The sequence below is a fragment of the Lathyrus oleraceus genome, chromosome 3 (assembly GCF_024323335.1).
Source record: "Lathyrus oleraceus cultivar Zhongwan6 chromosome 3, CAAS_Psat_ZW6_1.0, whole genome shotgun sequence".
Classification (NCBI taxonomy): Eukaryota; Viridiplantae; Streptophyta; class Magnoliopsida; order Fabales; family Fabaceae; genus Lathyrus; species Lathyrus oleraceus.
In genome coordinates, this window is record NC_066581.1 from 347,709,941 (window position 1) to 347,782,029 (window position 72,089).

General features: G+C 37.1%; 1 protein-coding gene and 1 long non-coding RNA gene across 2 annotated transcripts; one reads left to right on the forward strand and one right to left on the reverse strand.

The window, feature by feature from the left end:
• Positions 1-9,114: 9,114 nt before the first annotated feature.
• On the forward strand, positions 9,115-11,225 carry LOC127127592 (uncharacterized). Its single transcript, XR_007805374.1, has 3 exons — positions 9,115-9,520; positions 10,677-10,784; positions 10,902-11,225. It is a non-coding gene; the product is annotated as an uncharacterized LOC127127592 (long non-coding RNA).
• Positions 11,226-47,928: 36,703 nt separating this feature from the next.
• Positions 47,929-50,263, reverse strand: LOC127127593 (L-type lectin-domain containing receptor kinase S.4). The gene has a single exon (XM_051056842.1). It carries the CDS (start codon positions 50,043-50,045, stop codon positions 48,015-48,017), a length of 2,031 nt encoding a protein of 676 aa, XP_050912799.1. The 5' UTR covers positions 50,046-50,263; the 3' UTR covers positions 47,929-48,014.
• Between the last annotated feature and the right edge of the window lie 21,826 nt (positions 50,264-72,089).

Below are 72,089 nucleotides of genomic sequence, written 5' to 3' on the forward strand. Positions count from 1 at the left end.
CCCTCATCGTCAGACTGACTTTTAGTAATATATTTACCAGAGTAAGCCTTGGAGATTCCAAAGGTTTCTTCCTTCATTCTCAAATTTTTAATCCTTGTTGATAAGAGCTTTGGCATTTGAGTTTCTGATGACCCTTCATGAGCAGACTTGAGAATCTCTCATGCTTCTTTAACTTCTGAACATGTATTGATTAACCTTAACATGTTTTTATCAACCCCTTTAAAAATAATATTCAGAGCCTTGGTTTTTCCAATGGCTTCGTCATTTTCAACTTTGGTCCAATCAACCTCTGGTTTTATGCTAGTTGAGACGTCTTCAGAAGTAACAATTGGATTTTTCCATCCTTTTATCACAAATTTCCAAGTTTTATTTCTCAAGGATTTGAGAAACGCAACAATCATCACCTTTCAATACTCATAATTTATGCAATCCAAAGTAAGTAATCAACTTTAATCTCCACAAGATAAAGAATTTTGAAAGTTATAACTCAACTAGACAAACCTTATATACCAAGTTACTAAAACATAGTGGTGTACATAAACAATGTTGATTACAACTCAACTAGACAAACCATCTATGTCAAGTTATTGAAACATAGAGGTGTATGTAAAGATTCAACACTAATCCTATTAGGGAATTAGCGTGAATAGACGACACAAAACCTAGACAATCTAAGATCTTCAACGGGAGTGCTTGCTTTCCAATGTAGGTTTGAGCTCCTTATATATCAATGTAACTGGGATTTTCTCCTTGGATAATATCTTCGAACTCATCCAGAATTTATGCATAATCTGTTGGATATTTGATTTTCTCCTTGAATATCTCCAACAAGATATGGTTTGTTTTAATTCAAAAATTCAAATTTAAATCTTCATTTAAATCCGAATTAAACTTCATTCAGCTATCAAATAAATCATCTAATCATATTGTTAAATCAATAACAATAAAATCTTTGACCAATCTTCTGTAGAAAACACTCCAAAATGAAGCATTCTAGCGCCTGTTGCATAAGGCTCAAATGTCGTACCAACATGTTGGAGCATTGCACCCAACATGTGTCCTTTTTGCAGCTTCATACAACTTTAGCAAACTAGACCAATCTTCAACAGTTGGACACTTCTCCAAGTTGTTTTTGCTAAAATGCAATCAATCTAAAGGGTCAATCCAAAAGGATCAATAAGTACATCAAGTGGATGTTTCTTCCTTGGAAACAATTTAATCTCTTGGTTCAACAAGAAGCAAAATTGTGTCTCATTGTCTACAACGAGAGCTGAATACATTGCTGTAGGGAGTATTTGAGCATAATTACTCTGGATGGAACAAATGTTGAAGGAGTATAATATGGGACAAGATGTCATGACATTATTTTATGACAACTTGAGTGCTATTAATATTTCATAGAATCACGTTGAACACAGTAGTGAAGCTAGCAGAAATATACCCGAATGCATCGCACGCTCGAACATACAACAGAGTCGCCATCGAATTTTATTTATTTCCGAAGGAAAGGGAAAACATCAATAAAACCTAGGGAAATAGAAACTGGGTAAGGAATTTGGTTATGTAAGGGGAAGGTATTAGCACCCCTAACATCAGTTGTACTAAACGGGAACTGTTTGATTGTTCTTGCTCGGATGGATGTTATATCTAAAGATTACTCGCGAAAGAATAAAAGAAAAAGAAAAATAATATATAGAGTGCTCAGTGAGGATTGGGGCCCTCATGCCTACATATACTTATAGTGCAATAAGGAATTCAGAGCTTCGTAGTTCACATAACTAATGGTGGGAGATGAAAAGAATTTATGATAAAGGTATGACCTGAACTAAAGGATTACGTGATTTAAACTCCAAAAAGAGATGAAATCTGAACCCAAGAGTAAAACTGGCGTTAACCAATATGTGGGTAGCCGGAAGCGTTCGCCGCTATATATGGCATGGCCGAAAACAAAGAGAATTAAGTGTTTGGTTTCACAGCACAAACAAGTCTTGGTTCACAAGATGACACAAGATAAAGCTCAAAAAGATAGTGTATTTAGCTCAAAGATAACAATATACCACATGAAGTGAATGGTTCAATGATTGAAGGTAGATGATGTTTCATGACATATATGAATGGTTCCCTAAGGCAGAAGAATAATTAGGATTATGCTCACCAAGGGTTTGAAACACTATGCCTATGTATTCTCATCATGCAGTGAGAAAGTCATAGCACTCGTAGTTCGTGGAACCACGAGAATAAAGGAGAGAGATTGGCAGTGATGAAAACTATAACTTATACCAACAGAATGGTGGAAACAAAAGAGGTATTTTCCTAAGAAACAGGGACTGAAAAGACAAACGCAACTTTAAGGGTTAACTGCACTGGAAACAAAGAGATGTTTGCTTAGGCAACAAGTACTTATAAGACAAACACAACTTCAAGGGTTGATTGCATTGCTGTTTAGTATAGGGAATAATGTATCACTATAGGGAATAAGTAATTTGAAACCAAAAAAGAATGGTATATTGGATCCATGAAGAAATAGACTCTGAACTGAAGAGTAAACAAGCGTCTTAGCCAAAAAAGAAGGAATGAAGTGTTTGGTTTTGTAGCTGAACATCTCTTGGTTCACAAGGTGGATTGCCACTATATAGTCCTAAAAGGATGTGCATGGAATCCAAGGGAAAGTATATTTGATCTCAGAAAGATGGTATTGATTGATGAATGAAGAAGTGAATAAATAAGGTAAACATAAATAATGTAGCTCGCGGAGAATCTAAATTCTCGTGCTTACGTATTCTCAATGTGCAATGAGAAATTCAGGGATTTCGTAGTCTGTAAGACCCCAAATTTGACCCTAAGATCCCTCTTGTAATCTCATCATATGCATTAGCATTGGGATCATACCTTGACATCCTCCTTACCCCTCTTTCATTGAGTTTGTTTTTGGAGAGATCACCAAGCACCATGTGATTGTATCATACTTGTATATTATCTTTTTACTAACCAAAATACCAAAACTATGTCTTTGCATTTGCTTAACTCTTTTGTAGGTAGGGCATGATCACCCTTGATTTATCAAGTTCACATCTAGGGTTTAAGACCCTCATGTCTAAGAGCACAACCAAGGAATGATCCACAATGGCTCTAAGCATCATATATGAGAACCAATGATCTTTACATGTTATTTTGATCAAATATTCTTCAAGAGTTTGGAATTGGTTTGCATTGGAAATCCTAGTTTGTCTGGGTATCTTGAGTAACTTCTTCAACAAGCTTCCTCATCAATTGATCAAATTCATCAAGGGACACTTAAAATTTCATCATATTATGCATATATTATCTACCATGAGCCTAAAAAATCAAGAGAATTGCAAGTTAGTAAGTTGGTTGATGGTGGTTGGCCAGATGAATTCATCTGATCAAAATTGGGTCTCCCTAGACCCTATCTCCTACAAATTTAATCATATGAAAATTATTCTAAGAGAAATGTTACTCTAAATGACATTCCAAACAACTTTCATGTTTAGGTATAGAGATAATTTTGCTTGGAAAGTCATTTTCTATGTTGAAACATTATATGTCATTTTGTCTAAACCCAAATTTGAAAGTCAACTTCCCAAGGCCATAACTTGCTAAATGTTAATGAGATGAAAGATTTCCAAGTTTCACAATAAAATTAAATATGTCTAATTCAACTTTTATGTTTGGAGTGAGAGCTAAATCAACTTTTATGAGCATGTGATATGAGGATACATTATAGGTCATTTTGGACCAATACCATTGAACAAGTGATTTTCCTCAACTTCAAAAATGCACAACTCACTCATTCTAAATCCAAATTATGTCAAATTTGTGACAATTTTTAAGGTCTTTGAAAGATATACAACTTTGATAAAGACATCTTTCTCATTTGGAGCTCACATAAAAAGTTAAGCAAGGTGGAATAATGAAGTATTTGACTTGACACTTAGAATATTTTTCAACATGTTGAAATTTCCAAACTTCCACCTCAATATTCACCATGATCCAAGTTCCAAATGGAAAAGTGTTCAACATAAGACTTGTTACTCTTGATCCAAGCTTTCTAAAGAGTCCTCATTCATTCATTTTGAATGAAGTTTGCTAGGGCTGCGCATGGTGTTAACAGGCCTGCATCAGTTGGAAAAATCAAAACTTCAATTGATCATTTTACTTTGCCTTGCCATTCAAGCTTCATTCAGACTTCAACATGGTTGGTTTTGGACCTAATTGCATTGCTTCATAGGCCTGTACTCGCCCATGCAAGCATGAACATGGAATTGCTAAATTTGGACAAAATTTCAAGTGTGCAAATAACACTTCAATTTGCTATAAATAGAGACCATCTGTGCTCATTTCAAAGGACCCTTACGCGCCAGCTTTGCCTCCACTCTCCAAACCCTCCCAATTCAAAGGAAAACCTGATAATTTTCATTTGAAATTTGAGTTTGAATCTCACTGTTTGGAGATTCAAAAACTCCAGGATCAAAAGCTTTGTACCAATCCAAAACCACTTCTGCAAGCTTTCTGAGTGAGATCAAGCACGGATTGAAGCAAGAAAGATCAAGTTCTGCACAACATTGAAGGTATTTTCCAGATTTTTTCTTCTCTTAGTCTCTCACTCAATTCTCAGCATTTCTCTTGGATATTTGGTTGTCTGAAGTCCTACCAATGTAGGCAAGAAAATTGAGTTGCTTTGAGATCAAATCGAAGCAACTCAGTTGACACACCTCAAAATTCAACTCCTCATATCTTTCTATATATTTGGAGTTAGTTAAAATTGAGGCCAGATTCGTGATCTACGCCTTTTTTCTTTAAGATCGTGTCCTCCTTTTTCATTTTAGTCATGGTGATGATTGAACCAGTCCGGCAAGGCTCGCCTGAGAAGGTGATCAGAGATTTGCTCTGGTGGTGCGTTGGCACGGTTTAGAACCATTGATCCATTTCAAAACGTTTTAATCTTGAGCATACATACTGATTACCATGCGTGTGATTAGTTGACTCAGGTGCAGTGTAGAACGCGCGCGCTCAACCACTTGATCTGCCACCTCATTAATGAGGCAGATCAAGTGGTCCACGTTTTTTTGTAATTTCTGATTTTCATTTTATTCCTTTGCATTTCATTAATTCATATTAATTTTAATATTCATCCAAAAAATATGAGAGTTTCGCCAATTTTTTAAAAATAAAACCCTCTTTCATATTTTGAATTAAAATTAGTTTTTGGATCATTATTAATATTTTTCATGATTTAATTGATTTTATGATTATTTTTAATTGTTTAAAAATACTTTTAAGTTTCCAAAAATTCTGAAAATTTTTCTCCAAGGTCCTTTGACCTTGTTTGACCTATGATAAATCTCATGGCCATTTCTTTGGTATTTTGATGAGGTTTTAGGAAATTGACCAACCATATTTAATTTAATGCATTATTTTTAGTATTTTTAATTGAATAAATGCCAAATTAATTGTGTTGAGCCATTTTAATTGACTTTGTAAGTTTGACTTGTGTTGTTGGGCCTTGGTCAAGGTTGATTTGACTTTGTTAACTTAAGATCATTGGATTTAGGGGATTGATGGAATGTACATTCCATCTCCCAAAATGAATGAATGATCTTAATTTGGTAAAAGTTTTCCTTTGTCCAATTTGAGTTTGATCTATTTCCCCTCCCTTTTCATCTTATTCCCCTTCTTTATACATTCATGTCATGGACCTATAATGTCTCTATATCCTAAGGCTAGTTGATTGCAAAATCAACATAAGTATGGATGAGATTAGACCCCCACTTTTGCATATTCTTTTTGTGTGTGGTATGTTTCATGAGCATAGTTCATCATACTATGTCTCTAACATGCATTGACACCAAAATTCTATTGCCCGACCTCAAATAGTTGTGACTTCTACATAAGTCCAATTACGATTGCTTAACATAGTGCTAAATTTTTGACACAAAAGACATAGCATTCTAGTTAGTGAGATTGTAAGTCTCCCCTCTTTCATGGTATTGTGTGGAAACTTGGCCTTTTCTCCTTCCTTTGGAAGATGTCTTGGTTCAAGGATTCATGCTTGTGATAAGTGGGTTGAGTGTTCTCCAAAGAATGACTTAAAACAAAAGAAAAAGAAAAAGCAATACTAACTTCTAACTCATTAACAACTAACATTTAATTCCAAGTCATTTACTTTAATGCACTTTATTTTTAAGTCTTATTCATTTGCCATTATTCATACCATTCTAATTGTTTATGTTAATGTCATTTTCACTTTGTCCACTTGGACCATATTTTGTGATATATTTTGTTTGTGAATATTGTGATTGCTTGTGTGGTCTTTGACCATTAATGTACATAATAAGAACAAAAACCCTAAAAAACATTTTGTGTGGACTGTTGGTTTGATCTGAGACAATTGGACTTAGAATTTAGGCAACACTCCCTATGCAAAGGACTTGGACAATGCCAACTTTCATGTAACCAAGTGCTTTTAATTTGAAACTTCATCTGATACATCATTGAAGATCCATTTGTGTTCATCTGCAACATGATCATTGTGAAACTGTTACTTTGAACCTGTGATTTGTGCATTGTGGAATTCATCTGCTACATGGGCAAATTTGAAGAAGATCATGGAGTTGCTAAGCTTGAATGTCACTATCTTTATTTGATGCCTTTTCTCTTCAAGTTGATATATTGTGCATTGTTTGTTGCTTGATTCTAACGTCCAAGGGAATTTGGGTTTCTATATGACATTCTTGTCTATTGGATTGCAGCCCATTGGTCAGATCTTTTCAACTCTCAACTTTTAAATTTATGCTTAGGATTAGTCTCTTCATCTCCTCCCCATTTCTTTAATTTCAAAAAATCTCTCCCTCCTTTTAAAAACTTCTTTGCTTGTGCTTGTTTTTTTTCCAAAACTTAGACCATCTTGCAAATTAGAAACTTTGGCCTTATGCCATTGCATTTTCAAACTTCTTTTCTTAATCAAACTTGTAAATATACTTAACTATATTTGACTTAAAAATTTTAAAATCCAAAAATAACTAACTCATTCAAGCCATTTTTAGGCCTTTGTGCCTTTCAAACTTAATTTTTGTTAAAAACAATCATCCACTTTGAAATTTATACAATGAACTACGAGGTTTTGATCCCTCATTTTTATGTTGGTACGTAGGCACAAGTCCGAAGGTCTTGTCAAACACAAAAATATAATTAAGAAATTCTTTTCTCATCCCCCCATTCTATTTGCTTGCAAACATCTTTTGTACAAAAACACATATGCGCACAAGAAAGGGCTCCCTAGGAGTACCTAGGACACTTTGGGTGCTAACACCTTCCCTCTGTGTAACCAACCCCCTTACCTGTAATCTCTGGCATTTTATTAGTTTTGATTTGAAAATTTCTTATTTATGGGTTTTGTTCGTACTTTTCCCTTTTCCCTTGGAAAAAATAAAAGCGTGGCGGCGACTCTTGTTATTTGATGTCTTGCTTATCCATAGCTTGATGATCATGAATTTACCGCTACATAATCCAGCCTACTACAACTGACAGCAGGAGACCGATGCAATAGAAATGATATATGATAATGGAAGATAAAGAAGACTTGACAGTCATTTGATATGAGCCTCACTAAAGTCTATGAGTAAATGTGAATACGATGAGCAACTGGGTCATTCGTCCCGTACCCAAATATATTCAGAATGAGTTAATAGAATTCTATACTCTCATTCGTTCTTTACTACTTAAGCCTCGTGGCATGTGATTCTCATCATAACTTTCAAGTTGTTGGAAAAGAATCTTTTGCTTATTCTTGTGATGATGAAGACTTTATCAATCATTCGACTCGAATTGCATTAAAGTCTATGAACAAAGGCGAATGCCTTGAGCAACTAGGTCATTCGTCCCGTACCCAAGGATACCCTAGACAAGGTTAGGATTTCTTCACTCTCATCATTCTTTGTTTCTTAAGGCTCATGGAATACAACTTGAATCATGATTGATAAGTTATTGATAGAGACCTCTGATTGTTTCACTATTTTTTTGAAGGGAGAGACTTAACAATCTTATGATTTGAATTGTGCTAAAGTCTATGAATAGAGGTGAATACGATGAGCAACTGGGTCATTAGTCTCATACCTAAATATATTTAGAATGAGTTAATGGAATTGTCCACTCTCATTCATTCCCTATTTCTTAAGGCTCGTGTCACACAACTTTGACCTAGATTGACAAGCTCTTAAAGAAACACTTTTGATATGCCTTGTATAATCCACTGCTTGGTTTGACTATGATGCCTTGCATGAAAAAGTATGAACTTGAGGCCTTGAGATCCACAACTTACAGAAATAGTTTTATCAAGTGATCAAGGGACTTTTGATCACTTGAGTAGACTATGGGGTTATACATGAATCAAAGGATTTAGTTAATCAAAATTTATTTTGACCAACTTGAATCAAAGGGATTGAATCAACTTGAAATATATGGTTAACCTAATCTAAAGGTTAATAACAAGTACAAGCTCTAACTAACAGACCATGCAAAGGTTAAGCTTAAATCATCAATTATCAAATATCATATGTAAATGAATGATTAAAAGATCAATTATCCCAAATCAATTTTTAGTCCTAAAGGAACATGAAATTTGCTACATAAACCCTAGGGTTAAAATGGTCAAATCTCATATAAAATAATTATGGAATTAAAACTCTAATTATAAATTAACTATCCTAATTATTTCTAATCAAGACAAATTAATTCCAATTAACTATCTTAATCCTAATTTTTAATTCTAAAATCTAACATGTTAAGCAAGATTAACATTCTAATTATCCTAATTAAACAACAGTTAATCAAGGCTACACAAAACAATTAACAAACATGATTAAAATAAAAATAAAAAGAATGAGCCTGAAAAGGGGTGTAGCTGTACTAGGGGTGCAATTTGGAAAACACGCTTGGGCTTGGAAGCCACAAGCCTAACATTCACATTCAGCGGGCATGGGGTGCATTGGGCTCTAGCAGGGTGCAAAAAGTAAAACAAAAAGCCTACCAGAATTTGGCCAATATTCAGCACATGGAAAAAACTAGCAAGTAAAAAAAACATGTGACCAGTGAATTAAAGTTCAAAATGAGCGTGAACAAGGTCAAAAGGTTATCTCAGGTCAGCTCAAACCTCACCGCCATGGACCACCGCGTCAAAAATCGCCTCCGACGCGGTGGCCACCAAAAATACCAATTGAATACACCATTGAAACCGTTTCAATCTCCTCTTCACAAATATCTCTCCAATTTCTCTATATTCTTTCTCTAGCTCAAAAAATGATACAAAGTCCTCAATAACCCTAGCCTCTTAATCTTAAATTAAACACTGCTCTCAAAGAATCAAAGCCCAGGGGTTTGGGACTCTGATTCCTCGTGCCCTAAATCATATTCCGGTATCAAGTTCAGTGTGAAATGAGGAAGAAGAGCTCACCTGTGAAATTCTTCGGCGATGGTTGTGACGACGACAATGAAAGGAGATCAGGTACGTGCTTCTGAAATTTCCTCTCTTTTTCTTCTATACTTTCTTCCACTTCGTCTTCACTATTCTTCTACTTCAGTCGTTGTTCTTCTAGTGAGATTTGTGAGGATTCGTCAGAGTGAATTACGAAATTGAGAGGTCAATGCTCAACTATCTAAAGCTTCGGAGGTTGAAGCTCTAAAAAAAATGGTGTAGAGCGTGTGGTGAGGGTGAGGGTTCGAATATTTATAGAGAGAGGTTGGATGAGAATGAGTGAAAAATATGGAGAATGATTCGTGATTGGAGATGAATGTGAGAGGTTTTGTTATTGGTGATGGTGAATGAATATAAAGTGAATGAGAAGGTGATGATGATGAGGATTTATAGTTGGTTAGGGACTTAAGGATTGGTGGTGGATTCAGTTAAGATTCATTTGGGTTAGTTATTTCTGTTAGGTTCAGTTTGTTATGATTTGGGGATTGAAAAAATCTATTAAATGCTTAGGGGTCTGTGATAACCAATTAGACTCAGTCACTCCAATGAATTTAGAGAGTGAGAGTTAGTCATGTAGCTGCTTCTGATTTCATGTCCCTCGAGGCAATCAGCTAGGATCGGTTTTGGCAATGATGTGGCAAGCTGCAAATTGCTTTTGAATTGATATGTGTGAATGCTCTTTTTTTGTCACTGCCTTGATTTTGCTATGCTTTTGATGCATTGAGGTGATAAGATGACTGATGTGAATTGTTGTGCGTTAGCTTGAATCCCAATTAATGCCAAGTTTTGTTAATGAAATTGAAGCGAAAAGCAAATGATGCTCAGTTCGGCTAATCTACTCGATGTAGTAAAGTACTCAATTGCAATTAGCTTTATGGTTAGAACATATCTGCTGAATGTTGTGTATGTGTCTGTAAGTTTTATGAAATGCAGGTTACATGTATATATGTCCATGATGTGCTTGCTAAACTTGCTCGTTTACATGAAATGTGTGCCTAGTTGTAGTTTGTCCTCATGCATGAAATATCAAGCCTATCATGAGCATGTCCTGATATTGCTATCATGTTATGCATTATGGCTCATAAGTTCCCTCTTGGCATGTTGTTTATTTCTTTATGGTATGCATTATGGTTCTGTCTTGGACCTGCTGTCATCCTGTTATGCACCTTGGTTCTGACTTGGACAGGTTGTACAGATTCAATGGCTAAGCTAGTTTAAAGGAGGATGGTGCTGATGTCTGCAGAAGTAACCATTTGGCTTGGTCAAAACCATGGGCCATGTAGTTAGGATCAAGGTATCTAAAATTAGTTATTAGTTTATGTTTTCTTCGATGGTTCATTTGTAACTATGTGAAGTATTATTTTGGATCAATATTGTGATGCATTATTGGTTTATGTTTTGGATAATGCAGGGCTGCAAGGATCTTCAAGTTATGGCTATCCCAAGCTCAACCATGTTCATGGCATGGTGACTACAAAATGGAAAATCAAGTCCACATGGCTAAATCAAGATCAAAATGGACATGGAGGGTGAAATTAGAGCTTAGGATTTGGACATTTATTGGTTTAGGATAAAAAAGAATTCGGGTTGACTTTGGTCAAAGTTGACCAAAAAGTCATCTATTAACCAAAGTCAACAATTAGTCAACATGTAATTTTTTGGATTTTTTGTGTATGTAATGGACTTTTATGAATAAAATTGGCTATTTGAATGAAAAATTAATGGTTTTAGTGTATGAACATGTTATTTGAAATGGATTGGATTTGAATGATCATGACTTATAATGAAATGTGCTTAAGCATGAATAGGCATGACCATGTTGAAATGACTTAGACAAAAACAACTCAAAGACCACAAATGACACATGAAAGAAAGCCACAAAGTCTTAAGCCAAATCAATAGACTGCAAAGAACTAAGGCATAAGCAAATCCATGGTCCAATCAATGACATCATGACCATGATCAGGTGAATGAAATGGAAGTAGATGAGGTTTATAAGGTCAAGAACTTGGGCTAGCACCAAGGGACTCAAGCACAGATGAATGGAACCAAAACCAAGGCAACAACATGAATGAGAGGTTGGGTGAAGCACAACACGTATAACTAGGGCTGGGAGGCCCACCAATAAAAATGGGACCATATTAGGGTTTAGATGGTCTGAGGCATGTCACAATGAAGTCTATTGAATCCAAGATCAAGAAATTAGGACCATACCATCCATGATTAGGGTTTCAATGGGATATACCCCTCCAACAAAGACTTTGAATGAATCAAGATGCTTCACAAGCATATATTCAGTGTATGAGCCCTCCATTAGGGTTTTTATAGCCAAGACAAGGCCCATAGAACATCCATGAGGTCCTATAACCATATGATCAAGAAACTAGGGTTTTTGAAGCCCTGAGGAGTGCCATGATGAGATCTTATTAAATCCATGCTTCAAAGACCAAACAAATAGGGTCTCACATCCCATATGATCAGATGAATAGCCAAGCCATACCTTTGAGGTTTTATCCACACACAAACCCTAGCTTCACAAGCCCAGAGCTTTGAATCTATAATGATCAACTATTAAGTATTAATGGATGAATGATGCACATGAATGAAGCATGGATATAAGATGATTCCCAAGTCAAGGATTGAATGAAAAGATGAACATGGTAGGGAAAATTTTAGGGCATGACAAGTAGAACCAATCACATTGACATAAGGCATCATTTCATCAGGGAACTTATGGAAGATGAAATTGTCAACCTTGAGAATATGGAAACTGAAAGATAGTTAGCTGGCATCTTTACTAAAGCTTTGGATACAAATCAATTTGAAAAACTAAGGGGTACACTTGGTATTTGCATCTATGGGTGTCTATAGAAGTCAATGTTAGGGAGGCGTTCAAGGGTAGAAGATAAGTTTCTCTCTCTTTTGGTTTATGTTGCACATGAAACAAAGCTGAATTTACTTGTTTCAAAACCTCCTTTTATTTGGACCTTCGTTACAAGAAAGAATAAACTACACTTATCTTTATCTTGATCTTAGAACATTGTTCTTTATCTTATCCCTAAAGTGTTTTTTTTCTTCAATATGAGTCAAAATTCTAAGAATCCAAAGATTCGTTCCTCTAATAAGGGAATTAATATCAATAAGGCTATTGATATATTTCCTAAAGATGAGAAAAATAAGACCAAGGGAGTTGGTTACACTTCTTTTGCAAATATTATGGATATACATGGTGGACCATCTGATAGATTATCTGTGATTGGGAAAACATCTGTGATAAATATGAAGACCTTTAAAAAGAACCTTGTGCAAGAGAGTGACTCAGATACTGATGAAAACTAAGTTACCTTTATGGATTTTGGTGGTTGGTCTAGAGATCAAGTCTGAAGTCAGGTTTTTCCAGGTGTTTTAATATCACTGGTTTTCCTTGTTTTATTGTTGGCTTTGCAATAAGTCTGAAACAATCATGGATATGTAATGGTTTAATAGACTTATGGTTTTTGTAATATCTGTACTAATTCTCTAGCATCATGTTCAACATATGTACTCGTGATGGCTTCTACTCTTGGTTGATGTTTGTCTACTCCTGATCTATGTATGTACTAACATATTGACCTCTGTGATGACTGACTGTTTTCTCTAAGGAACATATTTTCCAAATTATGGAAAAAATGGGGAGTAATGGTGTGTAGTTCAGTGGTGTGATTATTAACTGACTATTGACTTTGTGAGTTGGTGTATGAGTGTTGATATTAGCTTACTAACTCTAAGGTACTTAGTACTGACTAGTGTGACTGATACTAACTAATTGTCATACCTCAAAGTTTACCCTCCCTTATTCATTTTTTGCATATCCCATTTTCATACATCCAATCATATTGAAAGACCCCAATTTTGACCATAAGATCCCTCATGCAATTTCATCATAAGCATTAGCATTGGGATCATACTTTGGCATCCTCCTTACCCCTCCTTCATTGGGTTTGTTTTGGGAGAGATCACCAAGCACTTTGTGATTATATCATACTTGTATTATATCATTTCACTAACCAAAATACCAAAAATATGTCTTTGTATTTTCCTAACTCTTTTGTAGGTAGGGCATGATCTCATTGGTTCATTGATCACATCTAGGGTTTGAGACCCTCATGAACAAAGAGCACAACCAAGAATTTATTCAAGAATTTTTATAGGCATCATATATGAGTCCCAATGTTCTCCATATGTTATATTAATCAAGTTTGCTTCAAGAGTTTGAGGGTGATTTGCCTTGGAAACCCTAGTTTGATTGGGTATCTTGAGTAACTTCTCCAACAAGCTATCTCACCAATGGATCAAATTTATAAAGGGACACTTCAAATTTCATCATCTTATACATATATGATCTACCATGAGCCAAGAAAGTCAAGAGAATTGGAAATTTGCAAGTTGGTTGATGGTGGTTGGCTAGATGAATTCATCTGATCAAAACTGGGTCTCCCTAGACCATATCTCCTACAATTTTCACCATATGAAAATTATTCCAAGAGCAAACATACTCTAAATGACATTATAAACAACTTTCATGTTGAGACCTAGAGCTAGTTTTGCTTGGAAAATCATTTTCTATGTTGAAACATTATAGGTCATTTTGTCTAAACCCTAATTTGAAAGTCAACTTCCCAAGGCCATAACTTGCTCAATTTTTATGAGATAAAATATTTCCAAGTTGCACAATCAAATTCAATGTGTCTACTTCAATTTTTATGTTTGGAGTGGGAGCTAATTCAACTGTTTTGAGCATGTGATATGAGGTTACATTATAGGTCACTTTTGACCTATACCATTGATCAAGTGATTTTTCCAAACTTCAAAAATTCATAACTCTATAATTTCAAATCCAAATGACATGAAATTTGTGACCATTTTGAAGGTCGTTGAGAGAGATATAACTTTGATGAAGACACTTTTCTCATTTGAAGCTCCCATAGAAAGTTAATCAAGATGGAATATTGAGACATATGGCTTGACACTTAGAAAATTTTTGATATGTCAAATTTTTCCAAACTTCCACCTCAAATATCTCCAAGTTCCAAGCTCTAAATGAAAAAGTGTTCAACATCAAACTTGTTCCTCTTGATCTCACCTTTCCAAAGAGCTCAAATTCATTCATTTTGGACTTGAAATGCATAGGCTGCACATGGCTTATACAAACTAATATCATTTGGCATGGATCCAACTTCAAGCATCAATGTTCAATTGCCTTGCATTCCAAGCTTGCTTCAACACATCTGATAATTCATTTTGGACTTTAAGCTATCATTTCATGGGATTATGCGCGCCCATACACCATGCTATCATCATTTGCCAAATTTGGAAGGTTGAAAAGAGTGTGCAAATATCACATGGATTTGGCTATATATACAGCTGCATTTTCTCATAAATCACACACACATTGTGCCAACTTTGGATCTCCATTGAAAACCCTTCACTCTCATAAGATAACCCTAATAAATTCATTTGAATTTGAGCTTGAATCTCCATTGTTTTGGAATTCAATTCTCCAGGAGTCCATTGCTTCTAAACCTTTCCATTCCTCTCCTGCAAGCAATTAAACTGAAGCCAAGCACAATTCAGATCAAGATCTATCAAGCTCAGACCTCCAGTGAAGGTAATTTGCAGAAAATTTAAACTCTTCGATTCTCTTAATTTATTGCTCAATTCCATTGATTCTTGAGTTGTCTGAAGTCCTACCAATATAGGCAAGAAGATTGAGTTGCTTTGAGGCCAAATCGAAGCAACTCAGATCATGAACCTCATTTTTCAATTCCACATATTTCTTAATATATTTGGAATTGGATGAATTGGAGGTGATATTCGTGCTCAGTGATGTTTTTTCTTTAAGATCATGTCCCTGTTTATTATTTTGGTGATGGTTCATGTTGACCAGTCCGATGAAGCTCACCGGAGAAGACAACCGGAGCTCTGGCTCCGGTGATGATGTGTCTTGAGTCTGAGCCATTTGATCCATGTTTCACGTTTTAATCTTAACCGTACCTTGTAATTACCAACGGTGCCATGCGGTTGACGCAGGTGTACATGGAACACGTGTTTTGGATCATCAGATCTGCCACCTCAATTAATGAAGGAGATCTGATGGTCCACTTGTTTTTGGATTTTCTGAATTTCATTTTAATTCCATTTTCTTCAATAATTCATAATAAATTTAATATTGATCCAAAAAATATGGGACTTTCACCAAAAAATTTCAAATATTTTTATCTTTCATATTCTGAATTAAAATTATTTTTTGGCTCATTATTAATATTTTTCATGAATTAATTGATTTTTCATTTGTTTTAAATTGTTTAAAAATATTTTTAAGTGTCCAAAAATTATGAAATTTTTTCTCCAAGGTCCTTTGACCTTGTTTGACCTATGATAAATCTCATGGCCATTTATTTGGTGTTTTGATGAGATTTTAGGATTTGGACAAAACATATTTAAATTTAATGCATTATTTTACTATTTTTAATTGAATAAATGTCATTTTAATTGTGTTGACCATTTATATTGACTTAATTGAGTTTCTTATTTGTTGTTGGGCCTTGGTCAAGGTTGATTTGACTTTGTCAAGTTAATATCATTGGATTTAGGGGATTGATGGAATGTACATTCCATCTCCCAAAATGAATGAATGATATTAATTTGGGAAAAGTCCTCCTTTGACCAATTTGTGATATCGTTCATCCTTTTCCCTCTTCATCTAATTCCCCTTCTTCATTCATTCATTTTCATTTGGCCAATGACATCTCAAAATCCTAATGCTAGTTGATTGAAAGATTAACATGAGTATGGATGAGATTAGATCACACCTTTTGCATATTTTTGTGTGTGGTATGTTTAATGAGCATAGTTCTTAATATTATCTCTCCAACATACATTAACACCAAAAGTTTATTGTCCGACCTCAAATAGTTGTGACTTCTACATAATTCCAATTACAATTGCTTAACATAGCGCTAAATTTGTGACATAAAAGGCATAAGCATTCTAGTTAGTGAGATTGTAAGTCTCCCCTCTTCCATGGTATTATGTGGAAACTTGGTCTTCTTTCCTTCCTTTGGAAGATGTTTTGGTTCAAGGATTCATGCTTGTGGCAAGTGGGTTGAGTGTTCTCCAAAGAATATCTTGAAATGAAAAGCAAAACCAAACTAACTTCTAACTTACTAACCATTAACTTTTAACTTCAAGTCTTTACTTTAATGCAATTTACTTTTAGCACTTTATTTCATTTGCCATTATACATAACATTCTAATTGTTTATGTTTATGTAATTTTTACTTTGTCCATTTGGACCATATTGTATGATATCTTTTGTTTTGTGCTACTTTGCTTGTTTGTGTGGTCTTTGACCATTAATGCACATAATAATAACAATAACACTAAAAAACTTTTGAATGGACTGTTGGTTTGATATTGCCCAATTGGACTTAGAACTTAGGCAACATTCCTTTGCTAATGGACTTGGCCAATGCCAATTTGTGAAGAACCAAGTGATTGTAGTTTGAGTTCATCTAATACATCATCCTAGATCTCTCCGGTTCATCTACAACATTGATCATTTTGAAATTGTTATGTTGAACCTGTGACTTGTGGAATTCATCTGTTGCATGGGCTATTTTGAAGAAGATCATTGAAGTGGATAAGCTTGGAAGAGGCCATCTTTATTTGATGCCTTTGCTCTTCAGATTGATAAAGTTGTGCATTTGTGTGTTGCTTGATTCTAAAAGTTCAAAGGGAATTCTGGATTTCTATTGACATACTTGTCTATTGGATTGCTACCCATTTGGTCAGATCTTTTCAACTTTAAACTTTTAAATTTTGTGCATAGGGTAATCTCTTCATCTTCTCCCCATTTCTTTAATTTCAAAATCTCTCCCTCCATTTTCAAAACTTTCTTTGTGTGAACTATCCTTTGTTCTAAACTTTGACCACTTTCAAAAAAGATAGAAACTTTGGCCTTATGCCATTACCTTTTCAAACTTATTTTCTTAAATCAAACTTGTGAATAAACCTAACCATACTTGACTTAAACTTTCAAAAAGCCAAAAAGAACTAACTCATTCAAATCATTTTAGGCCTTTGTGCCTTTCAAACTTAAATTTTGTTAAAATCAATGCATCCATTTTGAAACTTATAGCACGAACTACGAGGTTTTGATCCCTCATTTTTATGTTGGTACGTAGGCACAAGACTGAAGGTCTTGTCAAACACAAAAATATAATTAATGAATTCTTTTCTCATCCCCCCATTCCATCTGTTTGTGAACATCATTTTTGTACCAAATACATATGCACACAAAAAGGGCTCCCTAGGAGTACCTAGGACATTTGGGTGCTAACACATTCCCTCTATGTAACCAACCCCCTTACTTGTGATCTCTGACTTTTATTAGTTTTTATTTGAAAACTTCTTACTAATTGGTTTTTGTTCGTACTTTTTCCCTTTTCCCTTGGAAACAATAAAAGCGCGGTGGCGACTCTTGTTAATTGATCTCTAGCTTGTCAATAGCCTAATGATCATGAATTTCCCGCTATAGAAATTAGTTGGCGACTCTGCTGGGGGGTAGTCTCCAGTGGGTTTAGCCTACTTTTTGTGTAAATATATTTGTATATATGTGATGTTTATATATATGTATGTGTGATATAATCTGCTTGTTGTGCTTGGTGATCTCTGAGTGGTGAGATAAGTTCTTACCCGAACTTGAGTGCAATTAAGATAGGAGGATGGTATAGTCATGTTCGACTTGTGTGGAGTAGTCCTTAACAAGTTGGCTTGAGATCCATCTGCTCAGTGGAGACTCCTTTGGATTTGGAAATGTCACACAAGTATTTGTGGTTAGGCATTACTATTTCTAATTGGGTCTGAGAAGCTGAGGACCTTAGAACACCTAACCCATCTTGGCCTATTTAGGACGTAGTACGGAAACTGTTCAAGTGTAGACTTGATAACAGTTGTTACGCGATACTACACTCAGACGAGTTTCTCTTGAGAATATTATGGGTCGATGAGTCAGTCATCTTAACCTGTAATATCCGATGGATGGAATTGAGACTCTGGGAGCTTTTTAGAACATGATCTACAGGTTTTTTATCCTTAGTTCACTCCTTTGGGATGGTTCTTACCCAGACTCCATGCTCGTGACTTGCAACAAACCCTTGATTCTTGGTTGATCCAATCAAATCTTGTCAATATCAATGGAACTTGGGTGTTGATAAGGTGTAAACCATAATCCACCAAAATGGATGATTGATCTTGACAATGACTTTATTCATCCCTTGACCTCTGTTTGCCTTGTGTGTGATCCCTTATTTGTGATTGTTGCATCCATGCACTCATGCGCATCATAACATTCATCACACAAAATTTCAAGGAACTAAGGTATCATTTGCAAATATTTTCAGACCATGGATTATGGACGAAGGAACACTAAGAAGTACAGTTTTAGATGTCCAGATTTGAAAGAGTTAAGGAAGCTTGCATCTTTTGTATTAGATCCCTTGGACTTCAAACAACGTCATGGGAAGCTTCTGTCCATCTTGTCTGCTGATGTAGTTGAAGGACTCTTGAGTGTATTGGTGCAGTTCTATGATCCTCTCTACCATTGTTTCACTTTCCCAGATTTTCAGCTTGTGCCTACCTTGGAGGAGTACTCTCGTCTTTTGGGGATACCTATTTCTAGTAGAGTGCCTTTTAGTGGATTGGAGGAGATTCCCTGATCTAGTATTATTGCTGAAGCTCTTCACTTGAAGAAGTCTGAGATAAAGGCTCATTGGGTGAAGAAAGGAGGGTTATTTGGGTTGCCATCTGTTTTCCTCATCAATGAAGCTACCACTTTTGCTCAAGCTGGTAGTGTGGACACTTTTGAAGTTATCTTTGTGTTGCTCATCTACGAATTAGCTTTGTTCCCTAACATTGACGGTTTTGTTGATATTAACGCCATTAGACTTTTCTTGATTGGGAATCTTATGCCTACTTTGTTGGGTGATATGTATTTCTCTTTGCATCTAAGGAATTCTAAGGGTGGTGAAACGATTGTCTATTGCATTCCTCTTCTATACAAGTGGTTTATTTTGCACTTGCCTCAGACACCTACTTTTGTGGAGAACAAACAATGTCTAAGGTGGTCTCAGAGACTTATGTCTCTCACTAATGATGATATAGTTTGGTATGACCCATCTTTAAGAAATTTGGAGATTATTGATAGTTGTGGTGAATTCTCTAATGTGCCTCTCATTGGTATACAAGGAGGAATTAACTACAACCCTGCTTTGGCTCATCGTCAACTTGGGTTCCCCTTGAGAGACAAGCCTAATAACATGTTGTTAGAAGGTCTTTTCTATCAAGAGGGTAAAGATCCCCAACATTTGAAGCAGAAGATGGTGCATGCTTGGCATAATATGCATAGGAAAGGAAGATCCGAGCTTGGTCCGTGCAATTGTGTAGCTTTGGAAGCTTACACTCTTTGGGTGAAAAAGAGAGCTTTGGAGTTGAAGATTCCTTATCCATGTGAGATACCTATGTCTATGGTTGTGGTTGAGCCATTAACTCTCCCTAACCAAGATGTAGAGGAGTTGGAAGACGCACTCATCAAGATGAAGCAAGAGAAGGATATGTGGGAAGAGTGTTTCCATGCTTTGAGCAAGAAGCATGAAGAGTTGCTGTGGGAATCCAAGGACAAGGACGCACTGATTGAGCTACTTGAAGACCGAGTAACAAAGAGACAGAGAGAGCCAGAGGTTTCATCTTCTAGCATGCCTCATCCTTCCATTGCTTGGAAGAAGATTGTTAACCAACTTGTCCTCGAGAAGACTCAAATGAAGGCTTCTTTTGAGACCGAGATCCGTCGCATTTGAAGGAAGTACGCGCCTTCAGCCAGATCTTCTGACATTGTTGTTAGGGATCCTTAGGATGACTAGTCTCCTTTTCTCTTGTATCTTTTATTTTTTGGTTTCTGAAATTGTACTCAGTGTAATCCTTCCAATTTATATAAATGAAAAGAGATTTTGGTCATATCAAATTGTTGCAATTGCCATTTAAATATTATATATTTGCAAATGATATAATAAGTTCCTTGGAAATAAAAATAATCAAGCATTGCATTTCATGCATCATTTGCATAAGCAGGTTTTTGCCAGGTGTCTGATTGGTGTTCTTCTATGCTTTAGCCAAGTTGACTCACCGGTACAACACCAGAGCTAATCTTCCAAGAATCATGGAGCACCTTGAGCAAGAGAACCGAGATTTGAAAGAGGAGATTGCCCGGCTGATTGCTATGATGGAGTCAGTTCTTGCTGCCCAGAGCCAAGCTTCTCCAACGCCTGCAACTCCTCCCGCGAGGACTATTATTTCTGAAGTGGTTACCTCTACTGTGCCTACTGCCACCGCCCATTTCGCGCCGAACTTGCCTGCCGGATTCCCGTGGGGAATGCCTCCGAATTTTGTGCCAGAAGGTTTCGCTCCCACATTTGCTTCCATGCCGACATTTAGCCCGGTCATGTCTGTACCACCTCCAGTTGTGCACACTTTGCCTCGGGTAGAGGACACCATCTATAATTCCGAGCCATCTGAGGGCTCGGACGTCTACGAGAAGATGGACAAAATGAAAGACCAATTCCTTGAGCTGTGTAAGGAACTGAAAATGTTGAGAGGCAAAAATCTGTTTGGGAAGAGTGTTGTTGAACTGTGCTTAGTGCCCAATGTGAAAATCCCAGTAAAATTCAAAGTGCCTGACTTTGAGAAGTATAAAGGGAATTCCTGTCCACTCAGTCATCTTGTGATGTATGCCCGCAAGATGTCAACCCAGAAAGATAATGATCAGTTGTTGATTCACTATTTCCAATATAGTCTGACAGGTGCTGCACTTCGTTGGTATATGGGGCAATATAGTGCAAGCATCCGCACTTTCAATGACCTAGGCGAGGCTTTTGTGAAGCAGTACAAGTACAACATGGATATGGCGCTAGATAGGGACCAATTGAGGTCCATGTCTCAGAAGGATAAGGAGACATTCAAAGAGTACGCCCAGCGTTGGAGGGAGTTGGCTGCCCAGATCACTCCTCCTTTGGAGGAGAAGGAGATGACAAAAATCTTTCTGAAAACCCTGAGTTCATTTTACTATGAACGCATGATCGCCAGTGCCCCCAGTGATTTTACCGAAATGGTAAATATGGGGATGAGACTTGAAGAGGGGGTCCGTGAAGGACGATTGTCAAAAGATGAGTCGTCAATGAGCAAGAAGTATGGGAGTAGTTTCAGTAAAAGGAAGGATAATGAGACCAACACAATTTCCAATGGGAGGCAGAGGAGGCCTCAAGCAAGAAGAAATCCACCACCCCGTCAACATCATCATCACCAAGTATCATTCGTTATTCCAGTATTCTCTAATCAGCAAACAACACCAATTCAACAGCAACAACATCAATATCAAAATCAACGTTAACAACAACAACCACAACAAAGAACAAACACCTACAACAACAACGATTCCAACAACAATCATCACCAGCAACAAAATTTCGAGAGGAAGAAGGTATCTTTTGACCCTATTCCTATGTCATATGCAGAATTGTATCCATCCATGGTCCTCAAAAATTTGATTCAACCAAGAAACCCACCGCAAATCCCAGAACCACTTCCTTAGTGGTATAAACCCGAACTTCACTGTGCTTTTCACCAGGGTGCACTTGGGCATGATATTGAGAACTGTTATCCGTTGAAATACGAGGTGCAAAAGCTTATGAAGAGTGGCATGGTGTCTTTTGAAGACCGTGCGCCTAATGTGAAAGCTAATCCTTTGCCCGCTCATGGGAACACCTCAGCGAATATGGTGGAAGGCTGTCCAGGTGAATTCATGGTTTTTGATGTCCGGTTTATCCGAAGATTTTTGGTGCAGATGCACAAAGATATCTGTTTGGTGAGTGACTGTGAACATGATCACGATGGTTGTGATATTTGTAGCGTGAACCCAAGGGGTTGTGTTGTGGTGAAAAGGGACATCCAGCGTTTGATGGATGAAGGCATGATCCATGTTGTTCAATCCCGTCATGTAGATGACGATGTCAATGTCATAATACCCGTTTTCAAGCAACCAGAGTGGTTAGTGATTCAGTATGATAGCAACAATAACAAGAACGTCATCAATATATCAGTTTTGCCGTTGGTAATACGGTTAGCGGGCCCAGTCCCATATGCATCTGATAAGGTTGTACCATATCAATATAATGCTACGATGATAGAGAAAGGTCAAGAGGTCACGTTACCTATGACCAGTTCAGTGGTGAGCATTTTTGATGTTACGAAGGTGACCCGCAATGGTCGAGTTTTTGGACCGGTGTTTCCGGAGAATAAAGAGGAAACGATTGTTGGTAAGAAGGCGGATGTTCCTAATGTAGATCTAGTTGGTTGTTCAAAAGATAAGTCTGGTGAATCCAGCAACTTGAAAGCCAATGATGATGATGAGGTACTCCGACTGATAAAAAGGAGTGAATTTAATGTGGTAGAGCAGTTGCTCCAGACCCCCTCGAAGATTTCCGTGTTGTCTCTGCTTTTGAATTCTGAAGCGCACAAAGAAGCACTCCAGAGAGTTCTTGAACAGACATATGTGGAGCAGGATGTTACTGTGGATCAATTTGATCACATTGTGGCTAACATCACTTCATGCAATAATTTGAGCTTTTATGATGAAGAACTTCCTGAGGAGGGAAGAAATCAAAATCTAGCTTTGCATATTTCGATGAACTGCAAGGAAGATGCTTTATCAAACGTGCTTGTTGACACCAGTTCGTCACTCAATGTGCTTCCGAAGTCAACATTGTCAAAGTTATCTTATCAAGGATCTCCCATGAGGTACAGTGGAGTAATTATCAAAGCCTTCGATGGCTCGCGCAAGACGGTTATTGGAGAAGTGGACCTTCCAGTCAAGATAAGTCCGAGTGATTTTCAGATTACTTTCCAGGTAATGGATATTCACCCGGCCTACAGCTGTTTATTGGGAAGGCCATGGATTCATGAGGCAGGGGCCGTTACTTCCACTCTGCACCAGAAGCTCAAATTTGTCAAGAATGGCAAGCTAGTGATTGTTGGAGGGGAGAAAGCATTGTTGGTAAGCCATTTATCATCTTTATCGTATGTGGAAGATGGGGATGAGGTTGGAACTCCGTTTCAAGCTTTTTCTATTGCTGCTGAGAAGAGAGTCAGGGCACCTATGTCCTCTTTGAAAGATGCGCAAAGAATCGTTGAAGAAGGTCCTGTTGATCAGTGGGGGCGCATGGTAGAGGTCGCCGAGAATAAAGGAAGAACTGGTTTAGGGTTCCAGAGAGGCTCATCAACCGTTAGATCTGAAGAGATGCAACTCAGCTTCCGTAGCGGAGGTTTCATTCATGGGAATGAACAACACTTAGCTGCTGTGCTAGAGGACAATGAAGAGGAAGACTGCACCAACTTTGTGACGCATGGAAAGACATGTAACAATTGGACTGTTGTTGATATTCCTGTTATTTTGCATCAATCTAAATAATTGCTTTTATATTTTAAAATCCTTCTCCTATGCCTAAGGGAGAAGTGAACATTGTTTGGGCATTTTAAATTGATCATTAATAAAATTAATTCTATTCATCCATATCTTTTATGTTTGTTTTTACTTTTTGCTTTATTCTGAAAATGGTAATCACAAAAAACATAAATAAACAATATAATTGTTCATCTGCATAATATTTGGTCACAAATTCACTTCTCTAAAATCAAAATATCAAATCATTATGCAGGTTGGTTCCTAACCCCATTGAATACAATGATCCTTCTCCTTCTCCAAATTTTGAATTCCCTGTGTTTGAGGCCGAGGAGGAAAGTGATGAGGAAGTGAGTGAGGAATTGTCTCGTCTTCTGGAGCAAGATGAAAAGATTATTCATCTGTTTGAAGAGCAGATTGAGCTTGTCAACTTGGGTTCCGAAGATGATGTGAAGGAAGTCAAGATTGGGTCTCGACTGTGTCCAGATGCTAAGAAGGGGTTGATTGATCTTCTTTGAGAATATTCAGATGTGTTTGCTTGGTCCTATCAAGACATGCCTGGGTTGGATTCTGAAATTGTGGAGCATAGATTTCCGTTGAAGCCAGAGTGCCCGCCAGTCAAGCAGAAGTTGAGAAGAACGCATCCAGATATGGATGTGAAGATCAAGGAGGAAGTGCAGAAGCAGATTGATGTCGATCTCCTTGTAACGGCTGAGTATCCGCAATGGGTGGCCAATATTGTGCCTGTGCTGAAGAAGGATGGAAAAGTCCGCATGTGTGTTGATTATAGAGATTTGAATAAAGCCAGTCCGAAAGATGATTTCCCTCTGCCACACATTGATATGTTGGTAGACAATACTGCTAAATTCAAAGTCTTTTCGTTTATGGATGGATTTTCCGGATATAATCAGATTAAGATGGCACCTGAGGATATGGAGAAGACCTCATTCATTACACCCTGAGGAACATTCTGTTATAAAGTGATGCCTTTCGGTCTAAAGAATGTTGGTGCAACTTACCAGAGAGAAATGACTACTCTTTTTCATGATATGATGCATAAAGAGATTGAAGTTTATGTCAATGACATGATTGCTCAATCAATTGATGAAGAGGAACATGTTGAGCCTTTGTTGAAGCTATTTCAGCATTTGAGGAAGTATAAACTCCGCTTGAATCCCAATAAGTGTACTTTTGGTGTTCGTTCTGGTAAGTTGTTGGGCTTTATTGTCAGCGAGAAGGGTATTGAAGTTGATCCTGCCAAGGTCAAAGCAATACAAGAGATGCCTGCACCCAAAACTGAGAAGCAAGTCAGAGGTTTTCTCGGCCGCTTGAATTATATTCCCACATGACTCCCACATGTGCGCCTATATTCAAGCTTCTTCGGAAAGATCAATCTTGTGATTGGACCAAAGATTTCCAGAAAGCATTTGATAGTATCAAGGAATATCTGCTTGGACCTCCTATTTTGTCTCCACCTGTTGAAGGAAGACCATTAATCATGTATTTGACTGTGCTAGAATATAGTATGGGTTGTGTTCTTAGTCAGCAAGACGAGACTGGGAAGAAAGAATTTGCAATTTACTACCTCAGTAAGAAGTTCACCGACTATGAGACTCGGTATTCAATGCTTGAGAAGACTTGTTGCGCATTGGCTTGGGTTGTTAAGCGTCTGCATCAGTATATGTTGAATCATACCACTTGGTTGATATCCAAATTGGATCCAATCAAGTATATATTTGAGAAGCCTGCTTTAACTGGGAGGATTTCCCGTTGGCAGATGTTGTTATCAGAGTATGATATTGAATACCGATCTCAGAAAGCAATCAAAGGTAGTATCTTGGTTGGCCATTTGGCTCACCAACTAATTGAAGATTATCAGTCAGTGCAGTATGACTTTCCTGATGAAGAGATTTTGTACCTGAAAATGAAAGATTGCGATGAACCATTGCTTGAAGAAGGGCCAGAACCTGGTTCCCGTTGGGGCATGGTATTTGATGGAGTTGTTAATCAATATGGAAACGGGATTGGGGTAGTGATTATTACTCCCCAAGGCACGCATCTACCATTTACAGCTAGGTTGACTTTCAAGTGTACAAACAACATGGCAGAATATGAAGCTTGCATTATGGGGCTTGAAGAGGCCATGAATCTCAGAATCAAGTATTTGGATGTCTTCAGTGATTCAGCTTTGGTAGTGAATCAGATCAAAGGAGAATGGGAGACAAATCAACCCGGTTTAATACCATATAGAGATTATGCAAGGAGGATTTCAACTTTCTTTACAAATGTTGAATTTCATCATATCCCCCGAGATGAGAACCGGATGGCAGATGCTCTTGCAACATTGGCATCAATGATTGTAGTGAAATATTGGAATGAAGTTCCCAATTTATCTGTGATGCGTCTTGATAGGCCAGCTCATGTGTTTGTTGTTGAAAAGATCAAAGACGAGAAGCCGTGGTATTACGACATCAAATGTTTTCTCCAAAGTCAGATTTACCCGCCTGGGGCATCCTTGAAAGATAAGAAGACTTTGAGAAGATTAGCCGGTAATTTCTACTTGAATGGTGATGTACTATACAAGAGAAACTCCGACATGATTTTGCTCAGATGTGTGGATAGACACGAAGCAAACTTGTTGATGATCAAAGTGCATGAAGGTTCCTTTGGTACTCATTCCAATGGACATGCAATGGTGAAAAAAATGTTGCGAGCAAGTTACTATTGGCTGACAATGGAATCTGACTGTTGCAAATTTGTGAAGAAATGCCACAAGTGTCAAATTTATGCTGATAAAATTCATGTTCCTCCGACACTGTTGAATGTTATATCTTCCCCATGGCTCTTATCCATGTGGGGAATTGACATGATTGGGATGATTGAGCCCAAAGCTTCGAATGGACATCGTTTCATTTTAGTGGCAATTGATTACTTCACAAAATGGGTTGAAGCGACATCCTATGCGAATGTGACTAAGCAAGTTGTTGTAAGGTTTATCAAGAACCAGATCATATGTCGTTATGGTGTGCCAAGTAAGATCATTACCGATAATGGATCGAACTTGAATAATAATATGGTGGAAGCTCTTTGTAAAGACTTCAAGATTGCAAATAATGTTTCTTCTCCCTATAGACCTAAGATGAATGGGGCTGTTGAAGCTGCGAATAAGAACATCAAGAAGATTTTCCAGAAGATGGTTGTCACATACAAGGATTGGCATGAGATGCTCCCATTTGCTTTACATGGGCATCGTACATCCGTCTATACTTCAACAGGGGCAACCCCTTTCTCTCTTGTGTATGGTATGGAAGCAGTGCTCCCTATAGAGGTTGAGATTCCTTCATTGCGTGTGCTCATAGAAGCCAAGTTGACTGAAGCTGAATGGTGTCAGACCAGGTTTGATCAACTGAATTTGATTGAAGAGAAGAGATTAACTGCCATGTGTCATGGTCAGTTATATTAGGAAAGGATGAAGAAAGCTTTTGATAAGAAGGTCAAACCTCGAGTGTCCAGAGAAGGTGACCTTGTGCTCAAGAAGATTTTATCGTTCAAGCCAGATTCTAGAGGAAAATGGACTCCCAATTATGAAGGCCCATATGTTGTTAAGAGAGCTTTTTCAGGCGGTGCCCTGATTCTTACAACTATGGATGGTGAAGAGTTCACTCGTCCCGTGAACGTAGATGCAGTCAAGAAATACTTTGCCTAAAAAAGAAAAGAACAACTTTCTAAGTTGAAAACCCGAAAGGACAGCTTAGGCAAAAACGAGTGTCTCGGTGGATTGAAAACCCGAAAGGCGATCCAGGCAAAAGTTAGAGACATAAAAAACAGAAGAATTTCCCGATAAGTTAAGTACCCACCCTGGGGCAACTTATGCAAAAATTAGGGATTATGGCAAGTAACTGCATTCTGCTGATCTTCAGTGTTTTGAAGGCTTGTGGAGCACAAGGGTTGACATCGGTTCATCTCCAACATCGGTCAAGAACGCAGTGGATATCAAGATTGGGTAGAAGGATTAAGGATAATTTGTATTCAATGTAACATTTTCCATATAAATTACCATTTTTAACTTTGTAAAATCTAGGGAGTCTTGTCATTTACAGACTACCATTCTATTAAATAAAGTTGAGCCTTTATCCAATTGTTTCTACTCTTATTTACTTCAGCCAATAGTTTTAAATTTTATTATGATCATTTTAAAATTAAAGTTTTAAATCGAAATCAAGTTTTCTTTAAAATATAAAAGCAAGAACTTTTCCAAAGCAAGTAACAGTAATATCAACAACATTTCAGTGAAAAGCAAGTTTTTAAGCATCAGAGGTTCCCCAAGTAGTAACTCTTCGGGTATCCCTAGACATTTAGTGTTGATTCATTTCCTCAGCTAACAGATTCAGTTCCCTAGTGGAGTGTTTGATCTCCGATGGAGCTTCTTTCTGCTTCCCTAGCTGATTTGATTGATTCAGTTACTATGTGGTGTATTGTTTTCCCCAGTGAAGTCGCCAGAATGTTTGTACACCCCAGTGGAGTTTCTTTCTCCATCCTCATCAGAGTTTCGGCCTTCCCCGATGGAGTTCGTGTTTCCTCAGCAGGTGGATCTTCATCAGAATTGTTTGATATTTTCCCAGTAGATCGCTTTGATGTCCCCACCAATTGCCATGTATCTTTACTCCAAGTCAGAGTTTCCTCCTGGTTTCTGAGCAACATTTGTTGATATTTCCTCTGTAGGGTTGTCTCCCATTTTATGGTGTTGACCTAAAAATCCCCACAAAGTTGATGTTGTCCCATTCTCAGCAGATCTCCTCTTTCCTCAGCCAGAGTTGAGCCCGTGAGATGTTGATCTCTATGTTCTCCAGCAGTTTGTCTCCATATTTTGTAGATTGACCGAGGGTTGTACCGGTGGTTCAATTTCTTTGCGACACCTCTGTATCCCGTGTGATCGTTTTGTCAGCATAATCATCATATATACATATACATATACATTCATATAATTTCATAATTTGCATATCTCGCATCTTCATATTTGATTTGTTTGAGATTCTGATTATGGTGGTACTTTACCCCCATACCAAATCGAGTGTCTATCCTCTTTCAACCGTAGAATGTCAGCCCCTTAAGCAGAAAGACTTTAACCTTTCTCCGTTTCCCTACTGAGTTTTATTCCTCGTGGATGATTGTTATTTTTGTTTCCTCTCCAGCAAATTTTCTAGATAAAATTACTCCCCTCGAGCTATGTCCTCATTGGGTGGAGTCTTGATTGACCGTTTTCTTTCTAGCTCTTACCTAGATAGATATTTTGGTCCCTAAGACTTTATTACCCAGTAACTGGTAATATTCTTCTTAGCTTGCAGTGTGTTACTTTTTGCCCAATACCCGACAAAAGTACTCCTCTTCTTCTCAATAGTATCCCTCAATGGATCTATTCCCCGCATGAGTCTATCCTTGATATGTTCACTTTCACCAGTGATGGATATTCTCTTCTTCTGGTATTCTACCCAGTAAAAAGGTAGTTGTAATCCCTATTTTGTTCCTCAGAGAGTTCATCCTTGATATGTTCATCTTAATCGATGACATTTTTTTTTCTATTTGTTGGTCTTCTACCCAGTAGTCGGTAGTCGTAAATCCTACTTTTTCCTGTGCAGAGTCAATCCTTGATATGTTCACTTTAACCAGTGACGAATTTTCTCTCTTTTGGTATTCTATCCAGTAACTGATAGATGCAATCCCTATATTTTCTCCCCTTTCAGAGTCTATCCTTTATATGTTCATCTTAACCGGTGACGGATTTTCTCTTTTGATCGGTCTTCTACCCAGTAACTGGTAGTTGTAAATCCTACTTTGTCCCCTCGCATAATTAATCCTTGATATGTTCATCCTAACCGATGACGGATCCTCTCTTCGACGGTTTTCTATCCAGTTTTCGATAGATGTAATTACCCTTTTTGTTCAGTTGGTATATCCTTGATATGTTCATCTTAACCGATGATGGGTATCCTCCTTAACATCCCCAGGAAAGTCTATCCTTGATATGTTCACTCTAACCGGTGACAGATTTTCTTCCCTGTCGAGTTTATCCTTGATATGTTCATCCTAACCGATGACGGATACTCTCACCCTTGGTCTTCTTCCCAGTAACTGGTAGTTGTAAATCCTATTCTTGTCTGTAGTTTTCCCCAGCAAGGTTATTCTTACCTAGTAACCGGTAATGGATACTCCCTCCTGGCGGTTCCCAGCGAGTCATCCTTGATATGTTCACCCAAACCGATGACGGATGGTCTCTCTGACAGATCTTTATTATCTCCTTACCCAGTAACAGGTAGTAGATAATAAATTTCTGCTCCTCTTGTGTTGGAATTTTTATTTCTCCCGAGTTGAATTGAGTGCGTTTTTCCTTAGTGAAATCGCTTTCCCCTACATGAGTCGAGTACTTCAGTTTTATCCTGACTTATTCGTATTCCCTGCAGGTGATGTTTGTTTCCCCGGCTGAGTCTTTCCATTTTGTGTGGAATCCCTCTAGTCTCCCAGCAGTTTTAAGTTGTAGTCTGGCCTACGCATAACTCCTTTTATCCCCCAGAGTCTCTGTTTCCCCAGCGAGTTTTCCTTACGGAATGCATTATACTCCTGCGGAATTTCGGTCTCTCTGATTTCTTTTTCCTTTGTGGCAATATTTCCCCACATAGCATTAACTTTTACATTCACATCATGAGGTCTCTTAGGGACCAAAATTTGTTTCTATATGTTGTTATTTAAGCCCATTCTACTAAGTCGACATGAAGATTTTAACCTTCGCCTCCTCAGTTAGAATGTCCTTAAATAGGGGCAGCTATAAGACCCCAATTTTGACCCTAAGATCCCTCATGCAATTTCATCATAAGCATTAGCATTGGGATCATACTTTGGCATCCTCCTTACCCCTCCTTCATTGGGTTTGTTTTGGGAGAGATCACCAAGCACTTTGTGATTATATCATACTTGTATTATATCATTTCACTAACCAAAATACCAAAAATATGTCTTTGTATTTGCCTAACTCTTTTGTAGGTAGGGCATGATCTCATTGGTTCATTGATCACATATAGGGTTTGAGACCCTCATGAACAAAGAGCACAACCAAGAATTGATTCAAGAATTTTTATAGGCATCATATATGAGTCCCGATGTTCTCCATATGTTATATCGATCAAGTTTGCTTCAAGAGTTTGAGGGTGATTTGCTTTGGAAACCCTAGTTTGACTGGGTATCTTGAGTAACTTCTCCAACAAACTATCTCACCAATGGATCAAATTTCTCAAGGGACACTTCAAATTTCATCATCTTATGTATATATGATCTACCATGAGCCAAGAAAGTCAAGAGAATTGGAAATTAGCAAGTTGGTTGATGGTGGTTGGCTAGATGAATCCATATATTCAAAACTGGGTCTCCCTAGACCCTATCTCCTACAATTTTCACCATATGAAAATGATTCCAATAGAAAACTTAATCTAAATTACATTATAAACAACTTTTGTGTTAATACCTAGAGCTATTTTTGCTTGGAAAAGCATTTTCTATGTTGAAACATTATAGGTCATTTTGTCTAAACCCTAATTTGAAAGTCAACTTCCCAAGGCCATAACTTGCTCAATTTTTATGAGATGAAATATTTCCAAGTTGCACAATCAAATTCAATGTGTCTACTTCAACTTTTATGTTTAGAGTGGGAGCTAATTAAACTTTTTTTGGCATGTGATATGAGGTTACATTAGAGGTCACTTTTGACCTATACCATTGATCAAGTGATTTTTCCAAACTTCAAAAGTTCATAACTCTATCATTTCAAATCCAAATGACATGAAATTTGTGACCATTTTGAAGGTGTTTGAGAGAGATACAACTTTGATGAATACACTTTTCTCATTTGAATCTCCCATAGAAAGTGAAGCAAAATGGAATATTGAGACATATGGCTTGACACTTAGAAAAATTTTGATATGTCAAATTTTTCCAAACTTCCACCTCAAATATCTCCAAGTTCCAAGCTCCAAATAAAAAATTGTTCAACATCAAACATGTTCCTCTTGATCTCACCTTTCCAAAGAGCTAAAATTCATCCATTTTGGACTTGAAATGCATAGGTTACGCATGGCTTAAACAGACTGATATCATTTGGCATGGATCCAACTTCAAGCATCAATATTCAATTGCCTTGCATTCTAAGCTTGCTTCAACACATCTGATCATTCATTTTGGACTTCAAGCTATCATTTCATGGGCCTATGTGCGCCCATGCACCATGCTATCATCATTTGCCAAATTTAGAAGGTTGAAAAGAGTGTGCAAATATCACATGGATTTGGCTATATATACAACTGCATTTGCTCAGCAATCACACACACATTGCGCCAGCTTTGAATCTCCATTGAAAACCCTTCACTCTCATAGGATAACACTGATAAATTCATTTGAATTTGAGTTTGAATCTCCACTGTTTTAGAATTCAATTCTCCAGGAGTACATGTCTTCTAAACCTTTCCATTCCTCTCCTGCAAGCAATTAAAGTGAACCCAAGCACAATTCAGATCAAGATCTATCAAGCTCAGACTTCCATTGAAGGTAATTTACAGAAAATTCAAACTCTTCGATTCTCTCAATTTATTGCTCAATTCCATTGATTCTTGAGTTGTCTGAAGTCCTACCAATATAGGCAAGAAGATTGAGTTGCTTTGAGGCCAAATCGAAGCAACTCAGATCATGAACCTCATTTTTCAATTCCACATATTTCTTAATATATTTGGAATTGGATGAATTGGAGGTGATATTCGTTCTCAATGATGTTTTTTCTTTAAGATCATGTCCCTGTTTATTATTTTGGTGATGGTTCATGTTGACCAGTCTGGTGAAGCTCACCAGAGAAGACACCCGGAGCTCTGGCTCCGGTGATGATGTGTCTTGAGTCTGAGCCATTTGATCCATGTTTCATGTTTTAATCTTAATCGTCCCTTGTAATTACCAACGATGCCACGCAGTTTACTCAGGTGTACATGGAACGTGTGTTTTGGATCATCAGATCTGCCACCTCAATTAATGAGGGAGATCTGATGGTCCACGTATTTTTGGATTTTCTGAATTTCATTTTAATTCCATTTTCTTCAATAATTCATAATAAATTTAATATTGATCCAAAAAATATGGGACTTTCACCAAAAATTTAAAAATGTTTTTATCTTTCATATTCTGAATTAAAATTATTTTTTGGGTCATTATTAATATTTTTCATGAATTAATTGATTTTTCATTTGTTTTAAATTGTTTAAAAATATTTCTAAGTGTCCAAAAATTATGAATTTTTTTCTCCAAGGTCCTTTGACCTTGTTTGACCTATGATAAATCTCATGGCTATTTCTTTGGTGTTTTGTTGAGATTTTAGGATTTGGACAAAACATATTTAAATTTAATGCATTATTTTACTATTTTTAATTGAATAAATGCCATTTTAATTGTGTTGACCATTTATATTGACTTAATTGAGTTTCTTATTTGTTGTTAGGCCTTGGTCAAGGTTGATTTGACTTTGTCAAGTTAATATCATTGGATTTAGGGGATTGATGGAATGTACATTCCATCTCCCAAAATGAATGAATGATATTAATTTGGGAAAAGTCCTCCTTTGACCAATTTGTGATCTCATTCATCCCTTTCTCTCTTCATCTAATTCCCCTTCTTCATTCATTCATTTTCATTTGGCCAATGACATCTCAAAATCCTAATGCTAGTTGATTGAAAGATTAACATGAGTATGGATGAGATTAGGTCACACCTTTTGCATATTTTTGTGTGTGGTATGTTTAATGAGCATAGTTCTTAATACTATGTCTCCAACATGCATTAACACCAAAAGTTTATTGCCCGACCTCAAATAGTTGTGACTTCTACATAAGTCCAATTACGATTGCTTAACATAGCGCTAAATCTGTGACATAAAAGGCATAAGCATTCTAGTTAGTGAGATTGTAAGTCTCCCATCTTCCATGGTATTGTGTGGAAACTTGGCTTTCTTTCCTTCCTTTGGAAGATGTTTTGGTTTAAGGATTCATGCTTGTGGAAAATGGGTTGAGTGTTCTCCAAAGAATGTCGTGAAATCAAAAGCAAAACCAAACTAACTTCTAACTTACTAACCATTAATTTTTAACTTCAAGTCTTGACTTTAATACAATTTACTTTTAGCACTTTATTTCATTTTCCATTATACATATCATTCTAATTGTTGATGTTTATGTAATTTTTACTTTGTTCATTTGGACCATATTGTATGATATCTTTTGTTTTGTGCTACTTTGCTTGTTTGTGTGGTCTTTGACCATTAATGCACATAATAATAACAAAAACACTAAAAAACTTTTGAATGGACTCTTGGTTTGATATTGCCCAATTGGATTTAGGACTTAGGCAACATTACTTTGCTAATGGACTTGGTCAGTGCCAATTTGTGAAGAACCAAGTGATTGCAGTTTGAGTTCATCTGATACATCATCCTAGATCTCTCCAGTTCATCTACAACATTGATCATTGTGAAACTGTTACATTGAACCTGTGACTTGTGGAATTCATTGTTGCATGGGCTATTTTGAAGAAGATAATTGAAGTGGATAAGCTTGGATGAGGCCATCTTTATTTGATGCCTTTGCTCTTCAGATTGATAAAATTGTGCATTTGTGTGTTTCTTGATTCTAAAAGTTCAAAGGGAATTCTGGGTTTCTATTGACATACTTGTCTATTGGATTGCTACCCATTTGGTCAGATCTTTTCAACTTTAAACTTTTAAATTTTGTGCATAGGGTAGTCTCTTCATCTTCTCCCCATTTCTTTAATTTCAAAATCTCTCCCTCCATTTTCAAAACTTTCTTTGTGTGAACTATCCTTTGTTCTAAACTTTGACCACTTTCAAAAAAGATAGAAACTTTGGCCTTATGCCATTACCTTTTCAAACTTATTTTATTAAATCAAACTTGTGAATAAACCTAACCATACTTGACTTAAACTTTCAAAAAGCCAAAAAGAACTAACTCATTCAAATCATTTTAGGCCTTTGTGCCTTTCAAACTTAAATTTTGTTAAAATCAATGCATCCATTTTGAAACTTATAGCACAAACTAAGAGGTTTTGATCCCTCATTTTTATGTTGGTACGTAGGCACAAGACCGAAGGTCTTGTCAAACACAAAAATATAATTAATGAATTCTTTTCTCATCCCCCCATTCTATCTGTTTGTGAACATCATTTTTGTACCAAATACATATGCACACAAAAAGGGCTCCCTAGGAGTACCTAGGACACTTTGGGTGCTAACACCTTCCCTCTGTGTAACCAACCCCCTTACCTGTGATCTCTAACTTTTATTAGTTTTTATTTGAAAACTTCTTACTAATTGGGTTTTGTTCGTACTTTTTCCCTTTTCCCTTGGAAACAATAAAAGCGCGGTGGCGACTCTTGTTAATTGATCTCTAGCTTGTCAATAGTCTGATGATCATGAATTTCCCGCTACACATATCATGCATGACCATTGCATTTGGTTATTGGATCATAAGCATGGCCACATTGTTGGTTTGTATCTAACTTTAGGGTTTATCTTGTTTTGTTTGCCAACTAACCCTAATTTCTTTGAGAGATGGTACTTGTTTTTTCTTATTACTCATGTAGGTGATCATGCTTCAAATCAAGGCAAGAACAAGGTCTTTTGGTCAAGGGAAATGCAAGATTTATCCATGTGATTCAAAGGTGGTTCATGTGTTTATTTCCATGCCACAACACCCTCATCTTCAAGCTATATTCAAGATTAATCAAGACCTAATCAAGTTTTCATCAAGGGATGATCATTATATCATCATCATTGTGGCCTAAAATTCAATAAAACATCAAGTTTGCACAAAGGGGTACAAGTTGGTTTGAACTAGTTTGCAAGTATGTCATTCCTTAGCTCCAAACTCCATAAATACTTCAATATTTATCCAATTTCCAATCTTCTTTGAGAAAAATGTGTCTTTTGGGATCCTATACAACTTTTATTCAAGGGTCAAACATCAATTAATTCATTAAGGACCTCATTTGTGCAAAGGACCAAGTTGTTAAAATGGGCCAAAACCTTGCCATGACCCTTACTTTCAACCCTTTCCATTTTCAGCTCAAGCATTCTTTTGATATCATTCTTTTTGAACTGTGTTAAGCTTATGTCAAAGATAATTTGGGCAAAGTTTGGCTCAAAATTCACAAGGGAATCAAAATTTATGGTGTCATGAACTTGGGGCCTCAAAATTACAAAAATATGTTGCAAAGTGCTTGACCAATTGCCCAACGTAAAAACTAGGTCAGGACCCCAACTTCACAAGAATGTAACTTTCACCTCAAAGCTCCTTTTGACTTGATTCCTTTTAAATCTTGTTCTACTCCATGAAGTGATCATTTGGCTCAAAGAAAATCAGAAAACTCACGAGTAGATTGGAATTGGCCTAAGCATGAACATGGTGACCTAAACCCTACTTTGCACCGTGACCTATAATGTGGAAACATGACAAAATCAACTTGGGGCCACTTCTCGCACGTGAAAATGTGTTTCCCATGACCAAACTCATCTAACCAGAAGATGAAACGACTTGTAAAGCTCCAAACTCACGAGTTTGGCACCAAATTTTCACACAGTTTGGATCTGAAATTTCTTAGTTGATTCACACGAATTAAGATTCATTCCACACGTATTTGAATCTCAACACATTCCCTAAAAATAGAGGAAGCTTTTGCCTTCATTTGTAAGCTTGAATAGCCAAAGAATCCCTGACCCACTGAAGCTTGAAAACTCAGAAAAACCAGTCACTCTCTTTTTTAGTTCAAGCCCTTTTGCTTCCATTTCTTTGCCCAAAATCCTTCATTGGCATCATCTGAAGTTGTCTGAAGCATTGTCGTGGTCTGAATCATCATGCAACCTTGCTTCCAGTTTCACCACTATTGACTTCGAGCTTCGATTTAGACAAGGTAGTTACGAGTAAAATTACACTTCAACCAAGTTACCATTCTCTTTGTGTGGTTACACTGATTGAAATCCCTCATCTACCTTTGATTTATCTTTTGATTTAGTCATTTAGTTTAACTTTGAAGAACTAGGGTTCTTCACTAGTTTGAGCAAATTCTCCATGCTCAGAGCAAATCAATTGCTCTGCTGCAGGGGGACATGAATGATGAGTGAAGTAAAAGCTTGCACGATGCGTGTTTGAACTTAAAATATCAAGTTCATGAAGTTCGAAAATCAACCACACGGAGGTTGAAAATGAATCCATGTGCGTGCTTCAGAGGGAAAGTTGAATCCTCCATCCAACCAACGGGCGCCACCTAACCTAGCCGTTGCATTTCAATGTTTTAATTTCTTTTTTATTTCATTTAATTCCTTTTTCTTATAAAAATCTTTTTAATTATCTCCTTTATTATGTCTTAGTCCAACTTTTTTCCATAATTTCATAAAAATATTATCCACCACATAATTTTTCCATATTTTTAAAATCATTTTTTGCATTTAATTCATATTTTCTCTTATTTTTCATTTAATTTTCTTTTCACATTTTTATTTTAATCATTTTAAAATATTTTTCATCCCAACTTTTGAGGTCAAGTTACTCATATTTTTGTTGACCTTCTCCATTTTTTGTGGACTTTTATTTTGTGTTTTGACCCCTCCTTGACATTTTCTCATTTATTTTCTTTTATTAATAATTTTTTAATAATTTTGATTTCTTTTTTATATTCATTTGATGTTTTGAATTGAGTTGATTGCTTGGTTGATGAATTCTTCCACATCTCAAATCTTGGATAGATGGACTTGAGGTTGATTAACCTTCTTTGATCCAAAATTGTTGATAGATGATCATGAATTATCTTTAATACTTTGCATCAATGATAGGTTAACCCTCAATGAGAACTTTTTGAGTCCTCGATGCGCCATCTTTAATACTTTTCCTTTTCACTCTTTCTGCTTTCACCTCTTTTGTTCTTTTGGATCTTGTGTGATATGTTCTAGGAGATTAACTTTGTGTTAATTCTCTAACTTGTCTTACACATACATTGTTATTGACCAACCTCAGATAGGTATGGATTCTACATAAGCACACTTACGATTTCTTAACTTAGCGTTAGATTGTCCCGACCCAATTAATTAACCATTAACTACTAACATTACTTCTTTCTCTTTACATTATTGCCATTTAATTCAAGTCATTTAGTTTGTGTCATTTACTTAATGCACTTTAATTTCATGTCTCTTTAATCATTAGATCACCTAATACTCTATTCATTTTGCCTTGTTCATTTTTTGCTTCTTATCTTATTCGATTGATCTGCTTGTTAGTCTTAATGAATCAAAACATGATAAAGCAACTTGGACTTAATCTTAACCATATGATTGACTTGGGGTGTTGAATACCTCTTTGTACTTTGGACTTTGACTTGGGTTTAGACCCTTTTCTTGACTTGGAGTAACCTTCAACCCATGGACCTTGTGGACACTTTGACTTGATTTACTTCTATTGAAATTTTGAGCTTGTGGTGTTATTCATCTATTTTATTCATATGCATTATGCCTCTTGCATTCATATGCTTAGGTTTAGCATATTTTTTACACACACACATGGATTTCGCTTGGGCTACCTAACAATGAGACATATGATAGTACACTTTGCAACCACATGGCTTTCTCTTGGGCTACCTAACAATGAGACCCTTCATATTATTTTGTTCATCAATCCTACTCCTTTGATTTGGTTTGATCAAATTCCCATTTGATCAACTAGATCCTTTCATCTTTTACACTTTCCCTTAGTATCTGTCAAGTGACCATAAGTCCCTTGGTCACTTGATGGGGAATCGCCTCTGTCACTTTGGAGCTTCAACCTCCCAAAAAGTTCAAGGCCCTCAGTGGAATACAACTTTCCTCATAGTATCTCAGTCATCTGACTCATCCCCACAAGCATCTTTGGGAGCCTGCATTAACAACTTGTCAGTCTTTGAATAGACTTGCATGACATGCACCTTAAGTAATAGAAAAAAATGGGAGTGTATCTTCCCTACCCTTGTCTAGAGCACCTCTGTGCACAGGATGTAGACTCTACCTGCTCAGAGTATTCTTTTGTATTCATAGACTTTAGTGCAATTTCAATCAACTCACTAACAAGTCTGCAACTTGCCTTGTGGCTCCTTTCATATCTCCTTTTGGTTTAAACACCCTTACAATCATTTTCTCCATGAGTTGACACCATGGTTATTCCTGCTTTCTTTTAGGATTGATACCTTCATGGTTATTCCCTGGGTTGACACCTTCATGGCTATTCCTCTTTCTTGGTTTAAACACTTCTCTTTTACCATATTAGACCCAGTGCTTTTGTAAGACCCTTGTCATGTGAGTCTCCGACTTTGACAAGTTCCTACTTTTATTACTTACCATGTTATACCTAGTGCTTTGGTAAGTCCATTGTCATGTGAGTCTCCGACTTTGACAATTTCTTGTTTTTCTTCCTTACCATATTAGACATAGTGCTTTGGCAAGACCCTTGTCATGTGAATCTCCGACTTTGACAAGTTCCTAATTTTCTTCCTGACCAGTTAGACCCAGTGTTTTGGTAAGACCCTTGTAATGTGAGTCTCCAGCTTTGGAAAGTTCCTATTTTTCTTCCTTACCATGTTAGACCTAGTGTTTTGGTAAGACCTTTGTCATGTTAGTATCCAGCTTTGACAAGTCTCCTTTCCTTTGGTTTAAACACCAATCATATATTTTTCTCAGTCTTTTTTCTCTGAACTACGGAGCTCTGACTTCTTTATTGCACTATGAGGATATGTAGGCACGAGGATGTGAATCCTTGGCGAGCACTTTTCTCCATCATTCTTTCCTCTCCCTTTTTTTTTCTTTCTATGGTTATCCGAACTACGAGGCTCTAACTTTCTCATTGCACCATGAGAATACATAGGCATGAGGGCCACAATCCTCCTCGATCACCTTTTTCTAACCTTTTTCTGTTTTGCAGGTACACGAAGATAGCAACACACATCCAAGGAAGAGCATCCAAAACAGTTCTCATAGAGTACCATGGATCTTAGGGGTGCTAATACCTCCCCCTTTCATAACCGACTTCCTTACCTATTTCTATTTTTCCCCTTAGGTTTTATCGATGTTTTCCCTTCCCTCTTTTGGGATAAATAAAGTTCGGTGGCGACTCTATTGTACCTTTAAGCGTGCGATGCGTTCGGTGGGCATGTTTCAGCTAGCTTCACTAATATTCTAATTTTGTGTGCACATTGTAGCGGTAAATTCATGATCATCAAGCTATGGATAAACTTAACGTCAATAAAACTAGAGTCGCCACCGCACTTTTATTGTTTCCAAAGGAAAAGGGAAAAGTACGAACAAAACTCAAAGATAATAAATTTCCAAATCAAAACTAATAAAATTCCAGAGATTACAGGTAAGGGGGTTGATTACACAGAGGGAAGATGTTAGCACCCAAAGTGTCATAGGTACTCATAGGGAGCCCTTTTTATGTGTGTATGTGTTTTGGGTATAAAATGATGTTTGAGAAAAAATAGGGGATGAGAAAAGAATTTATTGATTATATTTTTGTGTTTGACAAGACCTTCGGTCTTGTGCCTACGTACCAACATAAAAATGAGGGATCAAAACCTCGTAGTTCATGGTAGCAATTTCAAAATGAGTGAATTGCTTTTAACAAAATTTTAGTTAAAAGGCACAAAGGCCAAAAGTTTGAATGAGTGTTAGTTCTTCTTATCTTTTGAAATTTTGAGTCAATATGATTAGATTTATTTACAAGTTTGATTTAAGAAAGAGTTTAAAAACTCATTGGCATAAGGCCAAAGTTTCTGTTTTAAAATATGTCTAAGTTTGAAATCACAAGCAAAGAAAGTTTTTGAAAAGGGGGAGGGATTTGAAATTTAAGAAGTGGGAGAAGATGAAGAGGCTAATCCTAAGCATAAAATTAAAAGTTAAGAGTTGAAAAGATATGACCAATGGGATGCAATCCAACAGACAAGAATGTCATATAGAAAACCCATTTTCCCTTTGGAATTTGAATCAAGCAATAATCAATCAGGAAATTAACAATATCAGACATCATGAAGATCAATGCATCAAATAAATATAGCCACATCCAAGCAAGCAAATCCCATAGCTAGCAATCTTCTTTGTCTTCTCATGTATCAAATGAAATACTCCTTGATCAACTCAGAATAAGAAATTAGACACAACACCAAAATAACAGTTGGTCTCAAGACAATGTAGTAGATAAACTCAAATAAATCCCAAGACTTGCATCATATGAAGGCTCAGTTCACAATAACTTGTTCTAAGAATGTTTGCATTGGCCAAGTCCTTTTTGCACAGGGAATGTTGCCTAATCCTAAGTCCAAAAGTTCATATCAAGATCAACAGTCCACCAAACATTTTTTAGGGTTTTTGTTGTTTACTAAGTATTTTAAGGTCCTAAGACCACAAATAAAATCAACACACACAAATAAATATATACAATCACAAGATATGGCTCAAATGAGCAAAGTAAAAATGACATAAACATAAACAAGTTTAATGAAATGTAAATGGCAATGAATGATAAATGACTAGAAACTAAATTGCATAAAGTAAATAACTTAAAAAGTAAAGCAACATTAACAATAGTTAGTGTTGGTCAAAGTTAATTAGATGTTAGTAGGGTTTTTCTTTTTAATTGATTAACTCATTCTTTGGAAAACACTCAACCATCTATTCACAAGCATGGATCCTTGAACCAAGACATCTTCCATAGGAAGGAAAAAAGGCCAAGTTTCCACACAATGCCATGAAATATGGGAGACTTACAATCCCACTTACCAGAATGCTATGCCTTTAGGGTCAAAATTTAACTCTATGTTAAGCAATCGTAATTGGACTTATGTAGAAGTCACAACTATTTGAGGCTGTGAAATAAAAATTTAGGTGTTAATGCATGTTAGAGATTTGGTATAATGAATCAAACTCGTAAAACATACCACACACTAAAAGAAAAGATCAAAAGGGATGGATATATCTCATCCATACTTGTATTGGTTCATCTGACACAATATCATTGATGAACCAATTAGCCTTAGGATATTTAGGATTTTATTGGCCAATGAAAGGAATGGACAGAACAGGGATGAAGATGAAGGGGGATGGGAGTGAGAGAAACACAAATTGGTCATGGGAAGAATTTTATCAAATTAAAATCATTCATGCATTTTGGGAGATGAAATGTACATTTCATCAATCCCCTAAATCCAATGATTTTAATCCAACAAAAGTCAAATCAACCTTGACTAAGGCCCAAACAAATAGTCAAACATCACAAGACCATAAAAATGGCTCAACATAATTTTTACACAATTAATCAATTAAAAATGCATTAAAATTCAATTTAATTTGGTCAAAACCTAAAATCTCTTCAAGACACCAAATAAATGCCCAAGAGATTTATCCTAGGTCAAACAAGGTTAAAGGATCGTAGATAAAAAAATTCATGATTTTTGAAAAGTCAGAAGTATTTTTAAACAATTAAAAATATGCATAAAAACATTTAATTCATGAAAAATATCAAAATTAATCCAAAAAATAATTTTAATTCATAAAATGAAAGATAAAAATATTTAAAGATATTTGGTGAAAGTCCCATATTTTTTGGATTAAAAATGAAATTATTATGAATTAATCAAAATAAAGCAATTAAATGAAAAAACAGAAAATACAAAAAAAAACAAGGGCCATCAGATCTCCCTCATCAATTGAGGTGGCAGATCTGATGGCCAGAAGCGTGCATTCCACTAACACTTCAGTCAACGCATGGACACGCGTCGTAATTAAAACATATGGCTAAGATTAGAAGATAAGAGGATGATCTGATTGTTCAGGACATTGCCAACACACCACCGGAGCTAGGGCTCCTGTCTTCTTCTTTGGTGGACCTCACCGGACTGGTCCACCACCAACCACCACCAAAATGAAAAACAAGGACATGGATTTAAAGAAAAAATGCTCAGGAGCTCGAATCTGGCCTCAATTTTCTCCAATTCCAAGTATATAAAAAGATACAGGGATTTGAATTTTGAGGATCATGAACTGAGTTGCTTCGATTTGACCTCAAAGCAACTCAATCTTCTTGCCTACATTGGTAGGACTTCAGCCAACCAAAAATCACAAAGAATAGTGAAGAAATGAGGGAGAATCGAAGAGATGAAAATTATGAAAAATTACCTTCGAGTGAGCTTCAAACTTGCTTGATCTTGATCCCAATTGTGCTTGGCTTGGCTTCAGAAGCTTGCAGGAAGTGATTAAGATCAGAAAATGGCTTGGACTCTTGGAGTTTCAATCTCAAAATAGAATGAGATTTGAAGCTCGATTTTCAAATGAAAACCTTCAAGATTATCCTTTAATGGTGAGAGTTTGGATTGCAGGTTCAAAGCTTGGGCATGAGGTCCTTAATCCTGAGCATGAAGGGTTATATTTATAGTCAATGTGGTTCATTTCCACACACTTCTAAATTTTTATAAATTTAGAAATTCACCTTGCATGCTTGTATGGGCGTGTGATAGGCCCATCAAGTGATGCTATCAGGTCTAAAAATGCTTGAGAATCATGCTGGAATTATGTCATGTGGCCATGCATTTGAGTTTGAAATATGAGGGTGAAATTCATCCAATTGGTCCTTTGAAAGGAACCCATATGTAAGTCCTTCATTATTTGGCCAAATAAGGTGATCTTGGACTTTTTGGAAAGGTGAGATCAAGGGGAACAACTTTCATGTTGAACACTTTTTCATTTGAAGCTTGGATCCTGATGAAGTTTGAGGTGGAAGTTTGAAAAATCAAACATGTTTGAAAATTTTCTAAATATCAAGCCAAATGTTCACTCCTTCCACCTTGAATAACTTTTGCTATGAACTTAAAATGGAAAAAGTTCCTTCATAAAAGTTGTATCTCTTTCAAACCTATTTAATTTGGTCACAAATTTGACCTCATTTGGATTGGGCATGAAGGAGTTATGTATTTTAGAAGTTGAGGAAAATCACTTGTTCAATGGTAATGACCCAAAATGAGCTATAATATTTCCTCTTGGCACATGCATTTTCAAGTTGAATTTGAACTTATTACAAACATAAAAGTTTAAAAGGACATCTTTAATTTGATCATGAAACTTGGATGGCTTTCATATCATAAAAATTGAGTAATTTATGGTCCTTGGAAGTTGACCTCCTAACTAGGGTTCAGACAAAATTACCTATAATCTTTCACCATAAAAAATGACTTTCCAAGAAAAACTAACTCTTGACTTCAAAATGAAAGTTGTTTGGAATGTCATTATGAGTAACATTTCTCTTAGAATAACTTTAATATGATAAGAATTATATGAGATAGGGTCTAGGGAACCCCAGTTTTGACTAGTTGAGTTTCTTTGGTCAACCACCATGAACCAACTTGCTAACTTGACATTCTCTTGATCTTTGGGACTCATGGAGGATCATATATGTGTAATATGATGTAATATGAAGTATATCTTGAAATATTTGATCAAATGTTAAAGAAATGCGATGAGGAAGTCACACAAGATACCCAAATGAATTAGGGTTTCCAAGGCAAACAAGCTTCAAACTCTTGATGAATTCTTGATCAAAGTGATAAATGAAGACCATGGGGATCCATATATGATGTATAGAGCCCATTTAAACCATATCTTGATTTATCTCCTTGCATTGAGGGTCTTAAACTCTAGGTATGAGCTTGATGAAGCAATGGTGGATGCACACACTACCTACAAAAGAAGTAAGACTATACATAGACATATTTTTGGAATTTTGGTTAGTAAACAAAGAAAAATAAAGTATGATACAATCAAATATGCTTGGTGATCTCTCCCAATACAAACCCAATGAATGAGGGGTAAGGAGGATGTCAAGGTGTGATCACAATTGCCAATGCATATGATGAGATAACATGAGGGATCTTAGGGTCAAAATTAGGGTCTTACACACATATCCTTAATCATTTGTCCTGGAATCTGACCCTTAACTCTATGTGACCGTGTGTGCTATTTTTTATGTGTTAGTAGTAACTTATGTATCTTGTCTACTTACTATTAATTATGTGCGCACACATGACTAACTGATCTTGGATTATTGCATGACACACTATTATGGAGCATTGATGTGTAGCAACTAAGGGTGGAAAACATGCATGCCCACTCTGTTAAAGCCACCCCCACAAAAAAATGGGGTGGATATATTTGTTGGTGCGGGCCTAAAATCTTACCTTGCCCTACACTAAAGTGCAAACGGGGCAGGGAGGGCCCATAGACACTGCACCTTTTAAGCCTAAAAATGCATAAATTTATCTTGATGCTCATCCTCGCAAAAGCATACAAAGAAAATGGGGCGGGGCAAGGAAAACAAATTTTAGGGTAAGGGCCTAAAACCTTCGCCCACCTCGCACTAAAGTGCGGGAAAATGAGAATTTCCAATGGGCCAGTCCCGTTTTTCAACCCCTAGAAGCAACCACATATCGTTTGACTTCTACTGATGTTGTGTGTTTGCTCTGATGTGTGTTACTGCTATTGTATGTTGGCACTGGTGTGTGCTACTGCTGATGTTTTTGTTGATGTTATTGTTTGTTATGTGTGTGGTGTACTTAATGCTCAAATTATGATTCACATCTTGTATGTTTTTTAAGAATGTCGTTTTACCCAAATTTCCCAAAGGGGGAGATTGTTGTTCCTTTTTGGATTGGCTACATTGTGCAAAACAATATGGTACGAACACATGTTGGACATGATGTTCTAACTGGTGTGGCACATATGGCCCCAATTGTTGTTCGTGAAGAAAGAACACATGTGGGAACATATGTCTTAGCACGTGGCCCTTGTCTATAGGACATGGTTGTTTCTGTGTGCGCTTGTTTTTCAAATGTCTATAGCATGCTTTTCTGTTACTTGTGCAATAAGATTCGTTCTTATCTTTTAGAAATGCATTTATGGTGATTTGTTTGACTAGATTAGACTCAATTCATTCAGTTTAAGTTGGATATTTAAATTTGAACTTGAATAATAACAAATCATATCTTTTGAATCATTTTGAGGAAAAACAAATCGCAATCAAATACTCCTTATTTCTTGAAGAGATCAAAGCTACATGGCCATTGAAAAGAAACCCAAAATGAGATTGCTATATATAGATATTCATTCCATGCCTTGAATATAACAAGCCTTAGTGATAGTTTGTGTTTTAGGATGAGTCATTTTGTGTTAATTGTACATCACACTAGTGTCCATCATAAGGCTTATTGTTGATATTGTTTAGTTGAGTTGTATTTAACATTCTTTAAAGTGTTTATTGAAGTTTGTCACTTGAGATTAATGATTAAAAGAAAGTAAGAAGGGTTCTCATGTTTAGGGGGATACCTAAATAGAAAGTCACTAGGATTAGGAAGAGTCATTGAACATCATGAGGTTGATGTTCCTAGAATACTAATTGTACAAATTCAAGATAGTGGATTTTCTTTCTTGGATAAAGGCCTTCCATACGTAGGTGTTGTTTTCACCGAATTGGGTTATCAATTCTCTTGTGTTATTTATTATTTTATTTTGATTCATTATTATTGTCATATTATATTCAATCTAGTTTAACAATTTAGACAAGTTTCCCCAGACATCTGATCCAATATTTGTTCCCTGAGGGACAAAATTTCATATGGATATCATGTTTCATGATTATCTTAACCATCTGGTAGTAGAGGAGGCACAGAGTACCTTAGCTCACAACAGCTAGATGCTGCACAAAACTACATCTAGTGATTTTGCAGGGTGTCACAGCCGTATATGATACAAGATGCCTCGAGAAATCCACCTAGGACAACTCATTAAGAGATACTAGAGGAGGAGCAGGCTAGGGCAAATCATGTTGTTGATATGTTTCCTAGATGTCGTTATATCATGGAGATTGGACATATGACTTTTTTCGAATGACTCCGAGGTTAAGGACGTTCTAGATGTCATGATGTGGGAGGCACGAGAGGTACTGCAGTACAATAGGCAACATAGGAATAAGGGGTCTGAGTACGTCATACACAGTAGTATTTAGTATTTGTATTACGAACATTATTTTTGATTCTATTTTATTTTGATTTCATTTTGTACTCCGAATTTATTAAATTATATATTTCTTTTCGGTTTTATTGTTTAATTTTATAAAATTGAATATGATAGTATACCTATAATATATCTTCAATTTCATTAGAGCATCTCTAAAACAACATAAAAATTTACTGTCTTGTGTAGTTTCGGAGATACATCTTCGGATTCTGCCTGGTGTGAATACGGAGATGCATCTTCGGATCAATATATGTAAAAAAAAAGGATTTCAGTGAAGAATGCATGAGGTTCTCATAGAGGTATTCTAGAGATGCATCTCTGAAATAAATTTTAAAAAACATATAGGGTGAGACTGTGTTAGGGTGTATTTCAGTGAAACAAACGGTGCATCCAGAGATGCATTTCTAAAACTTGAGAGACAATTTCGGATTTTCATAGTGTTTTTCCACCTCTTATGGTGAGATTAGCAATTCTCATATTATTTTGAGAATCAATTAATTTTTTTCTTGTCAAATAGTCTAGTATTTTGAATTCACCTTTTAAAGATAAACAAGTGACTAATGACTAAAATCATCTTTTAAAGATTAATAAATGTGATGTCATGAATTCGAATCTACGATCCTATATCTAATGTCCCTCCCTATAGAACTATCAATGAGTTGGTTTAATTGGACGTATCATTTTAAATTTTAAAACTCATAAAACATAGATATTGAACAATTATAATGGCGGGAAGAATTTACCATTATAAATAGATTGTACAAGTTTCTAAAATATTACAAATTTATATACGGGTATTTTATATTACCATGTTATTTAGGTGAATTGGCATAAGAGGTACTATTCTTGTCTTTATTTACAACATGAGAGCTTGAATTGGTCTTATCAAAAGAAGAAGTAGTTCCAAGAGAATGCAAGAATTCATCAAATCCCTCTTGTGGTTCAATACCTCCTGGCTTTCTCATTTCATTTGGTAACTCAACTTCTCCATCCAAAATCCTCACCACTTGTGTCATGTTAGGCCTTATAGTAGGAACATTATTTGAACATATCAATCCTAACTTCAGCACCATCATTACCTCACTTTCAACAAAATCACCATTGATTTTAGGATCCACTACTTCAAGTACTCTTCCTTCTTCCAACCTTTCCCACACCCAATCCACCAACACTAACTCTTCTTGTAATGCCTTTGGTTCAATAGGCCTTCTTCCACAAGCAACCTCGAGCAGAAGCGCGCCAAATGCAAAAACATCAGAGCTTGTAGAAGCCTTTCCTGTTCTAGGCAACTCTGGTGCCAAATAGCCTAATGTTCCTACCACTCTTGTGGTTCCTGGATTAGCACCATGTTCATATAACCTTGCCAATCCAAAATCACCTAATCTTCCGTTGAGTTCAAAATCTAACAGCACATTGCTAGCTTTAACATCTCTATGTATTACCACTTGATCATACCCTTCATGTAGAAACAAAAGACCCGAAGCAACCCCCTTTATTATCTTAAACCTTTGTTCCCAACTTAGCACAATTTCTGAATCTTCAAACAAATACTTATCTAAGCTTCCATTTGCCATTAAATCGTATACAAGTAAAAGGTCGCCTCTACGACGACACCATCCGAGTAACGGAACCAAATTTCTATGGCGAAGCCGGCCTATGCTTGCTATTTCCGACACAAATTCTCTCAGACCTTGTTTTGATTCATGTGAAACTCTCTTAACAGCTACTTGGACTTTTGATTTAGGAAATGTCCCTTTGTAAACTCTTCCGAAACCGCCCTGCCCGAGTAACTCTTTCTCCTTGAAGCCTTTTGTAGCTTTCTTAAGCTCTTGATAGGAGTATCTATGTGGCCCAATTTCAAGCTCCCATGCTTCAATTACATCAGCATTCATGATTTTTCTGAAAAGGTAAATAGAAATAGCTATCGAACACAATACAATTACAGAAGCAGTGACCGAAACACCAATTATCAAAGAAGTTTGTTTCTTCTTTGGCTGTGGAAGCTGTGGTAGTGAAGACAAATCAAGAAATGGTGCTGGTCCATTGATTTTGAAACTCCAACCCAAAACATAATGAGAGCTAGAAAGTAAACCAGTTGAAGCAGAGAAACCAAGATACATAGTATCATGAAAAATAGGTGACAGATCCATATGAAAAGACAAGGTTGGTTTTTTCGGTTTGGTTGAAGTTGGAGAAAGTGTAACACTAATAAGATTCCGCGAAGAATCATAATCAACCCAAACAAGAATCGGTTTCCCACTTTTAAGATTAAGATATTGTAATCTTGAATCATCAGTGTAATAGCTTGCATTAATAGATGCATTTGACTGCAAACTATTGATGTCGATTCCGATATGGTTATCATTAATATCACCAAACTCAAAGTCTTGAACAGTGTCAAACTCAACAGCAAAAAGATGGTTAGAGAAATTGCCAACATCGCTTGAATTGAAAAGACCAAGATACTGAATAGGTAAAGCTTTGAGATCTTTTGTAGGTGCTATTGCGAAAGCCATGCCGTGACCACCAAGTTTAGGATACTCAGGAACAATAGCAATTGCAAAACATGAAGAAAAGGAGAAAGCTTTACCGGTTGTTGAGTTCTTTAGTTTGATAGGTTGAGAGTAAAAAGCATGGCCCATTAATTTGCTTGTTTCATTTGTTAACTTTATGATGCCGTTTTTCTCTATCTCTGCGATTCCATTCAAGGTTAGATTGTTGGGACCAACATCCTTGAATCCTGCATACATGAGGTGGTCAAGTTCGGATAAAACTGGCAGAGAAAGGAACAGAAAAAGTGATATGAAGAATTGAAGATGAATTGGCATGATGATAGGTTTCATAACTCTACTTTTCAAAAGTGTGAAGTTTTGATTGATACTATAGAGGTTTTTATGAAGAGAAATCAATGAATGAAGAATTGGAAAAAAAACAGGAACGTGACTAAGTCATATTGGCCACTATTGACTGGGGCAGTTGCCGGCTTCTTAAGAACTTTTCTTTCCAATTTTCTCTAGGACCAACTGCCAAGACTCTTTTTTGACTAAATGGTATCAAGACTTCTAATGAGAAATGATTGGAGTCAGGAAATGTACATCAATATCTAATATAAATATAAGTTATTTATTTAAAAATTTATAGTTCCATACCTTCTGGTTGCAACTAAGCCATAAGCTCCATAACATCATTACTCAAGCATGTTATTCCATACCTTCTGGTTGTTGTCCTATGAAGACACTATTGGGTTTGAACTCCTTTTTTTAGGTGGATAAAAGATTAAATATGATTAGTCAATTTGTCTCATTTATTTAAGAGGAGAATATCAAGTTATGATTGAGAGAAATAGAGAAAAAATAAGGATTCAAAAGAGAGAAAAGATGAGAGAAATTCATTTCTGTTTTTCTGCAATCAGTCTCACTAAATCGACGATCTCTGATTCGTTAACCGTCGGATCGAGCTCAAATTTTGAAAGACATGTTCGTAACACATGTACCTAACTTTTGACCGTTCAAAATTTCAAAAACGCATTTAAGGTGAGAGTTATATGCTTCACACTGAAGCTGCAGATTTGAGAAATATTTTAGCTTTTTAATTCTTAATTGTAAGCTAGTTTGCTTTGTGATTTGCGATTGTTAGTGCTGGAATTAAGTTTGTTCATGCCCTTAAAAGGTTTTAATGATAACAAAGTTTTTAAAGAACAATACAGTATACTAATGGTTGTTCAAGTGGGCAGGATCAAAAGACATTAACCTTGATATAAATCAAGTTAACCACTTAAAAGAATCATTAAAGAGAAACAAAATGATTCTGAATCTGAAGGATCAGGACCAAAGCCTTCAGACTCTGAAGAGTCAACTCAAGTCTTTCAGATGATCAATCTTATTTAAAGATCAACAAGGTTCTGAAGACTGGAGTAATTTGAAGCAAGCAGACTTTGTCATAAGGAATGACTCTGCAACTTCTGAACAAGCTTTATCAACAGTTATGAAGATTCTACTTCAAATGATTATTGTCTATATCAAGTCAACAAGTCTAAAAGTGTTCATCCAGATTAGTTCTTATCAAAACTCTGATAAAAGGAAAACTCAGAACTTATGAGCCCAAGACTCTAAAGTCTCATTCCATTCAGGTTCTGAAGACATACTTTAACTTCTGATCATGCTTTAATTAATACTATAAAAAGCCCCTGACTCAGGAAGTTAAGTATAAAGATAACAAATGAATCAGATCAAGCTTCAACAAACATCTACATGAAGTCTTCTTTCAGAAGTTATTTAAAGAAGATCACATGACAACGGTACACTACTTTATTTCAAATCAAGAAAAAAGTAATGTTGTTAGGATCTTATCTCTCTAAATATTTTGAACTCTACTCTTCTTTTACCAGTGTATTTATGCTAGTTGAGTTTATATTTCACTTTATGTACTCTAGCTAAAGACCTTCAACGACTACTTGTACCATGGGTAATTTCAATCTTCAACGGATCTATTTCCAACATCTATATAAGAAGAAGATTGAAAATATTCAAAGTTGTTTTGATAGAGACTGTATGAGGGTTGAAGAATATGTGACTGTGTTCACAAAGATGTGATACCAATTCACAAAATGGGTTTGAAGAGAGACTATGTTACACTGAAAACACAAGTGAAAGAAACACACACAAAATGGAAAATATAACCAGAAGGGTTAAGTGTGTGAGAGTAGTGTGAATATGATCAAGAAGATCAACAAAACATAAAGGCACAACAAAGAAGAAAATGTATGCATGAAGAGAAGAAGATTGAAAACTTCAATCTTCCACACTTAAGAGTAATCAACTTATATTATGCTCATGATTGTAAAACCTTTGTGTATCTTCTTAACTAAGAAGCACACATCTAAACACAAGGTTAATCCCAGGCTCTTTTGTTAAGAGAATCTAAAGATTATGTCTATTGTGCTTAGAGTAAATCTCTCTCTATTAGATAGAGCAAAGAAGTCTTGAACCGAGGGTTTAAGAATTGACGTCTCATACTTGAGGGAAGAGCAAGAAGTATCTTTCTAGATAGATTAGGCATTGAAGTCTCATGCTTGAGTGCAGACCAAGAAGTCTCTTTCAGGGTTTGATTGAGCAGAAGTCTCTTTCCGTGGGATTGAGCAGGAAGCCCTGAATGGGTTGTTCAAGCAGTGAAGTCTCTTGCTTGAGGGCTTAAGCAGAAGTCTCTTTCTAGTTTGATTGAGTAAATTTTAATTTATTGATTATAGTGAAAATCTCTTGTGATGCAAGGGAACTGGACTACTCTCGGTTTGAGAGGAACCAGGATATATTATGTGTCTTTTTATTTACTTCTGCATTTATATTTCGTTGTGCAACAAACTCTGAAGTCAAACTCTAATTTGATTCAGACTCTTACTTGGATCAGAATTTGAGTTTGACATCTAAGGTTCTGAACAGGTTTAAGAAAAAGAAGTAAATTTCATTATACACATTTCAACCCCCTTCCCCCTTCTTGTTTATATATTTCTCACCTTAAATTGGATCAGAGTTCATTTGTGTTTATTTCACTTAACAATGAAATAGAAAAAATCTGGTGAGAAAAACTATTCAGTCTATGCTTCAGCTTCCATTGTAGTTTACTCTATTAGTCACAAATGGAAAGTACATAAGGTAAATAAAGATTAGCTGAAAAATCAAGAAACTTATTTCTACTATAAGTCATTTGTTTTGTGAGTGTGAAATTATTTTTAATCTTTAAGACTAACTCATGGGACAAGTGTGCTTGTTGAAGAAATCAAGAAACTTTTTTGCTTGAAGTCATTTGCTTTATGAGTATGAAAGGATTCTTTAATCCTTAATACTGACTCGTGGGGAAAATGTGTTTGTTGTAAGAATCAAGGTTTAATATTCATCTACTTGGTTAAGAAGAAGACTAATTAAACTTCCAGATCCTCAAGAGTCAGAAAACTAGAAAAAGCTTATGATGGAGAAGATTCTAATAAGGACTCTAATGATGAGAAAATGGCCTTCTTCTTCAAGAAGTTTCAATATCTGACCAAGATAGATAAGTGGTTTTATAGTAGAAGTTCTAACTTTAAAGGTTTCAGTTCCATAAACAGAGAAGATGACCAGAAGATCTACTACAACTACAACAAGTCGGGTCACTTCTGAAATGATTTTCCTGATATATAAAAGGACATATCATTTAAGGGAAGCCTTATGAATGAAATTTTTAAGAGAAAATTCAAGAAATATCTCATGGCAACATGGAATGAACTTGATGGTAAAGAGAGAGAAGCTGGAGAAGCAACCTTCCACTAATGGCTCATACAATTTCTGATTTTGAAAATGAGTCAGAGTCTGGCTTAGAATCTGATGAAGATGAGAATGATGTCTTGTTTCTCAAAATAAAAAGAATTCTCTTCTTCAAGTTATTCTAATAAAAGGTTTAAAGACCTAAGTGTATGATGTATCTATGCATAACCACTTTAGTCAACTTACTCGCGTGAGGACTTTCATACCTATAAAAAGAATACTTATACCCTTTGGATAAATGTTATGGCTATTTGAATATATCTTTGTTTTTTACTTTTTAAAAAACATGATTCTAGATAAAGAGTATCAAAAACCTGATGCTGATCAGAAGTAGACTCATCAGAAACTGGAAAGAATCTCTGATGACGTATGACTTCTAAAAAATATCAGACTTTGAGACTCAGCAAAGGCATAAGAAATTTCAAATAGAACTTAAGTGAAAAATATTTTTAACATCTGTCTCACTTAAACATTCATGGGTTTGAAAATTTATCATGCATACTCTACAATTGTACGTGCAGAATCTGTGGAGTAATTATGTGTATCTCTTTAAATCGTTTGCAACATCTCCCTTGTCAATTCATGTCCTTTTCTCCTTGAAACTTGCTTTAAGTTGCATGTTGTTCTTTATAAAAGATTTTTTATTTTTAAAAAAAGGGATTCGCTTGTGTCTTGCTTTTATCCTTTGGTTTTTTATCTTTTGGATTTTGTTGTTTTTTTAGTATTTAAACTAGACTTCTTCTTCTCATTCTGTATATCATCTCAAAAAATCTTTTGTATGAGTTTTTCTTTCAAAAATATTTCCTACTAAACCCTTTGTCTCAACCTGAGATGACTTCTAGATCTAACCTTGGCCTGAGAAACCAACTAGTATCAATGAAAGGGTTGTCAACCTTGAAGATGTGAGTGTGTTAGGAAATGATCTTCAAAGTTATGTTTCTAAACAAGGTTGGGATGGATATTACAAATGAATCTTTGGTCATACTTTCTCAATTTTGATCAAATAATTCTGGATTAAAGCTTCAGATGATAAGCTTGCCACCCTCTCTAAAACTTTTGATGTACATTTCATCATCACCTCAGCCACTTTTGTTTATGCAACTGACTGTGAAGTTGTTGGAGTTACTTTAGATGCTTGTGTTTAGAAACAGACTTTGTGTTTTCTTAAGGATATCTCTAATCTATCGAATATATCTAATATTTGTTCTCGAAAAAGGGTAGTTTGGAATCATCTTCTAATGTCAAACCACTTGAGAACTTAAATTTAACTGAATCTAGTGAAATAGATTTTCTGCTTCTTCTGAAAACAAATATTGAAGATTCATCCTCTTCATGTTTTAAATGTGAATAAAATTTCATTTAATATCTGGGAGAGAAGTCGATAGCTGATGTAGGGATAATTCAAATTCTTCTAGTGTCCAGCTTTAGGATCTTCCTTCAGGTTAACTTTGGCATGCAGCATGTCCTTAAGTTTCTCCTTTATGCATTTCTTTTCTTTTTGGTTGGATTCTTTAAATATAATGTTTACTATATTATTATTGATTTTGGTTTGTATGACTCGTAAAGCATCTCTAATCAATGAATGTATATTATAACATTATGTCAAAAGAATTCCTTTGTAAAAAAAAATTGCTTAAGACTTGTATCTTCAAATTATTAGTTTAATTTGATGTATTCTTTCTTAGCCTCTGGTTTTATAACCAAAGAAACTTATGTGTTTAATTGGATGTATCAAATGAATCGAATGAAAAAGAAATATCAAGTTAAGAGTGTTGTGTTTTACTTTCTGAATTCCAAATTTCTTAATCAGTTTACAGTAAAGGAAATAATTATGATTAAAAGGATGGTATGAAAAAGAGGGAAAATTCATTGAACTAACAGAACAATTATGAAAATATGTTTACAACATTAATCCTAATCATCTCTAGGTCTCCAAGCGTATAAAAAGTTTCCCCAATCTAAATCCAATTCCTCTTCTTCATCTGAATCGAAATGAATCACTTCTCTTAATCTTCTTCTTCTCATGGACTTCTTCTTCTTACTAATCTTCTTTTGTGGCTTCAGTTCCTGAGGAAGAAAGGTTGGAGGAATTTCTTCAGAAGGTCTGACCTTATGATCAGAAGTTTCCTCAGGGACTGCAGAAGATCAAACACTTTGCATGTTTCAATTTCGGATCTTTGAAATTCTCAAAGTCAAACACTAATTAAGCATGCCATACTAGATAATAATTATTCCTTTGAAACTGAAACGGTATGATTTACCATAAGAATTAAAGAATTTCATTCAGATTCTTGAAAAAGCTTTAAATTGTCTTCTTCTTTTTTTTAAAAAAAATTGGTTTAAAATTTTTCAATGTTTCCAACTCTTTCGAAATTTTGTGCATTTAAATAGTTTTAAATTTCATTTTTATTTTTCTCAGTTTTATTATTCTTCTCTTTCTTTTCAATTGAGATATATAAGGAGTTAAGTGAAGTTTACAAATCTCATCTTAATGGACTATCAAACTTAGAGGGAGCTTACAAACCTCACCTTAATGGACTATCTAACTTAGAGGGAGCTTACAAACCTCCGACTCTGATGTTGGTTTGTGTTAATTAAATCATCTACCATTGTTCTTAAATGCATTTATTTATCGTCATCAAAAAGGGGGAGATTGTTGGAACAAGATTTGACCATGCCCTTAAAAGGTTTTGACGATAAAAAAGTATTTAAAGAACAATAGGGTTTATTAATGGTTGTTCAAGTGTGCAAGATCAAAAGATCTTAACCTTGATATAAATCAAGTTAATCACTTATAAGAATCATTAAATAGAAGCAAAGATGTTTTGAATTTGAAGGATCATAACCAAATCCTTTAGACTCTGAAGAGTCAACTCAAGTCTTTCAGATGATCAACCTTATTCAAATATCAACAAGGTTATGAAGACTGGAGTAGTTTGAAGCAACCAGACTTTATCATAAGGAATGACTCTGCAACTTCTGAACAAGCTTCATCAGCAGCTCTGAAGATTCTACTTCAAAGTATTATTGTCTATATCAAGTCAACAACTCTGGAAGTGTTCATCCAGATTAGTTCTGATCAAGACTCTGATAAAAGGAAAACTTACAATCCGTGAATCCAAGACTCTGGAGTCTCATTCCAACCAGATTCTAAAGACATACTTTAACTTCTGATCATGCTTTAACTAATTTTATAAAAAGCCTATGACTAATGAATTTAAGTATAAAGATAACAAATGAATCAGATCAAGATTCAACAAACATTCACAAGAAATCGTCGGTCAGAAGTTATCTAAATAAGATCACGTGATAATGGTACACTACTTTATGTCAAATCACCAACAAGTAACATTGTCAGGATCTTATCTCTCCAACTGTTTTGAAAACTACTTTGATTTTTCAAACGTCTTTATGCTAGATGAGTTTGTAGTTCGCTTTATGTACTCTTGCTAAAGACCTTCAATGGATACTTGTACCATGGTGTAAGACCCCAATTTTGTCCCTAAGATCCCTCATCATATCATATCATATCATTGCATTGCCTCAAGGATCATTGTGCACTTTGCTTACTTCCTTGTGGGTGGGTCATCCTTTGAGAGTGGTCCTTGATCACCAAGCATTCCTTGCATTCATATATCTTTGCTTTTATTTCAATCACTAACCAAAAGTACAAAAATATGTCATCTAACCTTGTTACTTGCAGATGAAGCAATCACAGGTCAAAGCAATCAATGCATTCATTTGAGCAATAGATGGTGGTCAATTTTGAGATTTGGATTCCCCACAATCATTCACAAGAGTTCATATGAATCATGATATCATTTTGAATCAAAATCCCAAGTGGTAGAGGCTTGAATCTCATCAAGGCATTCTTCAGTCAACTGAAACCCTAGCCAGTCAACTGCCAAGTCAACTGTGGATTTGGAGGTGGGAAGTGATGGGAAATACTTCATTCATGTTCAAACAAGTCTCATTTGACATTTCAAACACTCTCTTTGAAGGATTTGAGGTCCAGTCAAAATTTGCCAAAAATAGAAAGTGACATATAATTTGAACTTTCCAAAAATGGAAAGGTTTTCATCCAACTTCAACTCAATATTACATGACCAAAAATGCTTCAAACGAAATTTTGTTGAACATGAAAGTTGTATATCTTTCTCTCCCATTTCCAAAATGTCCAAGAACATGAATTTCTAAGGTGTGGTTGAAGAGATATGATCAAAACATGGAAAGGTGTGCATGGAACTTCAAAAGTGCATAACTTCTCAACCAAAGCTCCAAATTGCATGGCTCTTTTTGCATTGTTCTTGTTTTGACCTATAATTTCCAAATCTTGCATAACATTGCATAATTTGTCATCACATAAACACTTGCCAATTTTGGGATTTTTGGAGGGAAATTTCATCATTTAAATTTGGTAAATCATTTGAACATTTTGCCATTTCCATTGATTTTAAAAATTCATTTTAAGTGAAATTAAGGGGAATTCGTGTACTGTTCACATGCCATTGACATGCATAGGGTGAAATCCCAATTTTGCAAAACACCTCCAAACTTCCCTAATTTCCATTAGCATTTGGTTAAACTTAATTAAGCATGATTAGTAGGGAGTATAAAGCACAAAACCCTAACAGAATTTTATAACAACACATCATAATTTTCATATCTCAAATTTTTCACACTTTTTTCTCTCAATTTCTTCAAATCAAACCACAATCCTTTGCTTAATTCATGATTATGAAGCATCATTGATCAAGATTGAAGGAGGAACCAAGGCAATTCGTGCAGTTTGAGGCAGCTTGAAGCTTGAAGCTCAACAATGGTGAAATTCATTTCTGGCTGAATCACGAGCAATTGAACCTCAAGATCCCTTCCAAACACTTGTGCAAGCATAGTAGAAGAGCATTGGAGCATTGCAAGGCCTGGATTCATCAAATTCCAAAACTGCTCTTCAAGAGGTCACGAAATCATTTCTCTTAATTCTCAAATTGCTTATGCTATACTTGTAGATCTATGTGTTATGATTATTCTGAGCTTCGATTCACTAAAATCCATGCCATATTCATTGAGATTCGACTGTTTAAAGTTTTATGATAAATTTTGTTTGCTTCGATTCTCATGATGTATGATGTTATACGCTTAGCCATTGCTTGATTCATGACCTAGGATGCATGTGCTACATGATGATATGTTCGTTTTTAAAAACTGGAAAAAATGTTCATGATGTTCTTGAGCTTTTACTGCACGCGTGTGCTTGTGAAAAAGATGAGTTTCAGAGTTTTGGCAACGGTTTTGATTTGCGTTTGGCCACGAAAAAGTGTTTCCTATTGTTTGTGTTAGGGTTAGCGTGTGAGTGGCTGCATGAGCGCCCATGCAGCGCTTCTGATTGGCCAAGGCAAAAATAAATGAAACGCGGCGTTTTGATTTGGCGCCAGCATCCATTCAAATTTATATTATATTCCTTTATTTCATTTAATTGTTTCAATTTTTATTTCATTATCATTTGCATCTTTAAAAAATCACAACTAATCCAATAATGATCCAAAAAATGTGAGGATTTTTGCATTAAGTTTCTTTTTCTCTCTAGTTTTTTATCATCATGATAACTCAAGTTGTGCTTGGCTGATTAAATTTTTGCCCTAGGGTTCTTATACATATGTCCATTTTGACATTGCCTTGCTTATGCATTTGTGAAATGATGGTTGTTGATCCAATGAATCTGAATTTTTGCATGTTGAAACTAGACACTTTGCTTGACATTTTGGTGTTGAGTTTGCATTTTTATCAATTATCATTTCTGGTTTGTGATTTTTCTAAGTAGGTGTGACAATTTGTGTCACACCTTTTGATGTTCATCTTGTGCCATGTGTTTACCCTATCAAATGATGCTTAATTGTTCTGATTTTTTGCATGCTGATCATATGATATGTCTTGAATATGCATGATTTTTTCCAGATTTTTGTGAATCATTTCTGATTTAATTGAGATTTTTCTTTCTGGTTGATCACATTTGCACTTTAAAATTGCCTTGAACTTCAATTGATCATGAAATGCATTTGGTAATTGATATTGATGTGAGACTTTTTGCAACATGTCAATAATTGTTTGAAGTTTCTTCATGTCAAATTTCAGCGTCTGTTTTGAATTTTTTTCCCCATCTTTGACCCTAGACTTTGACCTAGTGGTTAGTTGCTCATGTTTGAAGCTTTGTTTCAGGTTACACATCCAAGTTACCTAATGAATGGTGCTTCACCATTTGAGACATTGATGTTTGCTTTTGATTACTAACCTTTGTGTTTTTTGTAGGTTGATGCTTACACATTTGTGTGTGCCTTTTGGTTTACACTTTGAACATTGGTTTATCTGTTGCATTAATTGTTGGTTGTTTGTCTGTATAGTTGAACTGATTGTCTAGTTTTTTTCTACAGGTACATAAGTTGCTATAAGTTCTTGTGAACTTTGCTTGGTTGCTTAACCAATTAGGTATAACCTCTCTTCTTCATGTAGTCTGGAAGACCTACTGTTACATGGTAGGCACCTGTCTGAAGTCCTCCTTAAGAGGCAATGCTTGTGTGTGTTTATCTTTGTGCTAAGCAGGAAAAGACCTCTTAAGAGGCAATTGGCAGAACACAAGAGATGTGTAATCCATCTCCTGCTAATCAGTGTGTCACTCACCTTGCTCACACCACATGTGTTGATGCATAGTGATAAAAAACCCAAGATCTTATAGAGTCTCTCATTTGTGGAGAAGAGTTCCTACTTTCTGAACTCCCACACCTTCTATTATTCAATGCTCTCTCTGACCAGAGATAAGAGCAATGAGGCACACCCCTCATCTCCTTTTCATCTGCTTCACCTTAACTCTCAATGTTAAGGTTAAGAGCTCCACATACCCCATTCCAGTTGGCTTTAAAGCCTAGCCTTGATTGAGCCTCATTGATTGGATATAGTGTGTGCTAATTGACTTGTGTGATTGTTTACTTGTCATCTGTGCATGATTACTTACTTGTTTCATTTGTGCATTTACCTTCATCACTTGTACATCATTTCATCAACTTTTTTTTTCATTTACTTTGTGACATTGTTGTTGTGACCATTGAGGAGGCAAGCATAAGTCCATTTAGTGGCAGTTGCATCCTATGACATGGTGGGAGATTAGTGTAAGACCATCAATTGGCATATGATATCCATGTTTTATTTCTTTTGCTTTGATTGAGATTAGTGTAAGTCCACTGAATTGGCATCTGATATCATTGTTTGTTTTCTTTTTGCTTTGTGAGATTAGTGTAAGTCCATCAATTGGCATCTGATATCATTGTTTTGTTTGCATTGTGTGAGACTAGACTAAGTCCATTAATTGACATCTGGTATCATTTTCTATCTTCATTGCTTGCTTATTGTTTTGTTGCTTATTCCAAAGGAATCACTTGAATCATCTACATATGATTTCAAGAGGTGAACACCTAAGAAGTTTTACTTCCTCACCCTCCCGCCTTGTGTGTGTTTTCAAAACTTTCACCTTGCATGTTAATTCAAAAAACCTTTGACATTGTTGTGCAAACATTTTGACATGTCTTTCAAATTAGAAACTTAGGCCCTAAGCCTATGATTTTCAAACTCCAATTTCACAATACTTCTTTGAATTGAACTCTAATCATACTTTGACAATATTTTCATGAATACTCAAACCAGTTAATCTCAACTCACTCAATTGCTTTTGTGGCCCAAGCCCACTTCTTAATCAAACTTTCTCACATTAGCCATAGGTTTCAATTATCCTAGTTGGTTGATGTTAATCTCGCCTTTGTCCTTAGTGATCGAACTGTAAGACTTCCATACTGAAAACAGGGTTAACCCCTCTAGTATGTCGAAGCTATTCTCACTTGGTGGACTTGTTGTTTGCATAGGTTGAGTTTTCTCCCATGGATAATGAAAGACCTTAGGGCTTTTGTTTAAAATCAATCCACTTACTTTTGGAAATCTTTTAGCCGAACTACGGCGTTTTGATCCTTACCTTCCATGGAAAGGTACGTAGGCAACGGGTTCATCCGTTCAAACACAAAAATAACTAACTTGCATATTCTTTTCTCATCCCCTCAATCAATGTTTGCACAATATGTCATAAACAAATAAACATTTTTGTACAACAAATCGTGAAAAGGGCTCCCTAGGAGTACCTAGGACGTTTTGGGTGCCTAACACCTTCCCATTACGTAATTAACCCCTTACCCAGAATCTCTGATCTTTTCATTAGTTTTCTACATGTAAAACTTCTTAGGATTTTGTTCGCTTTTTAGCCAATCCTTTGGATAAATAAAAGTGTGGTGGCGACTCTATCTTTGTATTACTTTGCTTTTGGTTTAATCAATAGACCATAAGGCGACGAATACACCGCTACAGAAAAGTGGCGACTCTACTGGGGATAACATTAGACCTTCCTCGGTGGTTTTGCCAACTTTTCACCCTTTGTTGTATAATATTTGTCTATCTGTTATATGACATATTTTTGTACAATTTGGGATCACTGTATTGATTGTAATGCTTGAATTGCTTGATATACAACTGCTTGTTTGCTTGGTGATCCCTGTGAGATGAGTTCTATACCCGAACTCGAGTGCACTCTAGGATAGGAGAATGGCATAGTCTTGTCGACTTGTGTGGAGTATTCCTTAACAAGTTGACTTGCGAGCCCATTCACTTGGTGGAGGTCATGTTGGACTAATAATGTCACACAAGTTATTTGTGGTTAGGCATTATTCTTTCAATCATGTGCCTTAGAAGCCAAGGACCTTAGTTTACCAAACCCATCTTGGCCTATTTCTAGGATGTAGTGCGGAGGTCGCTCAGATGTAAGTTCTGATGCGATTGTTACGCGATACTACACTCATAAGAGTCTCTCTTGAGAATATTTTTGGAATACGAGTATTCGTTTCTCCGATAATATCCGAAAGATGGGATGATGACTATGGGAACCTCTGGTAGAACATGCTTGGCAGGTTTAAACCCTAGTACACTCCCTTTGGGTGGTTCTTAACCAGGACTCCATGCTCGTGACTCTCAACAAACCCGTGATTTGTGGTTGAGTCGTTCAAATATCCTTAATATCAATGGAACTTGGGCATTGATAAGGTGAAAACCATAATCCGCCAAAATAGATGGTTGATATTAAGGATGATTGAGCCGGTTCAGGTATCGTTAATATCAATGGAACTTGGGTGTCGATAAGGTGCAAACCCTAATCCACCAAAATGGATGATTGATATTAGGGATACTACGAGCTTTCCCACGACCTTTGTCTGGTGTGACTTGCTTGATCCTTGAGTGTGATTATTGCATTCATACATTCATGCATTCATCTGCATTCATGTCATCAAGAAAAATCAGAAAATTTTCAAGGAACTTAAAGGGTTTATTTTCAAAATTTTCAGACATGGAAAGACAAAAAAGGCATACAAAGAAGTACAGCTTTAGATAGCCCGATCTGAAAGAGTTAAGGAATCTGACATCTTATGTATTAGATCCTTTGGGTTTCAAAGCTCGCTATGGGAAGCTTCTGCCTCTGTTGACTACTCAGGTTGATGAAGGATTGATGAGTACCTTGGCTCAGTTCTATGATCCTATGTATCACTGCTTCTCTTTTCCAGACTTCCAGTTGTTGCCTACGCTTGAGGAGTATGCTCATCTTATTGGGATTCCGATTCTGGATCAGGTTCCGTTCAGTGGCATGGAGAGTATTCCGACTTCTAGAGAGATTGCAGACTTGTTGCACATAGATGAATCCTTGATTGAAGCACATATGACCACCAAAGGTGGAGTTCAGGGTCTTCCTTCTGATTTCCTCGTCGCTCAAGCTACTGTTTATCGGAAATCCCTGAGTGAGGATGCCTTTGAGGCCATTTTCGTGCTGCTCATCTATGGTTTGGTATTGTTTCCCAACATCGACAAATTTGTAGATGTGAACGCCATTAGGATCTTTTCAGTTCTTAATCCAGTTCCGACTCTGTTGGGTGATACCTATTTCTCTTTGCACCTGAGGAATGCAAAGGGTGGAGGCGTTATTGTGTGCTGTTTGCCTCTGCTGTATAAGTGGTTTATTTCTCACTTACCGCAGACGGTCGCTTTCAAGGAGAACAAGGGATGTCTACGGTGGTCCACGAGACTCATGTCTCTCACTAATGACGATATCTCTTGGTATGATCGCGTGTATGATACAGTTCAGATCATTGATTATTGTGGTGAATTCCCTAATGTGCCTCTTCTTGGTACATGTGGTGGGATCAGCTACAATCCTATCTTAGCACGCTGTCAGCTTGGGTTCCCCCTAAGGGATAAACCTCATAACGTTCTGTTAGAAGGTGTATTCTTTCAGGAGGGTAAAGATCCCCAAGGCCTGAAAGCCAGATTTGTCCGTGCCTGGCGCAAGATCCTCAGGAAGACTAGGAATGAGTTGAGTCCGAAGAACTGCATTGCTTTGGAGCCCTATACCTCTTGGGTCAGACAGAGAGCCTCAGAGTATCTCATGCCATACGACTATCCGAGACCTACACCTTTGGTTGTGGCTGGGCCTTCAACCCTCCCTAACCAAGGCGTAGAGGAGTTGAGAGACGAAGACCTTTCACGTGCCTGGATCCGTGAAAGAGAAGAGTTGCTTCAACAGCTGAAAGAGAAGGACGCTCTGATCGAGTTTCTCGAGCATCAGGTGATCGACGATCCGAATGATACTTGGACTTCTCTGCTTCCTCAGTCTTCCAAATTCTGGAAGAGGAAGTATGATCGACTTGCAAAGGAGAAAGCGGATATGGAAGCAGCCTATGAGAGAGAGAGATCAAAAGGCTTCATCTTCCAGCATCTCGAGCTTCTAGGGATCCATAGGATGTCTATTTTCCTTTGCCCTTGTATTAATCAACTATGTTGTACTTCTCTGTTTCGAATATATATTTGATGAGGTGTTTTCCATATGCAATCAAAATGCTTTAAATTTCAAAAATTTGCAAATAAAACCCTAAAAGTTCCTTGAAATAAAAACAAAGCATTTGCACAAACATTGCATGCATCATTTTGCATAAGCAGGTTGTTCTGGTCTTCTTGTCTGTGGCCTAACTCTGTGCTCTTCATTTATTTTGAAGACAAGATGACGCATCGGTACTATACCCGTGCTAATTCTGCAAGAGTGATGGATCAGTTAGAGCAAGAGAACAGAGAGCTAAAAGAAGAGGTCGCCAGACTTGGCGCTTTGATGGAGCAACTCTTGGCTGCTCAGAATCAACCGTCTCTTTCGCCTGCAACTCCTCCCCAGAGGACTGTTATCTCAGAGGTTGCTGCATCAACTGTGCCAACTGCTAATGCCCATTATATGCCAGCCATGCCAGCCGGGTTTCCGTGGGGTATGCCTCCAGGTTTTATGCCTGACCTTCCAGCACCAACCTTTGCTTCTATGCCGGCATCTAGCCCGGTCCTCGCAATGCCTCCTCCTGTCGTGCATACCACTCCTAGGGTAGACGACACCATCTATCATTCAGAGCCGTCTGAGGGCTCCGATGTTAATGAGAAGATGGATGCTATGAATGACCAATTCCTCGAGCTCCGAAAGGAATTGAAGACCCTCCGAGGGAAGGACTTGTTTGGCAAGTCTGCTGCTGAACTTTGCTTAGTTCCCGGTGTGAAAATACCTCTCAAATTCAAAGTTCCTGACTTTGAGAAGTATAAGGGGAACACTTGCCCTCTCGCTCACCTGGTTATGTATGCCACGAAAATGTCTACGCAAACAGATAATGATCAGCTGCTGATTCATTATTTCCAGGATAGTTTGTCCGGTGCGGCTCTTCGTTGGTATATGAGCCTTGATAGTGCAAACATCCGATCCTTCAATGATCTTGGCGAAGCCTTCGTCAAGCAATACAAATCCAATGTAGATATGACTCCTGACCGTGATCAACTCAGAGCCATGTCTCAGAAGGATAAAGAGACATTTAAGGAGTACGCCCAGAGGTGGCGAGAGCTGGCAGCTCAGATTACTCCTCCGCTGGAAGAGAAGGAAATGACTAAGATCTTTCTGAAGACTCTTGGTTCGTTTTATTATGAGCAGATGGTAGTGAGTGCTCCCTCTGATTTCACCGAGATGGTGAACATGGGGATGCGTCTGGAGGAAGGTGTCCGTGAAGGACGGTTGTCTAGAGATGAAGGCTCTTCTAAACGATATGGGGCGTTTAAGAAGAAGGATGGGGAGGCACATGTTGTGCAGTCACATGCCAAACCGAGGAGACCCTCTGATAAGAGGAAGCCTGTGCGTCATCAACACCAGGTGGCTAATGTGGCACCTGTCTTCAGAAACAAACCTCAGCCTTATCAGCATCAACAACATCAGCAATATCATCATCAGTAACATAATCAACAACAATCTTCTCAACAGTATCAACAACAACAGCATCGCCCTCAGCAGCAGGCTTATCAGCCTCGTAGTAATCAATCTGGTGCAAATTTTGAGAGGAAGAAGATCACCTTTGATCCTATTCCTGTTTCTTATGCGGAGCTATATCCCTCTCTAGTAAAGCGGAAGTTGGTTACTCCGAGAGATCCTCCGGCTATACCGGTCAACCCTCAGTGGTGGTATAAGCCTGATCTTCATTGTGTCTATCATTCTGGCGCTCCGGGCCACGATGTAGACAATTGCTTTCAGCTGAAGTCTAAGGTCCAGGACCTTATGAGATGCGGCATCCTGAGCTTCGAGGACTCAGACCCGAATGTTAAGAAGAACCCATTGCCCGAGCATGGGAAATCTGTCAACATGGTCCAGGGTTGCCCGGGGAAATACAAAGTCAAATATGTCAGCCATATTCGACAGTCACTGGTCGAGTTGCACCGTCTGCTGTGTGACTACAGTCATCTAGAGCACGACCATGACAGATGTCGTATCTGCTCCGTCAACAGGTTGGGTTGTCGCAAAGTGCGAAAGGATCTTCAAGAGCTGCTAGACGATGGCACCATTGAGATTCTTCAGAACAGAAATGTTGACGAGGATGAACCAGAGGTGAATGTCATGTCTCCTGTGTTTAAAATCCCTGAGCCTGTTGTCATCCGTTATGATGGCAGCAAGCAGAAGGTTTCTCCTTCTCTGGTCATCAAGCCGGCCGGCCCTGTGCCTTTTGCTTCTGAGAAAGCTATTCTTTTCCGGTATAATCCCGTTGTTGTGGAAGATGGGAGAGAAGTGTCGCTACCTTCCACTTCTGTTGTTAATATTGCTGATGTTAGTGGGTTGACCCGAAGCGGTCGTGTGTTCTCTGCACCCTCTAAACCCCATGTTGTTTCGGATTCTGCTGAGCGCCCGGTTGGGACCGCTATGAATGTTCCGAATCTGGCACCTGTTGCCAAACCCTCCTTTGTACAAAAGACTCCTTCTTCTTCTGTTGGCCCGAGTGGCATTGTGAATGAAGACTGTGATGAGATGCTGAAGCTCATCAAGAAGAGTGAGTACAACGTTGTAGATCAACTTCTACAAACGCTGTCCAAAATCTCCGTGCTTTCTTTGCTTCTGAACTCAGAACCTCATAGGGAGGCTCTGCAGAAATTTTTGGACCTGGCTTATGTCGATCACGACGTCACGATAGAACAGTTTGATAGTATCGTTGCAAACATCACTGCTTGCAACACTTTGAGTTTCTGTGACGCTGATCTCCCTGAGGAGGGAAGAGACCACAACTTGGCTTTACATATCTCCATGAACTGCAACTGCGACGCCATGTCCAACGTACTGGTGGACACTGGGTCATCTTTGAACGTATTGCCAAAAACCACACTCTCTCGATTGTCATATCAGGGGCCTCCCATGAGGCAAAGTGGGGTTGTTGTGAAAGCATTTGATGGGTCGCGCAAGACCGTGATTGGGGAAGTTGATCTCCCAATCAAGATTGGACCAAGTGATTTCCAAGTTACCTTTCAGGTAATGGATATCCACCCATCATATAGCTGTCTCCTTGGAAGACCATGGATTCACGAGGCTGGCGGCGTGACATCCACCCTACACCAGAAGCTGAAGTTCGTCAAGAACAAGAAACTAGTTGTGGTAGGGGGAGAAAAGGCTCTCCTGGTTAGCCACTTGTCTTCTTTCTCATATATTGATGCTGAGGATGAAGTTGGAACGCCTTTCCAAGCTTTATCTATTGCTGAGCCAATTGAGAAGAAGTCTCCTTCATTTGCTTCCTACCGTGATGCAAAACTGGCCATTGAATATGATGCAGTTGCTGGTCTAGGGAAGATGATCGAGCTTGAAGACAACAAGTCCCGGGCTGGCATCGACTTTTCTTCTGGGGCATTCAACGAGCATGGGTTGTTCAAGAATGGAGGTTTCATCCACGCTGATCATACTGAAGAGGCTGCTGCTATCCTGGAAGAAGATGCAGAGGACTTGAACAACTTTGTCATCCCTGGTGGTGTCTGCCACAACTGGGTCGTTGTGGATGTTCCTACGGTCATTCATAAGTCAGCGTAATTTGTTCACTTTGTGCAAAAACCCTTCTCCCATGCCAAAAGGAGGAGTGATGACATTGTTGGCAGCATATATACAATGACGTTTTCATTCAATTAATGCATTGTCAAACATTTGTTTTTCCATTTGTTTTCACTTTTTGCTTTTTGCATGAAATCAGTGATCACAAAAAACCATAAAAACAATAATAAAAGCAATCTTTTCATCTGCATAATGATTTGCTTGTTTAAATTCTAAAGCTTTTTATTATCCAAAATCATTATGCAGGTTGATCCTAAAACCCATTGAACATAATGATCCAACGCCATCTCCCAATTTTGAATTCCCTGTATTTGAAGCAGAGGAAGATGACGTTGAAGAGATTCCTGATGAGATTACCCGTCTCCTTGAGCACGAAGAGAAGATCATTCAGCCGCATCTCGAGAATCTGGAAAGAGTCAACTTGGGGTCTGAAGATTGTGTTCGAGAGGTCAGAATTGGGGTACTCCTTGAAGAGTCTGTCAAGAAGGGGTTGATCAGTTTGCTACGAGAATATTCTGACATCTTTGCTTGGTTCTATGAAGACATGTCGGGTCTAGATACAGATATTGTGCAACATTTCCTGCCTTTGAAGCCTGAGTGTGTGCCTGTGAAGCAGAAGCTCAAGAGAACTCATCCAGATATGGCAGTGAAGATCAAAGAGGAAGTTCAGAAGCAAATTGATGCGGGGTTTCTGGTGACTTCTACATATCCTCTATGGGTGGCCAACATCGTGCCTATGCCTAAGAAAGACGGAAAAGTCCGTATGTGTGTTGATTACCGTGATTTGAATAAAGCTAGTCCGAAAGATGATTTTCCTCTACCACACATTGACATGTTGGTAGACAATACAGCTAAATTCAAAGTCTTTTCCTTTATGGACAGATTTTCCGGTTATAACCAGATCAAGATGGCACCCGAGGATATGGAGAAGACAACATTCATCACACCTTGGGGAACATTCTGTTATCGAGTGATGCCCTTCGGTTTGAAGAACGCCGGAGCCACGTATCAACGTGCTATGACTACCTTGTTTCATGATATGATGCACAAGGAGATAGAGGTCTATGTCGATGACATGATTGCTAAGTCACGAACGGAAGTTGAACATGTTGAGCATTTGTTGAAGCTTTTTCAGCGTTTGAGGAAGTACAAACTTCGTCTGAATCCGAACAAATGTACATTTGGAGTCCGTTCCGGCAAGTTGTTGGGCTTTATTGTCAGCGAGAGAGGTATTGAGGTTGATCCTGCCAAGGTCAAAGCAATACAAGAGATGCCTGCGCCCAAAACTGAGAAGCAAGTCCGAGGTTTTCTTGGCCGCTTGAACTATATTTCCAGATTTATATCCCACATGACTGCCACATGTGCGCCGATATTCAAGCTCCTCCGGAAAGATCAATCTCTTGATTGGACCGAAGATTGCCAGATTGCTTTCGATAGTATCAAAGAGTATCTGTCTGAACCTCCGATCTTGTCTCCCCCTGTGGAAGGAAGACCTCTGATCATGTATCTGACTGTTCTTGAAGACTCGATGGGTTGTGTACTCGGTCAGCAAGATGAATCAGGGAAGAAAGAATCTGCTATCTACTACCTCAGTAAGAAGTTCACAGATTATGAGTCTCGATACTCAATGCTTGAGAAGACGTGATGTGCTTTGGCTTGGGCTGCTAAGCATTTACGCCAGTACATGATAAATTATACAACTTGGTTGATATCCCGAATGGATCCAATCAAGTATATCTTCGAGAAGCCTGCTTTAACTAGGAGAATTGCCCGTTGGCAGATGTTGTTGTATGAGTATGATATCGAGTATCGAGCTCAGAAAGCTATCAAAGGTAGTATCTTGGCTGACCATTTGGCACATCAGCCAATTGAAGATCATCAGTCTGTTCAGTACGACTTCCCTGACGAGGAGATTCTGTATTTGAAAATGAAAGATTGCGATGAGCCTACACTTGATGAAGGTCCGGAACCTGGTTCCAGATGGACTATGGTGTTTGATGGCGCTGTAAGTCAGTACGGAAATGGAATTGGGGCAGTAATCATTACTCCTCATGGCACACATATTCCTTTTACAGCAAGGCTAACTTTCAAATGCACGAATAATATGGCTGAGTACGAAGCCTGTATCATGGGACTGGAAGAATGTATTGATTTGAGAATCAAGCATCTTGATGTGTATAGTGATTCGGCCCTGGTTGTCAATCAGATCAAAGGTGAATGGGATACGAATCAGCCCGGTCTCATTCCATATAGAGATTATGCGAGGAGGATTTCAACGTTCTTTACAGAAGTTGACTTTCATCATATTCCTCGAGAGGATAATCGGATGGCCGATACGCTTGCTACACTTGCATCTATGGTTGTGGTGAAGTATTGGAACGAAGTCCCCAATATCACTGTGATGCGCTTGGACAGACCAGCTCATGTATTTGCAGTTGAAGAAGTCAATGATGACAAGCCTTGGTATTATGATATCAAGAATTTCCTCCAGAACCAGGTCTACCCGCCTGGGGCATCTGTGAAAGATAGGAAAACTTTGAGAAGGTTGTCAGGCAGTTTCTACCTCAGTGGTTGTTAGATGCCCAAAAGTGCTTATTTGAGCTATCATATGTGGGCATCTTTCACTCTTTTTCCTTGCTAAAACTGTCAAAACCACATTTGTTTTACATGGAATGCATTACATTGATAAACAAGCTTGGTGCCTTTGATTTGTGTGTTATTGTGCAGGAAAGACATGAACTAATTGAAAATAAAGACACAAGAAAATTGGCAAAGGAACCAAAGAATACAAGCATTTCATCAGCCTGCTCGCTAGGCGAGGCTGTGGCAAAGCTTTGGTTCGCTAGGCGAGCTCCAGGCGAAAAGCCCCAGTAAATTGACAAATTAATTCGCCAGGCGAGCTGAAGGCGAAGGTGGTAGCGAGTTCATTCTGTTTTGGTGAAAAACGCAGCCAGCACTCACTCGCTAGGCGAAGCTCTAGCGAGTCCCCAGCGAGCATTACAGTAGCAAAACCTCTCAACCTCGCTGGGGCGAAGGTTGAAGCGTGTCCTTCGCTAGGCGAAGGTATGTTCGCTAGGCGAACATCACAGTTCAGCAGGCCCTGTTTTCTCTGGGCGCAGGGGCTTTTTGTGCCCATTTTAGACCCTCGCTAGGCGAGCCATTCTGCTCGCCTAGCGAACTTGACAGCCTAGCAGTGGTCTATAAGTAGCAGGTGCCACTTTTGGGCACCATACCTCATTTTTACCAACTTTTTCCACTTTTGTACTTTCTTCTAGATATTTTTGCAGCATTGTTCTTGGGATCTTTATGCCCTAGTTTTCATTTTCTCTTCATCTTAGAACCATCTTCTACAAAAAGAAGGTGGATTCCCATCCAACTTCGATTATCCGACTTGGATGTTGATCAACCTTCTTTCCTTACTTGCCGACCAAGCTACCATGAAAATGAGTAGCTAAGTCATCCATTTGTCAAGGTTAGATGTAGGTGATTACTAGCTTTGTGTGTAAATGTAAGGATCCTCATATGTAAACTCTTTAACGGTAAATATATGATGAAAACTTTGTTTCTATTTAAAACTTTTTGTGTTGGTTTATGATCGAGAGATGTTTACCGACTCTTGACCTAGGTTTTCATCCAAACTTGTTTGTTAGCTAGAGATAGTAACGAATGATTTTGTTCACCATAAGGTTGAACCAAAAAGTTGTCATTTTGATAGATTGTGTTCGAGAGAAACAATGGATCAAAATGGCAAAACTCACAATATGTGTTCGAGAGAAACATATTGAGAGGACTTTGTGAAATGATTTATCATCTAAAGGAGTTTATAAGATTGTTGACCGAGCAAATACATGCAAAGTGATCATTGAAACCTAACTTTGACAATATTGCTCATTTAATCAAACCATAACTTTTACCGCAACTTATTACTTTTTATGCAAGATAACTTGATTAAAACCAAAACCCTATTGTTACATTGAGCTAAGATTAATACAACCATCGAACGGCGGTGATATCTTACAATCCCTGTGGATACGATAACAAAAACCCGACACGAAATATACATTTCAACAGTGGTGAAGTGCTTTACAAGA

Bases quoted from the DNA above. Each gene is read 5' to 3' on its own strand.
- LOC127127593 (XM_051056842.1), bottom strand. From the start codon at position 50,045: ATGAAACCTATCATCATGCCAATTCATCTTCAATTCTTCATATCACTT.